This window comes from Gastrolobium bilobum, unplaced genomic scaffold (genome assembly GCF_033153095.1).
Source record: "Gastrolobium bilobum isolate Gb01-03AN ecotype WA unplaced genomic scaffold, APGP_CSIRO_Gbil_v1 utg2951, whole genome shotgun sequence".
Lineage (NCBI taxonomy): Eukaryota > Viridiplantae > Streptophyta > Magnoliopsida > Fabales > Fabaceae > Gastrolobium > Gastrolobium bilobum.
The window spans coordinates 124,128-196,216 of NW_026897587.1; the positions used below are offsets into that span (position 1 = coordinate 124,128).

Here is a 72,089-nt window from a genome sequence, read left to right on the forward strand (position 1 = left end):
ACGGCGTCCAGCATAGCCTGGTTTTCCATTCTTATGGCCTCCCGGTCGGCAAGTCGGGCCGCCTGCATCTCAGCCAATGCAGCCACGACAGGATCAGGTTGATCCTCACTAGTGTCTCGGTTCCTCCGAGGTAGTACCATGACTCTGCACAAGTTACACAAAGAATGAGTTGATCAGGCCCACGCAATGTGGTCACACATGCATTATCATAGCAAAACCCAATAGAGAGAACACACAGACACGACTCACAACAAAACATCCTATGTTATTGCAATACATACAGGCTTTTTCCTAGAAAGTGCTATGATACCATAAAATGTTGATCATTAGCCAAGTGGAATTACTTAATTCATCTCATAAAAACATTGCCTGTATGTAAATTGCAAATAGACAGCTAACTGAAATACCTCAATATATAAATAACTGTGAGTATCTAAAATCACGAAACTACAACACGTAGCCCGGACATAATCCTGATACATTATTACAACTCGAATCTAAACTAGACATAGTCAATCAACGTGGCATAGACAATCACCATGCTCACCAAATAAGGCATCAAAGCCAAACATAGTCTCAACAACAGCAACATAATAATAACAAGTTAAAACCATATCATCAACAGATATAATCCAGCATCCAAACATATCATCAAATAAACAGCAACATCAGCTAAGCTTCGGCCTCCTACCGCTAGAGGTCTCAACCCCTGGGTTACCTGAACCTGAAATAAGCGCCCTAAACGTAGGGTGAGATCTCTAAACAGAAATCTCAGTAGGACAAGGGGTCCTCAAGGATCTTCCACCCCAAGCTCACTTATATGTGCAATATAAGTTCAAAAGCAAGTTAACAATATAAGTTCCAAAACAGTGCAATGCAGCAGATAATCATGTCATGTGTGTTATAACTATTCTACTGATTAGAGAAGTGCATGAATACGTTTATTACCCACACAGTACACGCCCATGCTGTACCCATCCACAGGACCACCACATGGCTTCCTGTCTAGGTGAAACACCATATACATATCATAAAGCAATTGCACATAACAACTCAATAGCATTTCAATAAAACAGTACATGAAAACACATCATGAATATAACCATCCCCCCATGGGACATGGTGGAACAAACAATGGCTAAACCGAGGACACGAAAGCTTACCTTGCAAGCTAGCTATCCAAGCCAAGAGTCCACATAAGCTCAAGGTCCACACACAGCACAATCACAACCTGTTTTGGACCAGCAACCATATCAACAACCATAGTCCATAAGCATAAAACATAAAGGAAACCCTTCTCTTTTACGTTTCATATCTTAAGGCTTCTTACAAAGCCACAAGCCCTTAATCGCTTGATTCTGACTTAGATAAGTTATTACAGAAGTACACATAAGCCAATTATGGGTCCTCAAACCCAAAATGACAATCTGTATGAACAGTACCTTTACTGTTCCGAAATTTCCAGAATATCCGGATATATGTCGGGGACATATCCTGATATCCCATATCCGGATATCATATCCGAATATGCATATCCGGATATCATATCAGGATATCCCATATCCAGATATCCATATCCAGATATCCCATATCCGGATATCCATATTAGGATATCTCAAAGCCCATATCCGGATATCAATATCCGGATATCCATATTCGGATATTTCGCGACAGAATGCAGTTTCTGCATTTCGCGATATATGACTTCCAAGGTTGGATTTTTAACCCATTCCAACATCCAAGCTTGCATTTTTATAGACTTTCAGATTCATGTTCAGGTTGGTTACTTCATTTTAACGTATTACATGCCAAGACTCAAGATTTAACCATAAAACTCAAGATAAAAGGTTGGTAACACTTACCCAAGGTTCAAACAGAGCAACAATGGCTCTTGGAGCTCACCATACTGCCTCTACAGTTCTGACTTGAAGGCAAACAAAAATGGCACACCAAGGTTGGTTCTTTCTCATCAAAGATCACTCCTTGGACTTCAAAATGCCAAGACAATGGCTTCACCCTCACAACTCAGAAAATACAGCACCTTAAACTCCTAAACATAGACCCAAGGTTCAGAAACAAGACCTCTAAACCACCCCCAAGGCTTTATCTCACACACACAAGGAGGTTTGATGAAGGAACCAAGAAAAAAGATGGTCTCTTGGCTCTCAAGTGCAGGGAGGAAGATGGTGGCTGATGGAGAACACAAGCTTCAGCAATGAGGCATGTAGAAGGCTGAAATATGGCCTAAGTTTTAGTCCAAGTTTGTATTTATAGCCGGTTTAAATTTAATCGCACTGTATTAGCGCTAATTGCTACGCTTAGCAATTTAATCCCAAACTTTGGAATCTAAACCTACTCATTTTTTTAAGATTTTCCATATTTTTATTTTATTTTTTGCAGCACCTTTTCGGTACGCGCTTTTCCATAGCCAGTATCAGTTCTGGCACTAGTTCTCATTATTTTAACCTGAAACTCGTTTTACTAGTCCTATATATTATTCTAGGAATATTACCACACTTATTATAATTTTCCGGGATACTTCATCGGTACACATTTATATCGAGTAGCAGAATTGGTATCTGCATTTTTCGTCAGAAAAGTGACTTTCAGCAATATTAATTACTTACCATTATTATTTAAGCCTTCTCATAATTATTAGGGTAAATTATGGAATTATTTCTTAATTTCACATAATTAATTAATTAACTTCCTTAATTAACGGTGCTGGTTCTTACAGAAGCAAAAAGTAAAGTGATAAAAAAAATTATACCAAATGTTATGAAAACTTAGAACACTTAATAAAAGACTAAAAGAGAAATAAAAAAAAATCAAATGTGTCTAAATAAAAAAAGAAAATAGAATAAGGACAAAAAATAGAAGAAAAAATAAGACCAAATATGTTAAAAATCACAACAGTGTCAAAAAAGATTAAAATTTTAAAAAAATATGAAAATAGTTCAAATGAAAAAAAAAATATACTGAAGACAAAAAATAGAAGAAAAAATTAAGATAAAAAAATAGAATAAAAAAAATCATAATTATAAGTTTCCAATATATTTGGTTTAATTGTTTTTTTTTGTACTTGGTCTATTTTATTCTTTTTTATTTAGATATGTTTGATTCTTTTTCTATTTTTATTTTTTTTCACTTTTTGTATATATTATTCTGATTTTATTCTTGATTTTTTTGTTAGCCTTGTGCCACCCCGTCTACTAAATATTTTCGTTAAAAAATTTAGAGAGAGAGAGAGAGAAATAGACTAACAGAGATATAAAAAAGACCAAACATATAAAAATAATAATAAACTATACCAAGGAAAAATAAAAATAAAAAATAAAACCAAATATATTCAAAATTCATAACCATAATTTCTTTTTGTTCTATTACTTTTTCTTTTATTTTTAATCTTAAAATTTTCTTCTATTTTTTGTCTTTAATATATATATATATATATATATATATATATATATATATATATATATAGATAGAGGTAGGATCCTTTGACACCTGTGTCAAATTTGAAGTTTGACACCTCATCTGAGAGCCATTAGATCAAAAAAGATCAATGGTGTCACATGCTTACAAATCAGAGTCGTTGATCTTTTTGATCTAATGGCTCTCAGATGAGGTGTCAAACTTTAGATTTTACACTGGTGTCAACTGTCAATTAATTCTACCTCATATATATATATATATATATATATATATATATATATATATATATATATATATATTTCATTTAGACTATTTTTTCTAAAATTTTAATCTTTTATGTCACTGTAGTGATTTTTAACATATTTGTTCTATTTTTTCTTTTATTTTTTCCATATTCTATTTTTTTATTTAGACACATTTGATCTTTTTTCTTTTAGTCTTTTATTAAGTGTTCTAAGATTACATATCATTTCGTTTTTTTTATCATTTTATTTTCTTCTTCTAAGAAGGGCAAAGAAAGTGTATTTAGTCAAATTTTTTTTTTTTTTTTTGGAAATATATTTAGTCAAATTTCTAATAGTGTTAAGGATGAGTATCGATAAAAAAAATCCAAGGAGTTAAGTGGTTAAAAAAAGTATAGGGATATAAGTAATTTAAAGTAATACCATAAGATTTTTTTATTTTTTATTTTTTTTGAACTTTTCCCTTTATCATATACCCATAACCAATCTTTTCAAGAAACAACACGTATATATTTGAAACTCTGATCTTTTCATATCATTTTGATGAAAATTACGTTACATTAATGAACCTTGTGAAACCACGAAGGGCTCAAATAATTTATGATTAGTAATTGATAATGATGACAAGGAATTGCGTGTTAATGTGGTACTGCTGCATAATAACAAGTTATTCTTCAATCAATGCAATAGTGTGATTATTGTTCGAGATAACACGTACAATTGTGGGATACTAGGTTGCAAATGAAAGCTAATGAACACCCTTATTCTCGTTGTTTTGCTAACATAAATCTAAGCTTCCTTCTTCTTCTTTTTTGGTGTGGGGGGGGGGGGGGGGGGGGGGGGGGGGGGGGGGGGGGGGGTGCTTAGGGTGAGGTGAAGGACAACTCTTCTTATTTCAAAACCAAGGCAAACAAGTAATATTAGCAAAGATTTATTGTAGAATTACAAATTGTCTACCATCCATTTGGATTTTGTGAAAGAGTAACTAAGAAGACACCCACAATTATTGAATGTTTGAAAGAGAAATCAACCAAGATATCAATTATTAACTTAACAATCACGGATGAAAAATATTTATGAATATCAAATTCCATTACATTTGTTCCATTTTCTTAATTTCTATCAGACACTGGACATTTGTTGAAAAGGAAATTGAACTTTGTCAACTTAATTTTTGTGTCCAATTATATTTCATCTTTTATCTATAAAAAATGAGTCATTTTATCTTTGTCTATCACATTGTGGAAATCTTAACCCCAAAAAATAAAAAATGAAATAAAAATTAATCATGAACTTTAGATTAAAAAAATAATATAAATAAACTACCAAAGGTTGGGTACAGTGGTATATGAGTCCCACTTCCAGGATCTCGCTGGAGGAGTCACTTTCGCAGCAATAGATATAGGAATTAATATCCTAGCTAAAGACAAAAAAAAAAAAAAGGATGTTGTAATAGTGGATGACAGGTTAGGGAGAAATTACAATTAAAACAAAATCATGATATATATGGTAAAATGTAATTTTCTATTTTGTTAATTTTTACCTAGCTGGAACCTTCCAAAAAGAAATCATAGCTAAAAGCGCTATAGAGAATTCATGCAATAATTTTATTAGTGTTAGTAATGCTATTCAAATTCAAACAAAAGTAAGAATTGCATTAATGTTTTTCTAGAGATGATTTTATCTCTTATACATATATCAAAGTGTGTGGGGTCCATGCGAGCCAATGTGAGAAGAAGAGAGATAATGAGAAAATATGAGTCCATGCGTGTGTAGTAAATAAAATTTATCTACTAAAATATGAGAAATATTAAACTCATATATATATATATATATATATATATATATATATATATATATATTGTTTCAATGATGCTAACATTATAGAATAATAATTGTTTTCTTGATGTTCTAGTCAAAATTATATTAGTTTGTGTCAATTAATCTGTTTAAACTAATTAGCCACAATTTTTTTCGATATATTTTACATTTCATGAAATCTTTATATATCTGTTATTTAATGTGTGTTGTTTTTATAATTCATATGTGTCATCTAATTGGTTTAATTGACAGAATAAAAAAAAAAACTCTTCAACATTTTTTTAACCTTTTTTTCTCAAATAAAATAAATGAAAAAATGGTGTAACCTTTTTATGTGTAATTTTTTTTGAATAAAAATAACAGTTTCATTTTACACAAATATTAAAAAAATTGATATCTACCCAGCAGAATTTGCACATTTTTTTATACTAATTCTTTAGTAATAGTGGATTATTAGCCCATTATCAAAACAATATTCACAAACTAAAAAACTTTGCATTTAAGTTGAAGTTGGAAATGAAAAAAATGATGTTAAGAAAGCTGCTTTTAATATGAATCCAATAATAAAATAATTATACATCCGAGCGGTGCCTTGATCTGACACCGCTCGAATCGAATTAGTCGAGTTTTTGGTAAATTGATGAAAAAAATAAAATTATTCATCCTTAATGAGTATAAAGCTGCAGGCATTAGCAAATTGATCTGTAACAAACATTTTCATATAAAACAACAGTACCTAGTTTCATTCTTTTGTCACTTGTCGAGATAGATACCAATGAAAAACACTTGTAGGACAATGCACGTGTAAATAAGAGAGAGAAAGAGTGTGTGTACAAGGCTTGACTAGACTGCCTTAAGAAGAGGGGAAGGAATTAATAATTCACAAGAAACATTCCCTTCAGAATTTAATTGGCAAGCATTCAGCTAATAGTTGACCAAACTACACACTTTTGAATCACCCTCTTTTTTGTATTCTCTAAAGTTACATATGGCGTAGAATTTGTGTTCAAATCCAATTTCGAATTATCAAAAGAAAGGGGTATGGAAGGTGAGAGAGGTGTTCCCAATTATGAGCTTCAAGTTTCATTCACAAGCACCCCTCAAGCCATTCATGAAATGGGTTTTGTTCAATTTGAAGAAAACCAGGTTTTTAGTTTCTTGGCAACCTCTTCACAATCCCAATCTTCTCAGCTCTCTCAATCTCTAAACGCTGGTAGCGGCAGCGGCAGTACCGTCGCTACAGCCGCCGCCGCCCCAACTACCGCAACCATAGGTTTCAGCCGTAATGACCTTGTTAGCAGAACTTCTTGGAATAACGAACAGGTTGTTTAATTACTTTGATATAGTAATATCTATTGCAAATCATTGATTAAAGTTATAACAATAACCTGCAACCTTATAAATTTATTTCTTTTGGTGTATTTATTTAATTTATTTGTTGTTACTATGTCCCTTTCAATTTTAGGGTATTTTTTCATCTATAGCTAGTCATTAAAACGATTTGCTTATTATATGGATGGTATCATGAACCTTCAGGTGCGAACTCTGGATCCCAATAAGGCTATTAATGATGAAAATTGCACTGGAAATACTAGTGATGGCAACAACACATGGTATATTCTTCTTTCAACTTCAGTTTTTCAATTTCAATCTCTCTCTCTCTCTCTCTCACAGTGCATGCACGTAAGTATTTGTTTTGATACCCTAAATTAAAAGATATTGTCTAGGCTTCTGTGAAGAATATGAAGATCTCTAGCCATATATTGAAGGGACTGCTTCTTTTATCTTATTATAACCCCTATTTCTCTCTTGGGTTATGAGGAGCAAGAGCTATAGGGACTCAAAAGTCTTGATACTCATTGATACTCGAATCCAGTAGTACATCACTCACTTCACATATTCTCTCCCATAGATTATCACTTTTCTATTTTTTTATTTATTTTTGTTTTCATATTCATTTTATTTTTATTTTTATTTTTAAGGAACATTAATAAACTCAGAAAGCTGTTTAATCGAAAAAGAGTACTCTGAGGAGTAAGAACTTGAAATTATTAAAAAAAAATAAAATTCATGACTTAATCTCTGTGTAATATGTTAGGTGGAGGAGTGCAAGCTCAGAGAAGAGCAAAGTGAAAATGAGGAGGAAGCTTAGAGAGCCAAGGTTTTGTTTCCAAACAAGAAGTGATGTGGATGTGCTTGATGATGGTTACAAATGGAGGAAGTATGGTCAGAAGGTTGTCAAGAATAGCCTTCATCCAAGGTAATCCTTCAACCTTATGTAACCTTTACTTTCTTGATTATATTTTCTCAATTTTGCAAGCTCTTTGATATGTTAATGAGAAAACTAAAGGGATTAATTGTGATTATAAATTTGTAGATATAAGCTTTTTCTTCGTATTTTTAACATTTAAATGTCAAATGCTAATGTTAAATCTATAATTGAGTGCACTGGCTACATCATTGGCATTATATCCGGAGAAATGAAGGTGAAATGTCTTTTTTGGTGAAAAAAAATTAAAAAAAACAAAATGGGTGTCGGTGATCCAGGTGTATTTTATCTTAGGTTTTGTTTGAAACAATGTAGATTGAAAAAAACTCAGGCAAAGAGTGAGAGAGAGAAAGAATTTTCAGCAAAAACTGAAGGAATCATTCAAGGTGTTTATTTTCAATGGACTTCTGAGTAGAGAAGATTGATGGTACAGACTGAGTCTTAGGCTTATCATTATATAAAATATCGATTGGAAAAAAAGAAAAAAGAAAAAGAGATATTGGTGAGAATATTTAGTGGATTATTATTAGAGTTTTGACAATAGAGCACACTATAGGGCCCCACTTTCGTCCTCTGTTCCCAAACCATCCCATTCACAAGGTATTTGTCTTACGAACTTCTTCCACGCATTCATCCATCACTGAAAAGGCTTCACTTGCACCTAAAGTTTTTTCATAGCAACTCAATAACATTTACATAAGTTTTTTTAATCCAATTTGTTGTGGCTAAAATGTGAAAAAATGTCTAAGTTCTGGGGCCTTTTTTTTTTTTTTTTTCATCAAATAGATATACTAATCTGGTTTTAATGTTTGATTTCCTATTCTTTCTTTTTCTTGTTTGGCCTTATTATATTCTCTTACAACCAGATTTACTTAAGGGAACTTGTGGGCTCCACCACTTGAAAAAAAAAAAAAATGTGACACAGCTATCGAAAGTTGTATAGGAGAAAAAATTTATCTCATACAACATGAGAATAGTTTTTCCCGGAATTTAATCTATATATAGCTTCCATTGTGTAACATTCACACAACTTCCTTACACATCATATGAGAATATTTCATTTATTACTCAATGTTGTCCATCATGACTATTTAATTAGGATGTAATTAACACAATCAAATGTTATGAATATCAATCCATTTAGCATCGGCCGATAACTGACATAGTGATTTGTGACACCACATTGGTCTTTCGAAGTTTTTAGTCACAAAATTAGTTTTTAAAAGACTAGGTATCACAACATTACAACATTAATCCTCCAAAGTTTTTTGTCAACAAATTAATCCCTTAAATATACAGAATATTTACTAACTTTGTCTTTTTTAATCATAAGCTTCTATAAGAATGAATATGGTGAAATTCTAGATTTTTCAAGGGAGTAGTGTCGTAACAAATTTTTTAAAAGGACTCATACTGTAGTGACATGTTAATCTTTGAGAGACTAAGTTTGTTACAAAAATCTTTAAAAGATTAATATAGTGACACATTAATTTTTAATGGATTAACTCTTAAAAAACAAAACAGTAGTATACCTTTTATCCTACTTTAAATTTTTTTAAAAGGTTAATATAATAACATGTTAATTTTTTATGAATAACAAAATTGGAGAGATGATTTAGACGTTAATAGAATTGTGCATGCATTTTATGCATCTATTTGCAAGATGTGCATCATTAATCAACGTAAATTCACAAGAAAATTAAAAGATATTCTAGTTAAATGCCCTCATTGTTAATTAGATAATGATCATTAATTTCAACTCTTTCACCTCAATTCCCTCCTTGTGAGGGTCTAAAGAGTTCAACCAGCAATCCTCCTTGTCTGCATGCATAAATGAATAGATTGGCTTTTACACCTTTTAAAACTATCAAATCTAAACCAAAATCTGAGGGTATCATGAAACATATTTTGCAGCAAAATCTCTAGTTAGGGTTCAACGAGTAGGCTGCCATTTTGTAAAGCTTTTTAGACTGACCTATCCATAAATATCATTTTCATTACATTTCTAACCTCTGCTATATGACTACCATAGGTTAAGAGAAAATGACATTAATACATATCCTATGCTTCTAGTTATCCGAAATTCATAATTATAAATGATTTTGAAATTTCTTTAATTCCTTAAATTTTTTAACGTGATGTGTGTGGATCTTAAATAATAGAACAAGGGTATACACACGTGTTATTAATTGTTCTGGATAATGATAATTCTGTTTGAATGAAAGAGGCATGTGAAGAATTTTCCTACGCAATACATAGGGTTAAACTATCTATCTACCTGGATGTGCTTGTTTTATCATTTTCTACAGTAACAGATAACTCAAATTGAACTACATACATGCAAGTATCTTTCACATTGTATAGATGTAGTTGTACGGGGTTGTAAAACAATTTAATTATATTAGTTTCTTAAATAAATGTTGCATGTAATCATTTAGTTAAGAAAACCACGAGTGAAAACAATTACTCCTTTTTATTTTTCATTTTTTTTTTGGAAAAGAAGGTTCTCATGTTTATACCTAATAAAAGGGTAAATTTTGAAAGAATTTGGTTATTGATATAGTATTAGAGGCTTAGAGCTACTTCAAGTCTTCAACCAATCAAAAATTCAAGATTTCAATAACTTGTCATGCTCATTTATCATGATCAATTTACGCTTAAACATATGACTAATTTGGTCTCTTACTTACAAATATTAGTTCAGTTTGTTTTCTAGATTTATGTGATTCACTAATTTGTTCTGCAACAATTTATTATTAAAAGTCTAACTTACTGGTCTCTCTCTTCATATAAGTTGCTCACTGAATTATATATGTTAAAAGCTAACAAGTTGGGCTTCCAAACTTTTGAAAGAATAAACTTAATAAATCTTTAATATACGTGATATGTTCAGGAACTAAATCCATTCAAGACGTATAATTTAAGAACCAATTTCATGTTTAATAATATATCATAACCAGAAATCAGTAAACACCTAAGTTTATATAAACATAGGGCATAAAAATTTGATAACTATCTATCACTTAATAGCACCCTTATATAATTTTTAATTGGTTCCTTGGAGAGCGTAAACCACACTGTTTATGGAGGATTTAGGATAGGAAACATGCTAAATTATACAAATACAGTAGTATGATGAAAACCAAAGTTACTTAGACTGAAGGAAAATAATAATTTAGAGAAAGAAAAACATGTTGATAACCGACAGACCATTACACCCAAAACACATATGTCATGTGTATGTTAATGTTGCGTGCATGGCAAGAAAGTTTTGAGGTACTTAATGAACCAATGCAAGGTCGTTAAAGTGGTATATCCATTGTCATTAACCTAAGAAAGTGCTGGTCAATTTGCTTCAGTTGTAGACCATCACTACAAGATTGTTCTTAAAGCTATGTACATGGAAGTGGAATTAGGAAGATGAAAAAGTTATTGGAATGATCACTTATGGTACATAGGGAACAATGGAACATTAACTGGCCAGTGCTTGAAAGTGTAAACAATAACGATGGGACTCGTCTGAGACTGAAAGGTATTGTTTAACAACCGATAACTTTTATTATGAAGAGATGCAGCACCAAACTTGATAAATATTTAATTTAGATTAATAAGGAAAGGGAACTAAAGTGAGATACGATAGTTTCTGGTAAAAAGATCTTTTTGACTCACTTTGTCCATAACTATAATAAAAGCATATTTGCATTTTGTTTTTGTTTCATGTCAATTTATTTAGATAGCATTGTGCCAAGTGAATACAGATTAAGTAATTGATACGTGTATAAATATTAGGAATTTGCTAACAGGGTGTGTTTAGAATATTGGTTATAATATATAAATAAGATATAGTTAAATAAAAAGTGAAATATTTAATACATTAAAAGCTTAAAAATTATTTACTACTTGTTTAAGACAAACTATGTGGGTAAAATGTTCTCATTTATTGTGTGGCTTGAACAGAATTGCTCCTTTTGGAGGATACATGTGATTTATCCAAAAACAAATTCACATTTATTTACATTATGTTAATTCACTCGTATGTTAAAGTATGTGTATTGTATTTTTCATGTTAATGTTTTGAAGGTGCATATATATAGAATAAACTAGAAAATATGTTTTCTTTGAGGTAAAGGGGTAACTTCAAATAACTTTTTAAAATGAAAAAGATAAAGAGAGTTCGAATTTTTAAGAGGTCAATTGTCTTATGTATTAAATCACCTTACAGATTCGTGTATTTAGTATATTGGATTATACAATTCTAAACTAATATAAAGGACAAGAAATAAAGTAAACAAAAATTTAGAATTCTTTATACATTCACATTTTATTGGCTATTATTTTTAGGACTAAATATAGGCAAAGCAAGAGGAGAAAAAGAAGAAGGAATATTTAATGATGATTTTATTCTAAGATATAAAATATGAAAGGATTACATACATAGAAAAGGTCACGGCACAATGTATGTGTGGTGGGGGGAGGGAGAGAGGGGGTATCTGGTATTTTTTTATTTTCTCCCTTGTGGCATAACTCAATGAAATTACAGTTTTTTAGAAAACAAAATGCAGTATAATTAAATTTGTTGATGTGAGCTTTTCACATATTTTTAATTATTTTTTAAAATTATTATTATTGCATGTGTTTAGGTATTAGTCATATCTCTATTATTATCTATATTTATATGTTATTCTCATCCAAGACATCTCAATTTTCGAATATGGCAGAAGTTATTATCGTTGCACCCATAACAACTGTAGGGTGAAGAAAAGAGTTGAACGACTCTCAGAAGATTGTCGTATGGTGATAACTACCTACGAAGGCAGACACAATCACTCTCCTTGTGACGACTCAAATTCATCTGAACATGAATGTTTTACCTCTTTTTGAACAATGTCGTTTCAATAATTAATATGTATTAATAATTAGTTGTCATAATTTTTCATCAGGGATACTGCCATACTTATATGGTTATTGAGTTCAGTGTCTTCTTCAAGGATGAACTCAATTGTATGTTGTTTCTTATATATAAAAAAACCTTTTATGTATATATTTATTTTTATTAATATAACATATTTATCTAAATCATTGGCCTTAATATATGCCTTAAATTTAAAGATGAATTATTTTGTTAATCCTATACATGTGGCTTCGATATTCCATACACCTATCATGAGTATTTTTATTCTATTTTAACACAATTTATATTAAATTTGTAGATCAAGCACGTATAAATATTAGAATAATGTACAACATATAGTTGTATTTTGAATGCTTGAATTTGAATATCGATTCGAGATGATGCAAATACAAACTACTTAAATAAAGTATTTTGTTATGTAATACTGTTCTGTCTATGGAACGGAGATGTCCAGCCCAATAGGCTGGAATGTTTATTTTGGATCTAGTGCCCTCTCCAAAGTATCTATGAATAAGATACACTTGAGTCAAGCAGATCACTGTGCACAGAATACTATAACAGAGTTAGCCAATTGAGGTGTGTGTGTGCACACAGTGACATCATAACAGTAAGAGAGATAGCGTAACGTATCTTTAGGGTTTACCTTGTATTTATAGAGGTTACCTGTGGGTAGCGTGGATGGGCCATTAGTGCCTCTGGTAAGGGCCCAGGCCTGTTTGCTATGTTGTCGTATTAGGATTAGTATCCTTGATGGATATCTATCCATGATTATTACTGATTGAAATTTTGGATTTCCCCTTGTTGGGCCTATCACTTAATGGGCCCTTTATATGGGTCCATAACAGTTTCCCCTCAGCCAGGCTACCTGGATATCTGGGTTGCCGGGGTGAACTTATGTGTGTGTTCCTTCAGGCTTTGCGTTCCTGAACGTGTTTGCGTTCTTGCCAACTTTCAAACCTTTGCAATGTTTCTCGTTTTTTCGAGTTTTTTCTATGTGAGGTATCTCTTTCCCCTTATCTTGACGGGCTGAGCATCAACCCGGCGAGATATTTCTCTTATCCCTTTTTACTGGATTGGGGGTAGTCTCGAGCAGTTGGGACCCAACTGTCGAGTTGTCCCTCAATGTCAGCGTTTAGGCTTATTCCGAGTTCGTGGCTTATGCCAAGGACGATTTTTCCTTGTTCCTTATATCGGCAGGTTGAGCATCAACCGTGTTCCTACTCTGGGTTAGGGATGTGCTTAAGTTGTTGGAATCCAACTGGCGGGTTGCCCTCAAGCATCATACCTTAACTGGAGTATGACTTTATGCCTTTGGTTACTTGGTCGACGGGTTTTACATGAACCCGACGAGGTAGTTTACGTAGTAACCGGGTAACAGATGCGCTTTAGTAGTCGTGGTTCAACTGGCGAGTTTCCCCCAAGCGTCAGGTGTCTAACCCGGTTAATGGTTGCATATGTATATATCCTGTCTTATCTGTTGGTTTATGATTTGTACTCATTTCGTTCTGCCACGTGCTGCCGCCCACGTGCTTTAGCGTGCCGCAGCCGTTCTATGCCATTTTCGCATTTCGTGCGCATTTATTGCAGCATCGTTTCAGTTGTCTAATCATTGCTTTTGAACTGAATTGGCAGTAATGACCCTGCCCCTTGGCTTTCTGCGTGCTGTGGTTTTCACCCATGATGATTGCGGTTACCTCCCACGATTGTTGCAGTTATTACTTACTCGTGCAAAGACCTTAGTGACCCTGACCTTTGCCATTCGCAAACCTCAAGATCACTAGCCATGCCTATATAATTCTTCATCTCACATTACGTGCTTTTGTTTTCCTTCTGAGCATTGTGCCTGTGCATTTCTTAGAGAGTCAGCGTTAAACGCATTTCTCCATCTCCTGCCATTTCACCTCTTTCGTCAGGTATTTCGCTTATCTTCTACCTTTTATTGTCTCTGTTTTGAGGTGCCTGCATTTGGCATTTGTTCGGTAGCATGCTTTTTCAATTTTGAGTTGTTTACCCTGCATATGTTGATTTTCTTTTAGTTTCTCCATAGTTTGCACTTTCCAGAGCTTGGGCATTACTTCTTGTCCTTCTGGTGTTTATCACCTTGTCTTTCTTGTCCCCCCCGTGCTATCTTAGCATTTTTTAGTTTTTTAACCAAATGAGGGGGGGAAACCCTCTTTCTTCAGCTTTGTGTAGTAAGGGGGAGAAGGAGGAGGATTCTGATTTTTTCAAAAAGATACCTCCTGGTGCCCGTTTCTGGCTCTAGGGGATCCCAAGGACTGAGAAAGAGGAACGAAAAGCCATGTTTTGTGGTTGCCGTGGTGGTAGATCTCGGAGAAAGGCCGGGATGTCCAATAGGGAGTTAGGGCACCCCCGAGGTAGAGGATCATCTAACCGGACTAGGGTCATCTTACCAGAAACAGACGTGCGTTGCTTCGGTTTCCCCAACCCGGGGCTGAGCTTTCTTGCCAGCCCATGATTCCTCTGGGGTCGCGTTCCAACATCCGAGCTTTCCCGCATTCTTCCCCTATCCCAAGGAGTGTCCCCTGTTATTCTTGTGTCTACCTGAGTTCTAAGCTTGTCGAGCAAGGATGCGACTCGTTGGCCGAGTCCACATTGGCTAGTTGCTGACATTGAGATATTATGGAATCTACTTCGGCATCTGGTGAAGCAAATGATCCCATTATGATCTCTGACTTGCCGACTTCGTCATCTTCTAGTGATTCATCTTATAGCATTTTTAATTCAGGTATTCCCATTCTCATCTGATTCAGCTTTTTCCTTGTTTTAGGTATTTATGGCATCTTCCCCTCAAGAAGCTGTAGATGAGTCGGGTTCGGCTAAGTCCTGTTTTGAGTCTCCTTCTGCCTCTCTAGTATCCCGGTTTCCCTGGGTAACCTACGAGGTTTTGAACACCACATCCGAGATGAGCTCGGATGATGTTGCCGGCCTTCCCGTTGGGCAATTGACTAATTACGATATAGGCCCTCCCCAAGAAGATGAGTCGGTTTGCTCTGGGGGAGCAGAAGAAAATCCTTGTTTCTTTTTCTTTTATCGTGATGTTGTGACTCAACTTGGAATTCGGTTTTCTTTGACCGAGTTTCAAATGGAAATTCTCAACCATCTCCATATATCACTGACACGAGCTGTCGAACTCGCGCAAATTAAAAATTATTTTTTAATCAGGGTTCAGAAAATTTGCAGTAAAGTGGAAACCCTGAGTCGTCTCTCAAGGAAATTGTTTTGGTTAAAATCGCTTATGAGAACAGAAAATTAAAAGGGGGGTTTTGGATTTTGATTCAATAATTAAAAAGGCAGAATATAAATTTGGAATCAAAATTCGTAATTAAAAATAACCAACCTAAGGTTTGGGTTCCATGGACATCTTTCCTCGGATAAGAAGATATCAGAATCGTGATTGATTTGTCAATCGGATCAGAATCCTTATTTCCAATTGACAACCCTCTCTAAGCGATCGCTTAGCATTTGATCAAAGACGATGTTTCTACTCATACAATCGCAGAGTATCAGCCCGCTTGATTTAAGGTCATAGGGTCAATCAACCTAATCATCAAATCTGATGATTAATCCCTTTCCATAATCGCAATCGCGAACCTCAGATTGAATATCCACGATCGCACGATATCAATCTGAGTTGGGAAGGGAAACAAAACTGATTTGAAATAAACGCAGATCCTCAAGACTAATCCATGGAATCCATTACCCTTAGGTTGATTAAAAGGTTCTTAGCCTCGCATGGCTAAGGTAAACATGTTTGAAATAAAAAAAAGAAGAAGAAGAAAAAGATGAAGAACGCTTCAGAGAAAATACTTTGATCCTCAATTTTGAAAATTACAGAATGACTACAATGTTTCCTACTCTGCCGTCATATACCCCTACCCAAAGCGGGTTAGGGTTCAGTTTTGACCGGCCCATATGTCTAAAATACGAAATAAAATAAAACTTCAGCAAAACGTGTCCGACTTGGCGCACGAAATCGACTAGCTTCCAATCCGAATTGGGCTTCGAGCTATTCATAAGAATTGTAGCCCTTTGTGTTATCTGAAAAACCCAACAAGAACGGAGTCAATCCGACAACTGTGGACCAAGATATGGCCAAAATACAGAAGTAACGTAAAGCTGAAAAATTCTGACGAAAATAAATTAAACCCAATCAAAAACTAAAAATGTAAAATAACTCAAAACATCATTATTTTATTCAAATAAATCCTAAAAATACTAATCAAGAGTAACAAATAAGTGTAATAAAATATGAGTTATCAATCACCCACCCAACTTCATCCCAATGGCTGGGGTTTTGTTAAGGCATTTGAGCATTTTTGTGCATACCTTGCTCTTCAGCCTTTTGTTCGTGTCTTTTTTTACTTCTTCCAAGTTGTTTCGTGTCGAACCGGTCGTGAACCGCCGGAAAGAAAGGGTTGGGTTACCATCTGAGGTGTGCCGGGTCGTAGACTTTTTTGTGTTTATACTGAGTCTTTTAAAAACTTTAAAGACCAGTTCTTTAAAGTGTCTGCCCATCCCGGTAAAGAGGTATAGTTTCTCCATAACCGTGGTACCGAAGACGTGGAAGGAAAGTTTCCCTTTGTTGGTCATCTGACCATTTTCAATTTCCTCCTTCGAGCTACCGTTTCAACGAGACGGAGTTAAGCCCTGCCAACATCAATAGTGCCATTACCATTGGTACATATTTGCAGTTACACAAACATGCCAGTGTTGCATCCCTCATTTATAAGTCTCAAGAGGAGCTGGATGCCGAATTAAGTATGTTTATTTCTACATTTATAGTGCTTGTATATTGCATTTTATGACCCGATTGTCGCTTTGTTTTGTAGTTCCTGATATGGCAGATCGACAACCAGGCGAGCAGCAAGGTGAAAAGGATGACCAGCCTAGCTGGCTCTCAATTTTAAACCGGGGTGCCAAGGGCGCTGCTATAGACCCGACAGGACAGAAAAGAAAGGCCCCCGATGAAAGATCCAAGAAACCTCCTTCCCTTACTGACGAGAAGAACAAAGGAGTCCCTGGTGACAAGTCCAAGGGGAATCCTGAGAATCGTGCTCCTATTTCTTCCCAGGGCGTGTTGAAGTCAGCTATACCCCCACCGTCCTCCGGGATTTCCAAGCATGCATTATGGAAATCCGGAATAACTGGTACTCTTCGGGATGCCGTTTGCCCCCCCTGAGATTTTCTTTAACTCTTCCCCTTTCACCTCAACGCAAGTGAGGGAATTGGAGGATATGGAGTTGGGTTGTATGAAAATTTCCACCATGGTTAAGCCACTCCTGTCTTTGAAGGAGAATTATCTTCGTGCCCTTAATGACCTGAGTACATGCCAGGGTAAAAAAGCCAAGGCCATTGCTGACTTATCGCAGGTGAAGGAAGAAAAAGACCAAGTTGTTTTGACATTGGTGGAGACTAAAAATAGTTTCACCAACCTGCAAAGAGAGCATAACGAACTTCAATCCTTACATACCTTTAATCACAAGTCGCTGACTGATTTCAAGATTATGTTCGAAAAGGTTGAGGCGGAGTTGAAGGAAGCTAAGTCCACCGCCGAGAACTATCGAGTTGAACTCGAGAAATCAGTGGTGGGTTCTTTCAACAATGCTCTTAATCAACTGAAGGTTGTTAACCCGGATTTAGCATTTAATACAACCGGAATTCATCCCAAGGCATATGTCAGCAAGGGCTTAATTGTAGGTCCCCCTCCATAATCTCCACCTTGTGATTCTGTTACTCAGACAGAAGGCGGGGAAGAGACCATGGTAGAGGGAGGTGAAGAAGTTAGAACTCTGCCTACTCCTCCTGCTGCATGAAGGGCCGGGATGCCGGTTTTATTTTGTAATTTCTATTTGGGGCCTTCGAGCCCCTCGTCGACTCATTTTGAATATTGCCAGTTTTACTCCGGTTTTTAATTTGCCCTTTGAGCCTTTTATCATCTTCGTATATTCTGCTCTACGATGTGACGTCTTGCATTTCTTACTGCCCGAATTCACCATAGATGCATTTATCTAGGTATTTGGATTTTCATAATCCGGCATGTTTTCCTGGAGCCGTATTCGCTTTTGCTAAAAGTTTGGCTTCGTCTTTGCCTTTCTTACAAGTGGGCTTCTGCCTTTAGTACCTAAGTTTATAACTTAGTCAAATTTCTCATACTTCAAACCTTATCCGAGTTGCCCCTCCACATTGTATTCGAGTTGCAACTCGGGTTGATTTTACTTTTTTAACCCGGTCTTTTCCGAGTTGTGTGTTTTTCCGAGCTTTACCCCATATTCGATGGTGGTTTGTACAACTCAGACAATTTTACTAAACCCGTGCATCTTACGAGTTCTATATTATTGACCTGGCCGAGGTCAAAGCATTTATACGGATTTTGCTTTATGTCACTTTCCATGACGCATGTTTATTTTGACTTTACCATTTTGGTAAGCCTGTATTAAAAATGGATCTCATCTTTATTGACTTAACCATTTGCTATAATTTGAATTTGGTAATTCAACTTTATCTAAGATAAAGACAACACTGTCACCTGTCCTCTTTGGTTCTTAGACCGAAATAAGGAGCATTTTGACTTGATTAGAGTCACTATGACAAATTGTACTTGTATCTCAGATTTCATATTGATGCATCGAAAATAGACAAGAACAAATCTTTGAAAAAGAAAAAATTCCTCAATTATTGATATCAAATCTAGGATATAGGCGCCTTTTCCGAGCTTTTCTCTAACTCGATATGGTCTTTCCCAGTTTGCAGCTAACTTTCCATCTTTGGCATTTTTATTTCCAATATCCTCTCTCCTGAGTACCAAATCATTTTTCTCGAAAATGCTTGGCCTCACTTTCTTGTTGTATCTGACTGTCATCCGTCGATTGGCCATCATATCCCGGCAGTGAGCTGCAACCCGAGCTTCGTCAGCAAGGTATAACTCGATAGTGAGTAGCTTACAATTCTACTACTCGCATTACTCGCTACTTTTCATCTGCCTCCAAGAAGGTTCTTCGATTTCCTCAAGAATCATGGCCTCGTAACCATAAGTTAGTCGGAAAGGAGTTTCCCCTGTTGTAGTTTGGGTAATCGTTCTGTATCCCCAAAGGAAAAAGTAGAGCTGATGAACCCAGCTTTCTTCAGCATCGAACATTCGCTTTTTAAGACCATTCACGATTACCTTATTTACTGCTTCAGCTTGTCCATTTGCCTGTGGGTGTTCCACATATACAAAACGATGTTTGATGTAAGAACTCGCACCGTTAATTAAGGAAGTTAATTAATTAATTATGTGAAATTAGGAAATAATTCCATAATTGACCCTAATAATTATTATGAGGCTTACATAATTATAAAAAGTGGTTAATAATGCTGCAAGTCGCTTTTCGGACGAAAAGCGCAGATACTGGTTCTGCTAGTCGGTATAAATGTGTATCGAAAAAGTATCCCGGAAAATTATAATAAGTGCATGATAATTTCTAGAATAATATATAGGACTTGTAAAACAAGTTTCAAGTTAAAACATTGAGAACTAGTGCCAGAAACTGATACTGGCTATGAAAAACGCCTACCGAAAAGGTGCTCCGAAAAATATAAGAAAAATATGTTAATTCTTGTAAAATTGAGTAGGTTAAGAATCCTGAGTTTGGGATTAAAATGCTAAGCGTAGCAATTAAGGTTAATACAGTGCGATTAAGTTTAAACCGGCTATAAATACAACTTTGGCGCATGATCCTAGGTTATTTTGTGCCTCCTACGTGAGTGGCTGAAGGGTCAGCTGCTGCCTTCTTCAACCTTGGTCTCCTTGCTTGAAAACTGTAACACCCCGTGTATACTCGAAATATTAACATTACATCGTATTAAGCGGTGCTTAATTAAAAATGCGAAATATTCTTTTTCTTTTCAATTATGACGTCATTATCAATTACCAACTTGATTACTTAATCAATTTCATAAAATATCGCCTGTATGTAAATTGCAATAAGACATCTACTGAAATACCTCAATATATAAATAAAGTGAGTATCTAAATCACAGCATTACATCACGTAATCCGGACAATATCCTGATACATTATTACAACTCCAAAAGACTCAAGACATAATCAAGACATAACAATACTATGTGTCATGAACAATCCCCATGCTCACCAAATAAACATAGTAAACAACAAGTCTCAACATAAAACTCCATAAACATAAACCGAAGCTATAAGCATAAGCAGCATGCATATCTAGCATCCAACATGTCAGCATAAATAACAGCAAATCTAACTCAGCTCCGGCCTCCTGCCGCCTGAGGTCTCAACATTACCTGACCCTGAAATAAGCATTTCCCAAACGTGGGGTGAGATCTCTAAACTAGAAATCTCAGTAAGACAAGGGGTCCTCAAGGATCTTCCACCCCAAGCTCACTTATATGTGCAATATAAGTTCAAAAGCATTTATATCATTATCAGTTCCAAAACTATGTAGTGCAACAGATATCTATGGCATGTGTGCAATCACTATCTACTGGCCAGAGAAATGTAGGAATACGTCTATTCCCTACATGTAGTACAAGGAACACCGCTTGCACCTCACCCACAGCCTCACCCTCTTATATGTTCTACATACTCAGGCTTACCGTATAGGTGGAACACCTCCATGCATATCAACAAGGCACTAACATATAAAATAGCTCAACAACATTTCCAAAACATCAAAAGCATGTAACACAGCATGCATATACCATATCCCCATGGGACATGGTGGAACCACAACATGGCTAAACCGAGGACACGAAAGCTTACCTCTAAGCTAGCTATCCAATGCCACAAGCTCAAAGTCCAATCACAGCAGATCACAATCTGATATGGACCAAATATAAATCAATAAACATGTACCACATGCATACAAATTAAAGACAACGTCTTTTCATTACGTTTTCAAGTCTTAAAGCTTCTAACAAAGTCACAAGCCCTTAATCCCGTGATTCTGGCTTAGTCCATAAAATACAGAAGTTCAACTTCATCAAACTATGGTCCACAAACCCCCAATAGCCTACTGTACACACAGCACAGCTACTGTTCTGCGAAATCCCAGAATATCCGGATATCTCACTGTCTATATCCGGATATGCAATATCCGGATATGCAATATCCGGATATACAGATTCACATATCTGGATATCCAATATCCGGATATCCCAAAACCACATATCCGGATATCCAATATCCGGATATCTGTTCGACAAATATCCGGATATTTCACGACAGAATGCGGTTTCTGCATTTTCGTGAAGATATCCCTTAAATGTTCCCTTTTTACCGATTTTAAACACCTAATCATGCATTTCTAGGCGTGTTCAACATTACCCAACAACAAGTTATCATCTTTTAGTCATTAGATACATCAAGGTACCGTTTTTAAGCCTTAAAACTCAAGTTAAAGGTTGGTACAACATACAAAGGCTCAAAACTCAGAATGGAGATGCTCTTGGAGCTCAACATAGCCCCTCAAGTCTGACTAAAGGAAGATGCACGAAAATGGCTTCACAAACGTTGGTTCTTTCTCCCCAAAGATGACACCTTGAAGCTCAAAGTACCAACTCCAAGCTCTCACAAACAAACTAACCAAAGTCAGCCTCAAAACCTCACACTCAGCAGCTGGAGTACCACTGAAGAACACCCTCACTCACCCACAATGATGCCTCTCACTCACACCAAGTGTTTAGGATGATGAAACAACCAAGAAAATGGGTTCAAGGTTGAGTTTTGGTCAAGAACAAGAGAAGAAAGCAATGGAACAATGCTCCCTCACAAATTGATCAGCTCACTCACGAAGGAAAGAAAGGGGTCTAGGATTTTGTGCCCATAATAAGAGTATATATAGGCCACACAAGCATTAACTCACAGTATTAATTTTAATTGCTACGCTTAGCATTTTAATCCCAAACTTTGGATTATGAAACTACATAATTTTCTAAGATTTATCATATTTTTCTTATATTTTTCTGAGCACCTTTCCGGTACGCGCTTTTCAAAGCCAATACCGGTTTCTAGCACCAGTTCTCATTATTTGGACTTGAAACTCGTTTTACAAGTCCTACATATTATTCTAGTAATTATCATGCACTTACTTTAATTTTCCGGGATACTTTTTCAGCACGCATTTATAGCGACTAGCAGAACCAGTATCTGCACTTTTCTTCCGAAAAGCGACTTTCAGCATTCTTAATCACTTATTATGATTATTAAGCCTCATAAATAATTATTAGGGTCAATTATGGACTCATTTCCTATTTTTGCATAATTAATTAATTAAATATCTTAATTAACGGTGCGAGTTCTTACATTCACCCCACCTTTTTAGGATTTTGACCTCAAAATCAGAAACATACCTGGTCGAAACTTGGGGTACTGCCGGAGAAGCTCGTCCTCACGCTCCCAAGTACACTCCTCAGGAATTCTTCCGGTCCACTGCACCTTGACCATCAGAATGATCTTGCTCCTCAGCTGCTTCTCGCCACGATCGTGAATTATGAGTGGTCCGACGGGAGTCTTCAGGTTCTCCCGAACCTCCACATCATCCGGTTGCACCACGTGCGAAGGATCTGCTATGTACTTCTGAAGCTGAGACATGTGAAACACGTCGTGGATGTTAGCCAGGTTCGGAGGCAAGGCAAGCCGGTAGGCAACAGGTCTTACTCTACCAAGGATCTGGTATAGCCCAATATATCGCGGGCTCAGCTTCCTCACTCCGAGTGCCCGACCTACACCGGTGACAGGTGAAAGTCTCACAAACACGTGCTCACCCTCACTGAACTCCAGCGGACGATGCTTGATATCATAAAAGCTCTTCTGGCGATTCTGCGCCTGCTTCAACTTTTCACGGATCATCTGGATCTGCAAGGTGGTATCTTGGACAAAATCCAAGCCAAAAAGCTCCTTGTCCCCAACCTCAGACCAACAAGTAGGAGTTCGACACCTCCTACCATACAGTGCTTCGTATGGCGCCATGCCCAGGCTAGCATGAAAGCTGTTGTTGTAAGAAAACTCAACCAACGGAAGGTACCTATCCCACGCCGAGCCCTGCTCCAACGTGCAAGCTCGCAACATGTCCTCCAAGGTCTGGATGGTCCTCTCAGAGTGTCCATCAGTCTGAGGGTGATAGGCGATACTCAATCTCAACTGCGTACCAAAAGCCTCCTGCAGCGCCTTCCAGAACCGAGATGTGAACTTCGGGTCCCTATCACTAATGATACTCTCGGGCGCCCCGTGAAGCCTCACAATCTCGCGGACATAAAGCTTGGCCAACTGCTCTGTAGTGAAGCTCACCTTCACTGTCCACAACGACCCAAATAGAGTCACAACCCGCCTGAGTCTTCGGCAATCCCACCACGAAGTCCATGGAAATACCTTCCCACTTCCACTGTGGTACTTCAAGAGGTTGAAGTTCACCAGACGGTCTCTGATGCTCAATCTTCACATTCTGGCAAACCAAACACTTGGACACAAAGATAGCAACATCTTTCTTCATGCCCGGCCACCAGAAGTTCTTCTTCAAGTCTTGATACATCTTAGTAGCACCAGGGTGGATAGAAAACTGACCCTTATGGCCTTCTTCCATAACCTCCTCTGTCAATGGGCCTCGAGGAACCACAATCCTCTGCTGAAACAAAAGCAATCCATCATCATTCCAAGACACACCATCTTGGTTCTTCACATAATCCAGACACTCTCTCTGAACTTGTGCCTCTTTAATCTTTTCTAGCAGCTCGTTTACAACATCTGATGCTTCCAACTCGAGAAGTACACTCTCACACGGAGCGGTCAGTGCCAAGTTGCAGAACTTCTCAACCACGTCGAAGTTACCAAGTAACAAACTGGATGAACTACTGGATTTCCGACTCAAAGCATCAGCTACCACATTGGCCTTGCCAGGATGATACCTTAGCTCGAAGTCGTAGTCCTTTATGAACTCCATCCATCTCTTCTGCCTCATGTTCAACTCCTTCTGGTCGAACATGTACTTCAAACTCTTGTGGTCACTGAACACCACAAACCTCAAACCAAAAAGATAATTCCTCCAAATCTTGAAAGCAAACACAATTGCAGCCAACTCCAAGTCATGAGTAGGGTAGTTCTCCTCATGAGGTTTCAACTGCCTCGAAGCATAGGCGATCACTTTGCCCAATTGCATCAACACACAACCTAGCCCCTTCCCGGAGGCGTCGGTGTAAAGCTCAATCTCAAGCGCAGGATCAGGAAGGACCAACACAAGAGCAGTAGTCAGTCTCTCCTTCAACTCCTGAAAACAGACCTCACACTCGTGAGTCCACACAAATGGAGTCTCCTTCTGAGTAAGGCGAGTCGATGGCAAAACCATGGTGGAGAATCCCTTGATGAACCTCCGATAGTAACCTGCCAAACCCAGAAAGCTCCTCACTTCCGTAACTGTCTTGGGTCTCTCCCAATCCAGCACAGCCTCAATCTTGTTCGGATCCACTGCAACTCCATCAGCAGAAATAACATGCCCAAGGAACTTCACAGACTTGAGCCAGAACTCACATTTGGAAGGCTTCGCATACAGCTTCTTCTCCTTTAGCACTTGCAGAACAGTTCTCAAATGCCCCACATGCTCCTCCTCCGTCTTGGAGTAAATCAAAATATCGTCAATGAAGACGATCACAAACTGATCCAGGTACGGTTGGAAAATCTTGTTCATGTAATCCATGAACACAGCGGGTGCATTGGTGAGACCGAACGAAATCACCAAGTACTCGAAATGACCATATCTCGAGTGAAATGCGGTCTTCGGGACATCCTTCGGCTTCACCCGAATCTGATGGTATCCGGACCGGAGATAAATCTTGGAATACACACAAGCACCCCTGAGCTGATCCAACAAATCATCAATCCGAGGAAGGGGATACTTGTTCTTGATTGTCACCTTGTTCAGCTTCCTGTAGTCGGTGCACAATCACATTGTCTCGTCCTTCTTCTTCACAAAGATAATCGGTGCTCCCCAAGGAGACACACTCGGTCTAATGAAATCTTTCGCTAAAAGATCCTCAATATGTTTCTTCAGCTCTGCCAACTCCTGTGGCGACATCCGGTATGGAGCTAAAGAAATCGGCCCCACACCAGGCAACAAATCTATGCAGAACTCTATCTCCCTCTGTGGCGGAAACTCAGGAATCTCCTCAGGAAACACCTCGAGGAATTCCCTCACCACAGGAATGCCGGTGATATCCTCCTGTGTACCACTCACCAAACCTCCCAACATGACATAACCAAATGCCCATGCTCTCAAGGCTCTCCTAGCCTGCAACAACGAAATGTACGGCGAGGAATTGGCTGTGGAATCACACGGATACAACACTACACGCTTGGCACAACAGTCAATCATAACACAATTTCTGGACAGCCAATCCATGCCCAGAATAACCTCCAAGTTGGCCATCGACAACCCTATCAGATCTACCGAGAACTTACGGCCATCCCACTGAAACGCCACATCGCGATGAACAGTGGTAGCGTCACATCTTTCTCCGGTGGCGGTAGTACCCACATCGGTGGAGAAAGCACATCACTGGGCAACTCAAGCCCCACAGCAATCGGGGTAGCAACAAAAGAATGCATAGCCCCAGAGTCAAACAACACATCAACAGCTGATGAACCAATCGTAACAGTACCTCTGACAAGGTTCGGAGCTCGATCCGACTGCTGACGATCCAGAGTACAAACTCTCCCAGAAGATGGTGGCACTACCGGTGCCGAAGTAGGTGGAAGGGGAACCATTTGAAATGGCACTACCTGCACTGCAGTAGCCCTCGCCGTCGCTGACGAACAGTCTCTGGAGAAGTGACCCTCCTTGCCACACTGAAAACAAATCAACTGGCCGGTAGAGCACGACCCAAAATGAGTCTTCCCGCATCCCGAACACCTTAGAGCAGGAGGTCTCGCTGCACTCCCCTGAACAGAAGTCCTCTTGAACTGACTCGGCGCCTGCTGAGCTGCCAACTGTTCACCCTTGCCCTTGTTCCCAAACTTCCTGTCTCGCCAAGAAGTGGAACTACCAGTTGCAACCTTCGTCGCCTCAGCAACCTTGGCCTTCTTGACCTTGCTCGAGCTGTAGTAATCTTCAATATCACGACACTGCTGAACCAGTGTCCCAAAATCTCTAGAAGTCGAACCAGCTAGGTAACCAGCAATATCCTCACTAAGTCCCCTGCGGAACTTAGCAGCCAGAAATGTAGGAGTAGGCCTCGCCATCCTGAAGTGTGCAAACTTCACCAACTGGTTGAACTTGGCCAGGTACTCGTCCACAGACAACGAGCTTTGAACCACTCTGTCAAACTCTCCCTGCTGCCTCTCCTGAGCGTCATATGGAAAGTACTGACCCAAGAAGAAGTCCTCAAACATAGGCCAAGTCATCACAAGACCCTGCATCTCGTAGACATGAGAAAGGTTTGTCTACCACTCATGGGCATCGCCCTCCAGCATGTAAGTAGTGAACATCAACTTCTGCGGATCTGTGCACTGCATGACCCGAAAAATCTTGTCCAACGCCTGAAGCCAACGTGCCGCAGCAACAGGATCAAAGGATCCATCAAAGGCAGGTGGCTTATTCTTACGGAAAGCATTCAGCCGGCGATCGATCTCATCACGATCCTCAACAAAAACAGGGACGGTCTACATGGCCCCCGTAAGATGACTGCCATCTCCCATCTGACTCTGAGAGTCATCCTGCAGACTGGGTGGAGGTGGTGGTGGTGGCGGCGGTGGAGGGGGTGGAGGCCACAACATTACCAACATCAGGGCCATTCTTCATCTTCTCCAACATGACTCTAAACATCGTCATGTTCGCCAGACGGTTGGCCTCCAACACGTCCTCAGTGGCCTTCCTGTTCGCCTCTCTGACGGCGTCCAGCATGGCCTGCCATTCTCATGGCCTCCTGGTCGGCTAGTCGGGTCGCCTGCATCTCAGCCAATGCAGCCAGGACAGGATCGGGTCGATCCTCCGAAGTCTCGCGGTTTCTCCCGGGTCTTACCATGATTCTGCACAAGTTACACAAATTATGAGTTGATCAGGCCCACGCAATGTGGTCACATATGCATTATCATAATAACACTCGACGGAGCAAACATACAAAACAGACACAACCAAACATCCTAATCATTGTAATACATACAGGCTTTTCCCTTGAACCGTTGCTCTGATACCATAAAATGAAACACCCCGTGTATACTCAGAATATTAACATTACATCGTATTAAGCGGTGCTTAATTAAATATGCGGAATATTCTTTTTCTTTTCAATTATGACGTCATTATCAATTACCAACTTGACTACTTAATCAATTTCATAAAATATCTCCTGTATGTAAATTGCAATAAGACATCTATTGAAATACCTCAATATATAAATAAAGTGAGTATCTAAATCACGGCATTACATCACGTAATCCGGACAATATCCTGATACATTATTACAACTCCAAAAGACTCAAGACATAATCAAGACATAACAATACTATGTGTCATGGACAATCCCCATGCTCACCAAATAAACATAGTAAACAACAAGTCTCAACATAAAACTCCATAAACATAAACCGAAGCTATAAGCATAAGCAACATGCATATCCAACATCCAACATGTCAGCATAAATAACAGCAAATCTAACTCAGCTCCGGCCTCCTGCCGCTTGAGGTCTCAACATTACCTGACCCTGAAATAAGCATTCCCCAAACGTGGGGTGGGATCTCTAAACTAGAAATCTCAATAAGACAAGGGGTCCTCAAGGATCTTCCACCCCAAGCTCACTTACATGTGCAATATAAGTTCAAAAGCATTTATATCATTATCAGTTCCAAAACTATGTAGTGCAACAGATATCTATGGCATGTGTGCAATCACTATCTACTGGCCAGAGAAATGTAGGAACACAGCCCCTCAAGTCTGACTCAAGAAAGATGCACGAAAATGGCTTCACAAAGGTTGGTTCTTTCTCCCCAAAGATGACACCTTGAAGATCAAAGTACCAACTCCAAGATCTCACAAACAAACTAACCAAAGTCAGCCTCAAAACCTCATACACAGCAGCTGGAGTACCACTGAAGAACACCCTCACTCACCCACAATGATGCCTCTCACTCACACCAAGTGTTTAGGATGATGAAACAACCAAGAAAATGGGTTCAAGGTTGAGTTTTGGTCAAGAACAAGAGAAGAAAGCAATGGAACAGTGCTCCCTCACAAACTGATCAGCTCATTCACGAAGGAAAGAAAGGAGTCTAGGGTTTTGTGCCCATAATAAGAGTATATATAGGCCACACAAGCATTAACTCACAATATTAACTTTAATTGTTACGCTTAGCATTTTAATCCCAAACTTTGGATTATGAAACTACATAATTTTCTAAGATTTATCATATTTTTCTTATATTTTTCTGAGCACCTTTCCGGTACGCGCTTTTCAAAGCCAGTATCGGTTTCTAGCACCAGTTCTCATTATTTGGACTTGAAACTCGTTTTACAAGTCCTACATATTATTCTAGTAATTATCATGCACTTACTTTAATTTTCCGGGATACTTTTTCGGCACGCATTTATAGCGACTAGCAGAACCGGTATCTGCACTTTTCTTCCGAAAAATGACTTTCAGCATTCTTAATCACTTATTATGATTATTAAGCCTCATAAATAATTATTAGGGTCAATTATGGACTCATTTCCTAGTTTGTATAATTAATTAATTAAATACCTTAATTAACGGTGCGGGTTCTTACAAAAACCTTCCAAGTCTTCACCTTTTCTTCTTGAAACCTTCACTTAAACACCATTGTTTGAGTGGGAGTTTGTCTTGTAAGGTTTTTGGGTGCTCCATTGTTGAGTTTGAGCTTTTGAGTCTGAGAAGAGTGGGCTGACCTTGTGAGTTTGGGTTGTGGGAACCTTGAAGTTGGCTTTTTGAGCTTCAATGTGTGAACTTTGTGGAGAAAGAATCAACCTTGGTGTGTCATTTTCGTTTTGGGACCAAGTCAGAACTGTGGAGTCAGTTTAGTGAGCTCCAAGAGCATTCTTCCCATAGTTTTGAGTTGTTGGTATGCTTCACCACTCTTGTGCTTGAGTTTAATGCTTAAAAATGGAACCTTGATGCATGTAATGAGCTAAGTTGACAACATAAGGGTGGTTAAGGTTAAACACACCTAGAAATGCATGTTTAGGTTTCTGTAATCGGTAAAAGTTGGACCTTTGGTTTGGATTATCGCAAAATGCAAAATCTGGGTTCTGTCGCGAAATATCCAGATATTTTGTTGTGAATATCCGGATATAGGTATCCGGATATTGATATCCGGATATGGGGATCTGAATATCCGCATATTGGAAGAGAGATATCCGGATATTGATATCTGGATATGCCCCCGACGAATATCCGGATATTCTGGGATTTCGAAAAATAGTAGCTGCACTGTTCATACAGTAAGCTATTGGGGGTTTGTGGGCCCTAGATTGATGAAGTTGAACTTCTGTTTTAATTGAACTAAGTCAAAATCAAGTGATTAAGGGCTTGTGGCTTTGTGTGAGCCTTAAGACGTAAAACGTAAAAGGAAAGGCGTTGTCTTTTGTTGAATGCTTGTAGAGTATGATTTTGATATATTATTGGTCCATAACAGATTGTGATACTGCTGTTTGGACTTTGAGATTATGTGGACTCTTGGCTGGGATAGCTAGCTTGCAAGGTAAGCTTTCGTGTCCTCGGTTTAGCCATTGTGTAGTTCCACTGTGCCCCATGAGGGAATGGTTACATGCATGTTGTGTTACATGCTTTGATATATTTGGAATACTGTTGAGCTTTATGTGTAATGGCTTTTAATATACATGTGTTGTTCCATCTTGACGGTAAGCCTGAGTATGTGGCGTCATACAAAACGATGATCCGGGGTGGATGCAAGTGGCGTCTTGCACTATGTGTGGGTATTTGGCGTATATAAATCCTGCATATCTCTGGCCAGTAGAATAGTATTGACACACATGACATGATTATCTGCTGCATTGCACTATTTTAGAACTGATGATGATAAACTGCTTTTGAACTTATATTGCACATGTAAGTGAGCTTGGGGTGGATGATCCTTGAGGACCCCTTGCCTTACTGAGATTTCTTGTTTAGAGATCTCACCCCACGTTTGGGGAATGCTTATTTCAGGTTCAGGTAGTATGGGGACTGATGCCTCTGGCGGCAGGAGGCCAGAGCTTAGTTGATGATTATTGCTGTTATATGTTATATGCTGGCATGGCTGTATTGGATGCTGTTTATATTTTTCGACTTTATCATTATGTTGCTGTTGAGTTGAGACTTATGTGGGCTTTGTTGCCTTATTTGGGGTGAGCATGGGAGTTGTCCATGCCACCATGTTGTTAGTATTTTTGAGTTGAGTTGTTTAAACTGTTAGTTTGTCCGGTCTACGTGTGTAGTTCCGTGACTAGAGACATATTTACGCTGTTTAATTAATGAGGTATTTCAGTTAGCTGTCTTTTGCAATTTACATACAGGCAATGTTTTATTAATTGGTTAATAAGAAAGTTGGTAATGATTAATGACATCATAATTGAAAAGAAAAAGATATTCCGCAATTTTAATTAAGCGCAGCTTAATACGATGATATGATAACATGCCAGATATATACGGGGTGTTACATTTTATGGTATCAGAGCAATGGTTCGAGCGAAAAACCTGTATGTATTGCAATAGCTAGGAAGTTTGGTTGCGTCTGTATTGTGTATTTACTCCGTCGAATTTTATTATGATAATGCATATGTGATCACATTGCGTGGGCCTGATCAACTCATAATTTGTGTAACTTGTGCAGAGTCATGGTAAGGTCCGGGAGAACACGAGAGACTTCTGAGGGTCAACCCGATCCTATCCTGACTGCATTGGCTGAGATGCAGGGGCTAGGTTAGTCAATCAGGAGGCCACTAGATTGGCCAATGCGGCAATGATGGACGCTGTTCGCGAGGCGAACCGGATAGCCACAGAAGAGGTTCGTGAAGCGAACCGGAGGACCACTGAGCATGTCCTCGAGGCGAACAGGATGGCGAACATGACGATGATGAGAGTCATGTGGGAGGAGATGAGGGCTGGTCCTGCTGTAGGTCTGTTTCCACCGCCACCGCCTCCACCTATTGTTTAGGATGAGAGCCTGAGTCTCATTGGCAGTGCTACTCATGTCACCGAGACGAAGGAGACCCTTGTGGGGCCTGCTGAAGATCGTGATGTGATTGATCGTCGGCTGAATGCTTTCAGGAAGCATAAGCCACCTGTGTTTGATGAGTCTTTGGATCCTATTGCTGCAGCGAGATGGCTACAGGCGCTGGACAAGATATTCCGGGTCATGCAGTGTACAGACTCGCAGAAGCTGATGTTCTCGACTTACATGCTGGAGGGCGATGCCCACGAGTGGTGGACGAACACCTCTCGTGCTTATGAGATGCAGGGTCATGTCATGACGTGGCCATTCTTCGAGGAATGCTTTTTGGGAAAGTACTTTCCCTACGATGCGCAGGAGAGGAAGCAGGGGGAATTTGGTAGATTGGTTCAGGGCTCGATGTCTGTTGACGAGTACCTGGCCAAGTTTAATGAGCTTGTGAAGTTTGCGCACTTCCGGATGGTTCCTCCTACTCCGATGTTTCTGGCTGCTAAGTTCCGCAGAGGACTTAGTGAGGTGATTGTTGAGCATATTGCTGGAGCTGCTTCGAGGGATTTTGGTACACTGGTTCAGCAGTGTAAGGACATTGAGGATGTCTGCATTGCGAGCAAGGCCAAGAGGGCCAAGGTCGACGAGACCAAGGGGACTGTTAGTTCCACTCCTGCTCCTACGTCCTGGAAGGACAAGAAGTTTGCTGGGAAGGGCAAAGGTAAACAGTTGGCGACTAGGCAGGCGCCTGGTCAGTTCAAGAGGACTACTTCACAACAGGGGAGCTTTGCTAGGCCTCCTTTCACTCCGAGATGTGCGGGGTGTGAAAAGGAGCATGCTGGTCGTTGTGCTTCGGGTCAGTTGATCTGTTTTCAGTGTGGCAAGGAGGGCCACTTCTCTAGAGACTGTCTGTCGTCGACAGCGAGGGCTGCTGCAATTCAGGCAGTTCCACTTCAGCGGTGCCACCTTCTATTGGGCGTGTGTACACCTTGGATAGGCAGCAGTCGATCCGCGCTCCAAACCTTGTTAGAGGTACTGTGTCTATTGGTGGTATTGCTGTTGATGCATTGTTTGATTCCGGGGCTACGCATTCGTTTGTTGCTACCCCGATTGCTTTGGGGCTTGAGTTGCCCATGTCTGTGCTTTCTCCACCGTTGCGGGTGACTACCGCCACCGGAGAAATATGTGATTCTACCACTGTACATCGCGATGTAGCTTTTCAGTGGAACGGTCGTGAGTTCTCGATGGATCTGATAGTATTGCCGATGGCCAACTTGGAGATTATTCTGGGCATGAATTGGTTGTCTAGAAACTGTGCACTGATTGATTGTTGTGCAAAGCGCATGGTGATGTCTCCGTGTGATTCCACAGCTAGTTCCTCGCCATATATTTCATTGCTGCAGGCTAGGAAGGCCTTGAGAGCAGGGGCATTCGGGTATGTCATGTTGGGAGGTTTGGTGAGTGGGACACAGGAGGATATCACTGGCATTCCTGTGGTGGGGGAGTTCCTCGAGGTGTTTTTTGAGGAGATTCCTGAGTTTCCGCCACAGCGAAAGATAGAGTTCTCCATTGATTTGTTGCCTAGTGTGGGGCCTATTTCTTTAGCTCCATATCGAATATCGCCACCGGAGTTGGTTGAGCTGAAGAAGCATATTGAGGATCTTTCAGCGAAAGATTTCATTCGACCGAGTGTGTCTCCTTGGGGAGCACTGGTCATCTTTGTGAAGAAGAAGGACGGGACAATGCGATTGTGCACCGTCTACAGATAGTTGAACAAGGTGACGATCAAGAACAAGTATCCCCTTCCTCGGATTGATGATATGTTGGATCAGCTCAGGGGTGCTTGCGTGTATTCAAAGATTGATCTCTGGTCTGGATACCATCAGATTCGGGTGAAGCCGGAGGATGTCCCTAAGACCGCGTTTTGTTCGAGATACAATCACTTTGAGTATTTGGTGATCCCGTTTGGACTCACCAATGCGCCGGCAGTGTTCATGGATTACATGAACAGGATTTTCCAGCCGTATCTGGATCAGTTTGTGATCGTCTTTATTGATGACATTCTGATTTATTCCAAGACTAAGGAGGAGCATGCGGAGCATCTGAGGATTGTTCTGCAAGTGCTGAAGAAGAAAAAGCTTTATGCTAAGCCTTCTAAGTGTGAGTTTTGGCTCAAATCAGTCAAGTTTCTGGGGCATGTGATTTCAGCGGATGGAGTTGCAGTGGATCCCAACAAGATTGAGGCCGTGCTGGATTGGGAGAGGCCCAAGACAGTTACGGAGGTGAGGAGCTTCTTAGGTTTGGCAGGTTATTATCGGAGGTTCATCAAGGGTTTCTCCATGATGGTTCTCCCTTTGACTCGCCTTACCCGAAAAGAGACTCCACTTGTGTGGACTCACGAGTGTGAGGCGTGCTTTCAAGAGTCGAATGAGAGATTGACTACTTCACCTGTGTTGGTCTTTCCTGATCCTGAGGAGCAGTTTGAGCTTTACTGTGATGCTTCTGAAAATGGGCTGGGTTGTGTGTTGATGCAGTCTGGTAGAGCTGTTGCTTTTGCTTCGAGGCAGTTGAAGCCTCATGAGGAGAACTACCCGACTCATGCTTTGGAGTTGGCTGCGATTATGTTTGCTTTCAAGATTTGGAGGCATTATCTGTTCGGTATGCAGTTTGCGGTGTTCAGTGACCACAAGAGCTTGAAGTATCTGTTTGATAAGAAGGAGCTGAACATGAGGCATAGGAGGTGGATGGAGTTTATGAAGGACTACGACTTTGAGTTGAAGTACCGTCCTGGCAAGGCCAATGTGGTAGCTGATGCTTTGAGTCGGAAATCCGTGAGTCTATCCAGTTTGACGATGGGTGACTTCTACCTCATAGAGAAGTGTCGAGATCTGAAGGTGATGACCTTGTTTGGGGGTGCACTTCTTGAGATGGAGACTGCGAGAGTCAGGAATGAGCTTATGGAGGAGATCCACAAGGCGCAAGTGCAGAGAGAGTGTCTCGACTATGTGAAGAACTAAGACAGTGTGTCTTGGAATGAGGATGGACTTCTGTTATTTCATAAGCGTGTTGTGATTCCTCGAGGTCCTTTGACCGAAGAGGTTATGGCGGAGGCCCATAAGGGACAGTTTACTGTTCACCCTGGTGCTACAAAGATGTACCAAGACCTGAAGAGGAATTTCTGGTGGCCAGGAATGAAGAAGGACATAGCTGTGTATGTGTCCAAGTGTTTGATCTGCTAGAAGGTGAAGATTGAACATCAGAAGCCGTCTGGTAAACTTAAACCTCTTGAGATTCCGGAATGGAAATGGGAGAGCATTTCCATGGACTTCGTTTTGGGTTTGCCGAAGACTCAGGTTGGCTGTGACTCGATACAGGTCATTGTGGACAGACTGACGAAGTCTGCCCATTTTCTTCCAGTGAACGTGAGCTTCACTACTAAGCAGTTGGCCAAATTGTATGTTCGCGAGATTGTGAGGCTTCACGGGGTGCCCGAGAGTATCATCAGTGATAGGGACCCGAAGTTCACATCTCGGTTCTGGGAGGCGCTGCATGGAGCTTTTGGTACTCAGTTGAGATTGAGTACAACCTATCACCCTCAGACTGATAGACAGATTGAGCGAACTGTAACACCCCGTGTATACCCGGTTTGTTAACATATCATCGTATTAAGTTGCGCTTAATTAAAAATGCAGAATATCTTTTTTATTTTCAATTATGACGTTATTATACTTAGCCAAGTTGATTACTTAATCAATTTCATAAAATATCGCCTGTATGTAAATTGCAAAAAGACATCTAACTGGAATACCTCAATATATAGATAAAGTGAGTATCTAAGTCACGGTATTACAACACGTAATCCGGACAATATCCTGATACATTATTACAACTCCAAATAAAACAAGACATAATCAAGTCTAAGTGGCATGGACAATCCCCATGCTCACCAAATCAACAGCATAACCAACAAAGTCTCAACATATAAATCCAAAAACTGAAGCTAAGAGCATAAGACAGTAAATAGGATCCAACATCCAATTATAACAGCATATCAGCATAAGCAGCATAAACATGCAACATCTATCAGCTAAGCTCTGGCCTCCTGCCACTAGAGATCTCAACCCCCGCATTACCTGAACCTGAAATAAGCATTCCCCAAACGTGGAGTGAGATCTCTAAACCAGAAATCTCAGTAAGACAAGGGGTCCTCAAGGGTCTTCCAACTCAAGCTCACTTACATGTGCAATATAAGTTCCAAAAGCAGTAATTCAACATAAGTTCCAAAACTCAATGCAGTGCAACAGATATTCATGCCATGCGTGTCAATACTATTCTGCTGGCTAGAGAAATGTAGGAATACGTCTATTACTCACACGTGGTACAAGGAACACCGCTTGCACCTCACCCACAGCCTCACCATCTTGTATGTACCACATACTCAGGCTTACCGTATAGGTGGAACACCACATGCATATCATAAAGGCACTAGCATATAACAGCTCAATAGCATTTCCAAAACATCAAAAGCATGTAACACAGCGTGCATATAACCATACCCCCATGGGACATGGTGGAACCACAACATGGCTAAACCGAGGACACGAAAGCTTACCTCTTAAGCTAACTATCCAATCCAAGAGTCCACGCTAGCTCAAGGTCACCAAATAGCACAATCACAGTCTGTTTATACCAGAATTATCATCAATACTCATGCTCTATAATTTCATGGCAAAAGGAATACGTTTTCTTTCTCATTTTCGCTTACTGCAGGCTTTTCTCAAAGCCTTAAGCATTAAACTACGTTTACTCTTTTTAAAACTTTAATTTCATCTCTTTACCAAAAAATCTAAGATTTTAATATGTTAAACTAGACATCTCCAGCTTTACAACGACATATTATACGCCTCAATCGGAGTTGTATAACTCCGATTATGATTTACGCGAGGTGACTGCTACAAACGGAATTTCCAGCAACCAAAACGCGACTTAAAATTGACACTGCGATCAAACCACTGATCCAATGGCTACGAAATTTTACAGAATTGTATCCCTATGTGTTAGCTTCACATAGGTCCAAACGACACTCAATTTGGAGCTTTGTAGCTCAAGATATCGAATTTTTACTAAAATAGGTTCGTTGCTGTCCCGACCAAAATATCCGGATATTTCCAACTGAATATCCCGGATATTTCCAACCAAATATCCGGATATTTCGCGTCAGAATGCAGATTTTGCATTTTCGCGAGATATCTTTTAAAGGGATCCATTTTTACCAATTACAGAAGCTTAAGCATGCAATTCTAGGTGTGTTTAAGCTTACCCACCCTTAGGTTATTAGCTTTAGCTTGTTAGATGCATCAAGGATTGATTTTTAAGCATAAAAACTCAAGTTCAAGGGTGGTGATTGTAAGAACCTGCACCGTTAAATAAGGTATTTAATTAATTAATTATGAGAAAATAGGAAACGATTCCATAATTGATCCTAATAATTATTATGAGACTCTAATAATTACGGTAAGTGATTAAGAATGCTGAAAGTCACTTTTCGGAAGAAAAGTGCAGATACCGGTTCTGCTAGTCGGTATAAATACGTACCGAAAAAGTATCCCAGAAAATTATTATAAGTGCATGATAATTACTAGAATAATATATAGGACTTGTAAAACGAGTTTCAAGTCCAAATAGTGAGAACTGGTGCCAGAAACTGATACTGGCTATGAAAAGCGCGTACCGGAAAAGTGCTCCGAAAAATATAATAAAAATATGAAAATTCTTGTAAAATTGAGTAGGTTAAGAATCCAAAGTTTGGGATTAAAATGCTAAGCGTAGCTAATTAAGTTAATACTTTGTGTTTAATGCTTAAGTGGCCTATAAATACACTGTTGAAGGGCACAAAACCCTAGAAAACAAAATTCTATGTGTGGATACCTTGGAGGCTAATCAGTTTGCACTGTTTTGGTGCTCTCTTCCCTCTTGTATGAGCCTTGTGACCTTCTACCTTCTTGATACCTCTTCCTAAACACTTGGTCTTGAGGGTGTGAGCCTTGTAAGCAGAAAAGAGTCACCTTTCTGAGTTAGAGAACCTGTGTAAAGGGGGTTTGAGCTTCTGACTTTGGTTAGTTTGTTGGTGGGAGCTTGGAGTTGGTATTTTTGAGCTTCAAAGTGTCACCTTTGGGAAGAAAGAACCCATCTTGTTGGTCCATTTTCGTGTCCTTGAGTGTGCTGGGCTGTGAGAGCTTCAAGTGAGCTCCAAGAGCATCTCTCTTTGCTGTTTTGAGCTTGTGGTATGATCATCACACTTTAACTTGAGTTTTATGCTTAAAATGGAACCTTGATGCATCTAAAGGCTAAAAGATGATAACTTAACGTTGGGTAATGTCAAACACACGTAGAAATACATGTTTAAGTGTTTATAATCGGTAAAAACCTAACCTTGGAAGGATATCTTCATGAAATGCAGAAACTGCATTCTGTCGTGAAATATCTGGATATCTGCCCGTGAAATATCCGGATATTGGATATCCGAATATGGGGATTTGGATATCCGGATATGGGAATCTGTATATCCGGATATTGTATATCCGGATATGGACAGTGAGATATCCGGATATTGCATATCCGGATATGTCCCGAGGAATATCCGGATATTCTGGGATTTCGAAGAACAGTAGTTGTGTTGTGTGTACAGTAGGCTATTGGGGGTTTATGGACCCTAGATTGATGAAGTTGAACTTCTGTAATTAATGAACTAAGTCAGAATCTTGTGATTAAGGGCTTGTGGCTTTGTTGGAAGCCTTAAGACATAAATTGTAAAAGGAGAACGTAGTCTTTATGTTAATGCTTTTGAGCTATGTATGTTGATACACTTGCTGGTCCTAAATCAAATTGTGATCTGCTGTGTGTTGGACTTGAGCTGTGAGGACTCTTGGCATTGGATAGTGAGCTTGCAAGGTAAGCTTTCGTGTCGTCGGTTTAGCCATGTTGTGGTTCCACCATGTCCCATGGGGGTATGGTTATATGCATGCTGTGTTACATGCTTTTGATGTTTTGGAAATGCTGTTGAGTTGTTATATGCTAGTGCCTTTATGATATGCATGTGGTGTTCCACCTATACGGTAAGCCTGAGTATGTGGTACATACAATATGGTGAGGCTGTGAGTGAGGTGCAAGCGGTGTTCCTTGTACTACATGTAGGTATAGACGTATTCCTGCATTTCTCTGGCCAGTAGAATAGTGATAAACACACATGGCATGAATATTTGTTGCACTGCATAGTTTTGGAACTGATATTGAATAATTGCTTTTAGAACTTATATTGCACATGTAAGTGAGCTTGGGGTGGAAGATCCTTGAGGACCCCTTGTCTTACTAAGATTTCTTGTTTAGAGATCTCACCCCACGTTTGGGGAATGCTTATTTCAGGGTCAGGTAATGTTGAGAACTCAGGCGGCAGGAGGCCGGAGCTGAGTTAGACATTGATGATATTATATGCTGACTTGTTGGATGCTGGATATGCATGTTGCTTTTATGATCTGAGCTTCATTTTATGTTTATGATTGTCTTGTTGAGACGCTGTTGATTTGGTGAGCATGGGGATTGTCCATGCCACACAGACTTGGTTATGTCTTGTTTATTTGGAGTTGTAATAATGTATCAGGATATTGTCCGGACTACGTGATGTAGATCTGTGATTTAGATACTCACTTTATTTATATATTGAGGTATTTCAATAGATGTCTTATTGCAATTTACATTCAGGCGGTATTTTATGAAATTGATTAAGTAATCAAGTTGGTAATTGATAATGACGTTATAATTGAAAAGAAAAAGAATATTCCGCATTTTTAATTAAGCGTAGCTTAATATGATGTAATGATAACACTACCGGAGATATACGGGGTGTTACAGTGATCATACCACAAGCTCAAAACAAAGATGAAGGTGCTCTTGGAGCTTTCCCTTTAGCTCCAAAGGTGCAGACACCAAGTTGAACGAAAATGATGCTCAAGGTAGCTCTTTTACTCAACAAGAAAGCTCCTTGGAGCTTCAAAACACCAAATAAAAGGCCACACCCCACAAGAGCATAGAACACAGCCCGTAGACTCCTAACACAGCAGTCCCACACTCAGAAGATGGTTCCTTTTTCTCACCCATCACACACCCAAGTGTTTGCGAGGTTAAAGAGAAGGAAAATCAAGAGAAAATGGTGGTTTTGGTCACAAATGGTGAAGGAATGCAATAGAACAGTGATAACCACTCAGCCTCCAAGTGTTCCCACGAAGAAAACTGATATGCCTAGGGTTTTGAGCCAACACAAGAGTATATATAGTGGTTTAAGTCACAAACGCACAGTATTAACTTTAATTGCTACGCTTAGCATTTTAATCCCAATCTTTGGATTCTTAACCTACTCAATTTTTCAAGAATTAACATATTTTTATTTTATTTTTCGGAGCACTTTTCCGGTACGCGCTTTTCATAGCCAGTATCAGTTTCTGGCACCAGTTCTCATTATTTTAACTTGAAACTCATTTTACAAGTCCTATATAATATTCTAGGAATATTCATGCACTTATTATAATTTTCCGGGATACTTTTTCGGTACGCATTTATACCGACTAGCAGAACCGGTATCTGCGCTTTTCATCAGAAAAACGACTTTCAACATTATTACTCACTTACTATAATTATTAAAGCCTCATAATAATTATTAGGGTCAATTATGGAATTATCTCATAATTATCTAATTAATTTCCTTAATTAGCGGTGCAGGTTCTTACAGTGAAGGTGAGCTTCACTACTGAGCACTTGGCCAAATTGTATGTTCGCGAGATCGTGAGGCTTCACAGGGTGCCCGAGAGTATCATCAGTGATAGGGACCCGAAGTTCACATCTCGGTTCTGGGAGGCACTGCATGGAGCTTTTGGTACTCAGTTGAGATTGAGTACAGCCTATCACCCTCAGACTGATGGACAGACTGAGCGGACTATCCAGACCTTGGAGGACATGTTGCGGGCTTGCACGTTGGAGCAGGGCTCAACATGGGATAGGTACCTTCCGTTGGTTGAGTTTTTGTATAACAACAGTTTCCATGCTAGCCTGGGCATGGCACCCTACGAGGCGCTCTACGGTAGGAGGTGTCGTACACCTACCTGCTGGTCTGAGGTTGGGGATCGTGAGTTGTTTGGCTTGGACTCTGTCCAAGATACCACCCTGCAGATCCAAATGATCAGGGAAAAGCTGAAGCAGGCGCAGAATCGCCAGAAGAGTTACTATGATGTCAAGCATCGTCCACTGGAGTTCAGTGAGGGTGAGCACGTGTTTGTGAGACTTTCACCTGTCCCCTGTTGTATTTTGGGTACTCGTTCTGTATCCCCAAAGGACAAAGTAGAGATGTTGAACCCAGCTTTCTTCAGCATCGAACATTCACTTTTTAAGACCATTCACGATTACCTTATTTGCTGCTTCAGCTTGTCCATTTGACTGTGGGAGTTCCACATATGCAAAACGATGTTTGATGTAAGAACCCACACCGTTAATTAAGGAAGTTAATTAATTAATTATGTGAAATTAGGAAATAATTCCATAATTGACCCTAATAATTATTATGAGGCTTAAATAATTATAGAAAGTGGTTAATAATGCTGAAAGTCGTTTTTCAGACGAAAAGCGCAGATACCAGTTCTGCTAGTCGGTATAAATGCATACCAAAAAAGTATCCCAAAAAATTATAATAAGTGCATGATAATTCCTAGAATAATATATAGGACTTGTCAAACAAGTTTCAAGTTAAAACAATGAGAACTGGTGCCAGAAACTGATACTGGCATTGAAAAACCTGTACCGGAAAGGTGCTCCGAAAAATATAAGAAAAATATGTTAATTCTTGTAAAATTGAGTAGGTTAAGAATCCTGAGTTTGGGATTAAAATCCTAAGTGTAGCAATTAAGGTTAATACAATGCGATTAACTTTAAATCGGCTATAAATACAACTTTGGCACATGATCCTAGGTTATTTTATGCCTCCTACGTGAGTGGCTGAAGGGTCAGCTGCTACCTTATTCAACCTTGGTCTCCTTGCTTGAAAACATTCCAAGTCTTCACCTTTTCTTTTTGAAACCTTCACTTAAACACCATTGTAGAGTGGGAGTTGGTCTTGTAAGGTTGTTGGGTGCTCCATTGTTGAGTTTGAGCTTCTAAGTTTGAGAAGAGTGGGCTGACCTTATGAGTTTGGGTTGTGGGAACTTTTAAGTTGGCTTTTTGAGCTTCAAGGTGTGAACTTTGTGGAGAAAGTACCAACCTCGGTGTGTCATTTTCGTTTTGGGACCAGGTCAGAACTGTGGAGTCAGTTTAGTGAGCTCCAAGAGCATTCTTCCCACTATTTTGAGTTGTTGGTAAGCTTCACCACTCCTGTGCTTGAGTTTAATGCTTAAAAATGGAACCTTGATGCATGTAATGAGCTAAGTTGACAACTTAAGGGTGGTTAAGGTTAAACACACCTAGAAATGCATGTTTAGGCTTTTGTAATCGGTAAAAGTTGGACCTTTGGTTTGGATTTTCGCAAAATGCAAAATCTGGGTTCTGTCGTGAAATATCCAGATATTTTGTTGTGAATATCCGGATATTAATATCCGGATATAGTTATTCGGATATGGGGATCTGAATATCCGGATATGGATATCCGGATATTGGAAGAGAGATATCCGGATATTGATATCCGGATATGCCCCCGATGAATATCCGAATATTCTGGGATTTCGAACAACAGTAGCTGCACTGTTTATACAGTAGGCTATTGGGGGTTTGTGGACCCTAGATTGATGAAGTTGAACTTCTCTTCTAATTGAACTAAGTCAGAATCAAGTGATTAAGGGCTTGTGGCTTTGTGTGAGCCTTAAGACGTAAAACGTAAAAGGAAAGGCGTTGTCTTTTGTTGAATGCTTGTAGAGTATGATTTTGATATATTAATGGTCCATAATAGATTGTGATACTGCTGTGTTTGGACTTTGAGATTGTGTGGACTCTTGGCTGAGATAGCTAGCTTGCAAGATAAGCTTTCGTGTCCTCGGTTTAGCCATTGTGTAGTTCCACCGTGCCCCATGGGGAAGTGGTTATATGCATGTTGTGTTACATGCTTTGATAGATTTGGAATGCTGTTGAGCTTTATGTGTAATGGCTTTTAATATGCATGTGTTGTTCCATCTTGACGGTAAGTCTGAGTATGTGGCGTCATACAAAACGGTGATCCGGGGTGGATGAAAGTGGCGTCTTGCACTATGTTTAGGTATTTGGCATATATAAATCCTGCATTTCTCTGGCCAGTAGAATAGTATTGACACACATGACATGATTATCTGCTGCATTGCACTATTTTAGAACTGAAGATGATAAACTGCTTTTGAACTTATATTGCACATGTAAGTGAGCTTGGGGTGGAAGATCCTTGAGGACCCCTTGCCTTACTGAGATTTCTTGTTTAGAGATCTCACCCCACGTTTGGGGAATGCTTATTTCAGGTTCAGGTAGTATGGGGACTGATGTCTCTGGCGGTAGGAGGCCAGAGCTTAGTTGATGATTATTGCTGTTATATGTTATATGCTGGCATGGCTGGATTGAATGTTGTTTATGTTTTCTGCCTTTATCATTATGTTGTTGTTGAGTTGAGACTTATGTGCGCTTTATTGCCTTATTTGGGGTGAGCATGGGAGTTGTCCATGCCACCATGTTGTTAGTACTTTTGAGTTGAGTTGTATAAACTGTTAGTTTGTTCGGTCTACGTGAGTAGTTCCGTGACTAGAGACATATTTACGCTGTTTAATTAATGAGGTATTTCAGTTAGCTGTCTTTTGCAATTTACATACAGGCAATGTTTTATTAATTGGTTAATAAACAAGTCGGTAATGATTAATGACATCATAATCGAAAAGAAAAAGATATTCCGCAATTTTAATTAAGCGCATCTTAATACGATGATATGATAACATGCCGGATATATACGGGGTGTTACATTTGACTGGCAAGTCTTTCATCAGTTGTTGGAACCTTTTATCAGCAAATTGTGTTCCATTATCAATAACCACCTCGCCAGGTATCCCGAACCTGGAGACTATGTTCCGTTCAAAGAACCTTTGTACTCTAGCTGAGGTGATTGTGGTGACTGGTTCTGCTTCTATCCACTTAGTGAAATAATCTACAGCCACGATCAATCACTTTAATTGTCTTTCTGCAGCTTTGAATGGTCCCAGCAAGTCCATTCCCTATTTGAAAAAAGGTCATGGTGCCGAGATATACTTCAGTTCATCAGGTGGTGAAAGAATTAGCTTGGCATGCTTCTGGCAGCTATCACATTTCTTCACATGGTCTTTAGAGTATGCCTCCATGGTCGGCCAAAAATAACCAGCTCGGAGGGCCTTTCGAGGCAAATCCTTGCCTCCCATGTGATGGCCATTGATTCCTTCATGTATCTTGGCCAGAACATATTTGGCTTCATCCGAGTTTAAGCATTTCAGCATGGGTACGTGCAACCCCTTACCTGGATTCCAATCGATCTTCTGGCAATATTCCTTTCTCAAGGTATGCCATTATGGGTTGTCTCCAGTCATCTGTCGAGGTAATAACCATCACGCAACTCGGCGCTGTTATGCTTTGTTGTACCACAGTTCTGTGGTTGCCAGGGTTTTTGGTACTTGCCAATTTAGACAAGATATCAGCTCGGCAATTTTCCCCTCAAGGAATATGAGTAACCTGTACTTCATCGAAGCCGGCCATTATTTCTTGGACCTTACTCAAGTACTTCATCAGTAGAGGACCTTTGGTTTGGTACTTTCCCTCTATCTGCGAAGTTACCAACTGTGAGTCACTGAATATTTTCACCCTCTTAGCTGCGTGTTCTTTAGCCTGCATCAACCCGGCTATCAGAGCTTCGTATTCTGCTTGATTGTTCGAAGTCGGGAATCCCAAATTCAAGGAGTACTCTATTGTCACTCCTTCCGGGCTTTCAAGTATGATTCCTGCTCCACTTCCTTTATCATTAGAGGATCCATCTACGTAGACCTTCCATGCATCCCCATATTCATTATGCTCTGGTTCATTGGTGTTAGCTCCATTACGAAGTTGGCCAAAGCTTGTGACTTGATGGCCTTGCGACTTTCTTAAGTTATGTCGTACTCACTGAGCTCAATTGCCCAGTTAGTCATTCTTCCTGCCAGGTCCGGCTTATGCAACACCTGTCGTATAGGCTAATTGGTCATGACTATTATTTGATGTCCCTGAAAATATGGCCGCAATCTTCTAGCCGTGATCAGCAAGGCAAAAGCCACTTTTTCTATCTTCTGATATCTGACCTCCGCACCTTGCAAAGCTCTACTGATAAAGTAAACCGGCTCTTGGCCTTTGTCAATTTCCTTGATCAGTACTGCACTTACTGCCTCTTCCTCCACAGCCAGATACAAGATCAGAATGTCTCATGGTTCTGGCTTTGAGAGCACTGGTGGAGTTGCGAGACATCTTTTGACTTTTTTCGAACGCGGCTTGACACTCCGGGTTCCAGCCTCCTATTGCTTCCTTCTTTAATAGTTTAAACAATGGGAGGGCATTCTCAGCAGACTTTGGTAAGAATCGAGTTAACGCTGCTAGCCTACCCGTCAACTGCTGAACCTCCTTTTTATTCTGAGGTACCTTCATATCAAGCATGGCTTTACATTTGTCCGGATTTGCTTCAATCCCTCTATGGGTTAACATGAAACCCAAAAACTTTCCAGCCGGGACTCCGAAAACACACTTTACCGGGTTTAGACGGATTCAATATTTCTTGAGTTTTTGAAAAGTTTGTTCGAGATCCTGGACATGGTTTGTCATATCAAATGACTTGACGATCATATCGTCACTGTATACTTCCACATTTTTGCCCAGCTGATCCTCAAACACCCTATTCATCTTTGATAAGTTGCCCTTGAGTTTTTAAGCCCAAACGGCATCACATTGTAGCAGTAGTTGGCCTTTTCAGCAATAAAGGCGATTTTTTCTTGATCTCCTGGGTACATTAGAATCTGGTTGTAACCAGAATATGCATCCATGAAAGATAGCAATTGAAATCCAGCCGAGTTGTCTACCAGCTGGTCTATGTTGGGCATAGGGTAGGAGTCTTTTGGGAAGACCTTGTTCAAGTTCATATAATCAGTACAGACTCTCCACTTCCTGTTTGGTTTTTTCACCATCACCACGTTTGCCAACCATGTTGTATGTAAGGACCCACACCGTTAATTAAGGAAGTTAATTAATTAATTATTAGAAATAAGGAAATAATTTCATAATTGACCCTAATAATTAATATGAGGCTTAAATAATTATGTAAGTAAGTAATAATGCTGGAAGTCGCTTTTCTGACGAAAAGTGCAGATATCGGTTCTCCTACTCGGTATAAATGTGTACTGATGAAGTACCCCAGAAAATTATAATAAGCGCATGAATATTCCTAGAATAATATATAGGACTTGTAAAACGAATTTCAGGTCAAAATAATGAGAACTGGTGCCAGAACTGAAACTGGCTATGGAAAAGTGCGTACCGGAAAGGTGCTGCGAAAAATAAAATAAAAATATGACAAATCTTAGAAAAATGAGTAGGTTCAGATTTCAAAGTTTGGGATTAAATTGCTAAGCGTAGCAATTAGCGCTAATACAGTGCGATTAAGACTTAAGTGGCCTATAAATAGTAGGGGTGTTCGCGGTCTGGATTGGATCGGTTTTGGAAGCAAAAATCATCTGATCCAATCCCTTCGGTTTGATCATGTAATCATCCATTCGGTTTGGATTTTTTTTCAAATTCGATCCGATCCAATCCAATTTTTTCGGTTTGCATTGGATCGGTTTTCGGATTTTTTAATATCCTAAATTTGTTTCTTTTGTATATATTGACTTTGTAATTTTATTTTTTTTAAATACAAAAGCATCATTAAACGATAATATAGTTTTTCATTTTTGGGCAATGAGATATGAAGCTCTACATAGATTAAATTTTGTTAATGAGATATGACTAGGCTTTTTCTTGGATTTAGTTGATGGTTAATGGATCTTTGGTTTAGAAATTTTTGGGCAATGATTGGGGAAAAACCCAAGTAGATAGAGAGAAATTAATATATTGGAACGGTTTGGATTGGATCGATTTTCATTAATCAATCTGAAACCCGATCCAATCCAATTAAAATTTGCGATTTTTTTCTGTTTTCGACTTTTCGGTTTTCGGTTTATTCGGTTATCGGTTTTTCGATTCGGTTATTTCGGTTTGAATCGGTTTGGATTGGTTGATGAACACCCCTAATAAATAGCCTTGGCACATGATCCTAGGTCAGATTTTTGCACTCTATGTGAGTCATTTGCTGAAGCTCCTAACCAGCCACCCTTGCTGTAAGAACCCACACCGTTAATTAAGGAAAGTAATAAATTAATTATGTGAAATTAGGAAATAATTTCATAATTGACCTTAATAATTATAAGAAGGCTTAAATAATTATAGAAAGTAATTAAGAAGGCTGAAAGTCGCTTTTCTGACGAAAAGTGCAGATACCGGTTTTGCTACTCGGTATAAATACGTACCGATGAAGTATCCCGAAAAATTATAATAAGTGCATGAATATTCCTAGAATATTATATAGGACTTGTAAAACAAATTTTAGGTCAAAATAACGAGAACTGGTGCCAGAACTGGTACTGGCTATGGAAAAGTGCGTACTGGAAAGGTGCTGTGAAAAATAAAATAAAAATATGATAAATCTTAGAAAAATGAGTAGGTTCAGAATCCTAAATTTGGGATTAAGTTTCTAAGCGTAGCAATTAGCGCTAATACAGTGCGATTAAGTTTAAACCGGCTATAAATATGACTTTTGCACAAAACCCTAGGCATTTTACTATTGCTACGTGACCTTGGAGGCTGACCAGCCTTAGTGCACTATTCCATTGCCTTCCCTTCCCCATTTCTTGAGCCTTGAGACCATTTCCTTCATGAAATCTTCTCCAAAACACTTGGTGTGAGTGAGGATTACCATTGGGGGTGAGTGTTGGCCTTGTTTCTGAACCTTGGGTCTCTGTTTGGAGAGTTTAAGGGGTTGTTTCTGAGTTGTATCGTGTGGAAGTGTTTCCTTTGGTTGTGGGAGCTCCAAGAAGCTAACTTTGTGAAGAAAGGACCTTGCCTGTGTGGTATTTTCGTGTACTTTTGGAGTGAGCACGTTGGAGCTGACTTGTGAGCTCCAAGAGCACCTTTGGTTTGCTGTTTAGAACCTTCGGTAAGTGTCACCACCTTGATCATGAGTTTTAATGTTTAAAAGAGGAGTCTTGGCATGTTTAATGGGTTAGTTAAGTAACCAACCAATATATGAACCTAAATGGGCTTAAAGATGCATGCTTTAACGTGTACGAGTGTTAAAAATGGAACCTTGAGAGTGATATCTCGCGAAATGCAGAAACTGCATTCTGTCGCGAAATATCCAGATATGATATCTGGATATTGGTATCCGGATATGGGGTCTTGAGATATCTGAATATGGACATTCGGATATGATATCCGGATATGGCCCCAACTTATATCCGGATATTCTGGATTTCCGAGAACAGTAGCGGTACTGTTCATACAGAACTGAGTTATGGGTTTGTGGACCCAAGATTGATGAAGTCGAACTTCGGTAATGACTTGTTAAGTCAGAATCTTAGTGATGATGGGCTTGTGGCTTTGTGAGGGGCCTAAAAACATGAAATGCAAAGGAAAGTTCTTTATGTCATATGCTTGTAGAGTATGATTACTGATATGATTGTTGGTCTAAAACATATTGTGATCTTGCTGTTTGTGGACTTTGAGCCTTTGTGGACTCTTGTGTGGATAGTTAGCTTAAGAGGTAAGCTTTCGTATCCTCGGTTTAGCCATTGTTTGTTCTACCATGTCCCATGGGGGATGGTTTATATGCATGATGTGTTTTCATGTACTGTTTTATTGAAATGCTATGGAGCTGTTAAGTACAAAATGCTTATGATATGTATTTGGTGTTTCGCCTAGCTAGGAAGCCATGGGGTAGTCCTGGGGGCGGGTACAACATGGGCATGTACTGTGTGGGTAATAGACGTATTCCTGTACTTCTCTGATCAATAGAATAGTTATAACACACATGACATGATTATATGCTGCATTGCACTGGTTTTGGAACTGATATTGAATTACTGCTTTTAGAACTTATATTGCACATGTAAGTGAGCTTGGGGTGGAAGATCTTTGAGGACCCCTTGTCTTACTGAGATTTCTGTTTAGAGATCTCACTCCACATTTGGGGCGCTTATTTCAGGTTCAGGTAATGCGGGGGTTGAGACCTCCAACGGCAGAAGGCCGAAGCTTAGCTGATTTATATGCTGTTATGCTGATTATGTTGGATGCTGGATTATGTCTGTTGCCATTTGCTGTTAACTTTATGATTTTATTGTTGTTGTTGTTGAGACCTTGTTTGGCTTTGTTGCCTTATTTGGTGAGCTTGGGGATTGTCCATGCCACACTGTTTGATTATGTCTTACTTTAGCTCTGAGTTGTAATAATGTATCAGGATTATGTCCGGACTACGTGTTGTAGTTTCGTGATTTTAGATACTCACAGTTATTTATTAATGAGGTATTTCAGTTAGCTGTCTGTTGCAACTTACATACAGGCGATGTTTTTATGGAATTGATTAAGTAGTCAACTTGGCTAAGTTTAATGACATCATAATTTAAAAGAAAAAGAATATTCCGTATTTTAAATTAAGTGTGGCTTAATACGATGACATGTTAACAAGCTGGGTATACACAAGGTGTTACACTTGCCACCTTCTCCTCTCTTCATTTGTGAGCCAAGGAGCCACCCTTTCTTCATGAAACCTTCACCCAAACACCATTATTGAGTGTGCTTTGGTCTTGTGAGTGAGTAAAATGTAACACCCCGTGTATACCCGGTAGTGTTATCATACTATCGTATTAAGCTGCGCTTAATTAAAAATGCGGAAAATCTTTTTCTTTTCAATTATGACGTCATTATACTTAGCCAAGTTGATTACTTAATCAATTTCATAAAATACCGCCTGTATGTAAATTGCAAATAAACATCTAACTGAAATACCTCATAACATAGATAAAGTGAGTATCTAAAATCACGGATCTACACACGTAGTCCGGACAATATTCTGATACATTAATACAATTCCAACTAAAACAAGGGATAAACGAGTCTACGTGGCATGGACAATCCCCATGCTCACCAATCAACGACATAAACAAGCAAGTCTCAACATAATAACCCAAATCCATAAAGAAGCTAAAAGCATAAAAGTAGCATGCATAACTAGCATCCAACAAGTCAGCATATAATAACAACAATATCTAACTCAGCTCCGGTCTCCTGGGGCCTCAACCCCAACAATACCTGATCCTGAAATAAGCATTCCCCAAACGTGGGGTGAGATCTCTAAACCAGAAATCTCAGTAAGACAAGGGGTCCTTAAGGATCTTCCACCCCAAGCTCACTTACATGTGCAATATAAGTTCGAAAAACATTTATATCAATATAAGTTCCAAAACTATGCAGTGCAACAGATATTCATGCCATGTGTGTTATAACTATTCTACTGCCCAGAGAAATGTAGGAATACGTCTATACCTACATGTAGTACAAGGAACACCGCTTGCACCTCACCCACAGCCTCACCATATTGTATGTACTACATACTCAGGCTTACCGTATAGGTTGAACACCACATGCATATCATAAAGGCACTAGCATATAACAGCTCAATAGCATTTTCAAAACATCAAAAGCATTTAACACAGCATGCATATAACCATACCCTCATGGGACATGGTGGAACCACAACATGGCTAAACCGACGACACGAAAGCTTACCTTGCAAGCTCACTATCCAATGCCAAGAGTCCACAATCTCAAGGTCCAAACACAGCAGTATCACAATCTGTTATGGACCAATAGTATATCATTAAGCATGCACCACAAGCATACAACTTAAAGACAACACCTTTCTGTTACGTTTTACGTCTTAAGGCTTCACACAAGCCATAAGCCCTTAATCACATGATTCTGACTTAATTCAATTAAAACAGAAGTTCAACTTCATCAATCTAGGGTCCACAAACCCCCAGTAGCCTACTGTACACACAGCACAGCTACTGTTCTACGAAATCCCAGAATATCCGAATATTCCTCGGGGACATATCCGGATATCCAATATCCGGATATTTCTCTGGCAATATCCGGATATCTATATCCGGATATCCAGATCCCCATATCAGGATATTAATATCCAGATATCCATATCGGGATATCAATATCCGGATATTTCACGGGCAAATATCCGGATATTTAGCGACAGAATGCAGTTTCTGCATTTCATGAAGATATCCTTCAAAGGTTCCATTTTTACCAATTACAGAAGCCTAAACATGCATTTCTAGGTGTGTTTGACATTACCGCAAGTCAGGTTATCATCTTTTAACCATTATATGCATCAAGGTTCCATTTTTAGGCATAAAAACTCAAGATCAAGTTGAGGTACATACTCAAGGCTTCAAAGCAGAAACAAGGGCTGCTCTTGGAGCTCACAACCAGCTCCAACAAACTGACTACACAAGACCAACGAAAATGCCACAAAGCTTGGCCCTTTCTTCACAAAGGAAGCTCCTTGAAGTTTCACAAACCAAGAAGATGACTCGACAACCCCCAACTCAACAAGACAGCACCTCGAACTCACTAAGACAACAACACAACTCAGAACATAAGCAACACACCTCAACCTCAAGCTCCCTTTTGGGCCTCTGCCATAACCTCATCGGTCAACGAACCTCGAGGAACCACGATCCTCTATTGAAACAAAAGAAGTCCATCATCATTCCAAGACACATCGTCTTGGTTCTTCACATAATCCATACACTCTCTCTGAACTTGTTCCTCTTTGATATTTTCTAACAGCTCATTCACGACGTCTGCTGCCTCCATCTCGAGAAGTGCACTCCCACACGGAGCGGTCACTGCCAGGTTTCGAAACTTCTCAACCACATCAAAGTTACCAAGTAACAAACTGGATGAGCTCCCGGGTTTCCGGCTCAAAGCATCAGCTACCACATTGGCCTTGCCAGGATGGTACATCAACTCAAAGTCGTAATCCTTTATGAACTCCATCCATCTCCTCTGCCTCATGTTCAGCTCTTTCTGGTCGAAAAGATACTTCAAACTCTTGTGGTCACTGAACACCACAAACTTCAAACCAAACCGATAATGCCTCCAAATCTTGAAAGCAAACACAATAGCAGCCAACTCCAAGTCATGAGTAGGGTAGTTCTCCTCTTGAGGCTTCAACTGCCTCGAAGCATAGGCAATCACTTTGTCCAATTGCATCAACACACAACCTAGCCCCTTTCCGGAGGCGTCAGTGTAAAGCTCAATCTCAAGCGCAGGATCAAGAAGGACCAACACAGGTGCAGTAGTCAGTCTCTCTTTCAACTCCTGAAAACAAACCTCACACTCGTGAGTCCACACAAACGGAGTCTCCTTCCGGGTAAGACGAGTCAAAGGGAGAACCATCGTGGAGAAACCCTTGATGAAAATCCGATAGTAACCTGCCAAACCCAGAAAGCTCCTCACTTCCGTAACTGTCTTGGGACTCTCCCAATCCAGTACGGCCTCGATCTTGTTCGAATACACTGCAACTCCTTCAGCAGAAATCACATGCCCAAGGAACTTCACAGACATGAGCCAAAACTCACATTTGGAAGGCTTCGCATACAACTTCTTCTCCTTCAGCACTTGCAGAATAGTTCTCAAATGCCCCACATGCTCCTCCTCTGTCTTGGAGTAAATCAAACTATCGTCAATGAAGACGATCACAAACTGATCCAGGTACGGCTGGAAAATCCTGTTCATGTAATCCATGAACACAGCAGGTGCATTGGTGAGTCCAAACGGAATCACCAAATACTCAAAATGACCGTATCTCGAACGAAATACGGTCTTAGGGACATCCTCTGGCTTTACCCGAATCTGATGGTATCCGAATCGGAGATCAATCTTGGAATAAACGCAAGCACCCCTGAGCTGATCCAACAGATCATCAATCTGAGGAAGGGGATACTTGTTCTTGATCGTCACCTTGTTCAGCTGCCTGTAGTCGGTGCACAATCGCATAGTCCTGTCCTTCTTCTTCACAAAGATGACCGGTGCTCCCCAAGGAGACACACTCGGTCTAATGAAATCCTTCGCTGAAAGATCCTCAATATGCTTCTTCAGCTCTGCCAGCTTCGGTGGCGACATCCGTATGGAGCTAAAGAAATAGGCCCCACACCAGGCAACAGATCAATGGAGAACTCCATCTCCCTCTGTGGCGGAAACTCAGGAATCTCCTCAGGAAACAGCTCAAGGAATTCCCTCACCACAGGAATGCCAGTGATATCCTCCTGTGTCCCACTCACCAGACCTCCCAACATGACATATCCAAATGCCCCAGCTCTCAAGGCTCTCCTAGCCTGCAGCAAAGAAATGTACGGTGAGGAACTAGCTGTGGAATCACACGGAGACATCATCACATGCTTGGCACAACAGTCAATCAATGCACATTTCCTGGACAACCAATCCATGCCCAGAATAACCTCCAAGTTGGCCATCAGCAATCCTATCAGATCTACCGAGAACTCACGACCCTCCCACTGAAACAAGACATCTCGATGTACAGTGGTAGAATCACACTTTTCTCCGGTGGCGGTGGTCACCCGCAACGGTGGAGAAAGCACAGACATGGACAACTCAAGCCCTACAGCAATCGGGGTTGCAACAAAAGAATGCGTAGTCCCAGAGTCAAATAAGACATCAACAGATGATGCACCAATAATAACAGTACCTCTGACAAGGTTCAGAGCTCGATTTGACTGCTGACGATCCAGGGTATAAACACGCCCAGTAGACGGTGGCACTGCCGGTGCCGAAGTAGGTGGAAGGGGCACTGCCTGCACTGCAGTAGCTCTCGCCGTCGACGACGGACAATCTCTGGAGAAGTGGCCTTCCTTGCCACACTGAAAGCAAACCAACTGGCCGGTAGAACACGGCCCAAAATGAGTCTTCCCGCATCCCGAACACATGGGAGCAGGAGGTCTCACTGCACTCCCTTGAGCAAAAGTCCTCTTAAACTGATTCGGCGCTTGCCGAGCTGCCAACTTCTTTCCCTTGCCCTTGTTCCCAAACTTCCTGTCCCTCCAAGAAGTGGAACTACCAGCTACTACCTTCGTCGCCTCTGCAACCTTGGCCTTCTTGGCCTTACTCGAGTGGTAGAAGTCCTCGACATCACGAAACTGCTGAACCAGTGTCCCAAAGTCTCTCGAAGCAGAACCAGTAAGGTAATTAGCAATATCCTCACTAAGTCCTCTGCGGAACTTAGCAGCCAAGAATGTAGGATTAGGCCTCGCCATCCAGAAATGTGCAAACTTCACCAACTGGTTGAACTTGGCCAGGTACTCGTCAACAGACAACAAGTCCTGAACCAACCTGTCAAACTCTCCCTGCTTCCTCTCCTTAGCATCGTAAGGGAAATACTGACCCAGAAAGCAATCCTCGAAGAATGGCCACGTCATCACATGACCCTGCATCTCGTAGACATGAGAAATGTTTGTCCACCACTCATGGGCATCGCCCTCCAGCATGTAAGTAGCGAACATCAACTTCTACGAATCTGAACACAGCATGACCCGAAAGATCTTGTCCAACGCCTGTAGCCAACGCGCCGCAGCAATAGGATCAAAGGATCCATCAAAGGTAGGTGGCTTATGCTTACGAAAAGCATTCAGCCGGCGATCGATCTCATCTCGATCCTCAACAAAAACAGGGACGGTCTGCATGGCCCCCGTAAGATGACTGCCATCACCCATCTGACTCTGAGAGTCATCCTGCAGACTGGGTGGAGGTGGTGGTGGCGGTGGTGGAAGTGGTGACAGAGGAGCATGGCCAACAGCGGGACCAGTCCTCATCTCCTTCAACATGACTCTAAACATCGTCATGTTCGCCAGGCGGTTGGCCTCCAACACGTCCTCAGTGGCCTTCCTGTTCGCCTCTCTGAAGGCGTCCAGCATGGCCTGGTTTGCCATTCTCATGCCCTCCTGGTCGGCTTGTCGGGCCGCCTGCATATTAGCCAATGCAGCCAGGACCGGGTCGGGTTGACCCTCACCAGTCTCTCGTGTTCTCCTGGATCCTACCTTGACTCTGCACAAGTTACAGAAATTATGAGTTGATCAGGCCCACGCAATGTGATCACATATGCATCATCATAATAAAAACCAATGGAGCAAACACACGAGACAGACCAGCCAACATCCTAATCATTGGAATATATACAGGCTTTTCCCTTGAACCGTCGCTCTGATACCATAAAATGTAACACCACGTGTATACCCGGTAGTGTTATCATACTATCGTATTAAGCTGCGCTTAATTAAAAATGCGAAAAATCTTTTTCTTTTCAATTATGACGTCATTATACTTAGCCAAGTTGATTACTTAATCAATTTCATAAAAATACCACCTGTATGTAAATTGCAAATAAACATCTAACTGAAATACCTCATAACATAGATAAAGTGAGTATCTAAAATCACGGATCTACACACGTAGTCCGGACAATATCCTGATACATTAATACAATCCAACTAAAACAAGACATAAACGAGTCTATGTGGCATGGACAATCCCCATGCTCACCAATCAACGACATAAACAACCAAGTCTCAACATAATAACCCAAATCCATAAAGAAGCTAAAAGCATAAAAGCAGCATGCATAACCAGCATCCAACAAGTCAGCATATAATAACAGCAATATCTAACTCAGCTCCGGCCTCCTGCCGCCTGGGGCCTCAACCCCAACAATACCTGATCCTGAAATAAGCATTCCCCAAACGTGGGGTGAGATCTCTAAACCAGAAATCTCAGTAAGACAAGGGGTCCTCAAGGATCTTCCACCCCAAGCTCACTTACATGTGCAATATAAGTTCTAAAAGCATTTATATCAGTATAAGTTCCAAAACTATGCAGTGCAACAGATATTCATGCCATGTGTGTTATAACTATTCTACTGGCCAGAGAAATGCAGGAATACGTCTATACCTACATGTAGTACAAGGAACACCGCTTGCACCTCACCCACAGCCTCACCATATTGTATGTACTACATACTCTGGCTTACCGTATAGGTGGAACACCACATGCATATCATAAAGGCACTAGCATATAACAGCTCAATAGCATTTCCAAAACATCAAAAGCATTTAACACAGCATGCATATAACCATACCCCCATGGGACATGGTGGAACCATAACATGGCTAAACCGAGGACACGAAAGCTTACCTTGCAAGCTCACTATCCAATGCCAAGAGTCCACAATCTCAAGGTCCAAATACAGCAGTATCACAATATGTTATGGACCAATAGTATATCATTAAACATGCACCACAAGCATACAACTTAAAGCCAACGCCTTTCTGTTACGTTTTACGTCTTAAAGCTTCATACAAGCCATAAGCCCTTAATCACATGATTCTGACTTAATTCAATTAAAACAGAAGTTCAACTTCATCAATCTAGGGTCCACAAACCCCCAGTAGCCTACTGTACACACAGCACAGCTACTGTTCTACAAAATCCCAAAATATCCGGATATTCCTCGGGGACATATCCGGATATCCAATATCCAGATATCTCTCTGGCAATATCCGGATATCCAGATTCTCATATCCGGATATAAATATCCGGATATCCATATCCGCATATCAATATCTGGATATTTCACGGGCAAATATCCGGATATTTCGCGACAGAATGCAGTTTCTGCATTTCGCGAAGATATCCTTCAAAGGTTCCATTTTTACCGATTACAGAAGCCTAAACATGCATTTCTAGGTGTGTTTGACATTACCCCAAGTTAGGTTATCATCTTTTAACCATTATATGCATCAAGGTTCCATTTTTAGGCATAAAAACTCAAGATCAAGTTGAGGTACATACTCAAGGCTTCAAAGCAGAAACAAGGGCTGCTCTTGGAGCTCACAACCAGCTCCAACAAACTGACTACACAAAACCAACGAAAATGCCACAAAGTTTGGCCCTTTCTTCACAAAGGAAGCTCCTGGAAGCTTCACAAACCAAGAAGATGACTCCACAACCCCCAACTCCACAAGACAGCACCTCAAGCTCACTAAGACAGCAACACAACTCAGAACATAAGCTCTTCTCCCACTCACAAGTGACCATCACACCCAACCATAGTGCTAAGGATGAAGAAAAGAGAAGACTTAAAGCCAAAAGAGCCAACTTGCTCAAGAAATATAGAAGAAAACCCAAAGGAGCAGCCAAACTGATCAGCCTCTCAACAACTCACGCATAGAAGTCTGTTTTTTTACGGTTGTGTGCCTTTAATAAGAGTATTTATAGGCCACTTAAGCATTAAACACACAGTATTAACTTTAATTGCTACGCTTAGCATTTAATCTCAAACTCAGGATTCTTAATCTACTCATTTTTCTAAGATTTATCATATTTTTATTATATTTTTCGGAGCACCTTTCCGGTACGCGCTTTTCATAGCCAGTATCAGTTTCTGGCACCAGTTCTCATTATTTGGACTTGAAACTCGTTTTACAAGTCCTATATATTATTCTAGTAATTATCATGCACTTATTATAATTTTTCGAGATACTTTTTCTGTACGCATTTATACCGACAAGCAGAACCGGTATCTGCACTTTTCTTCTGAAAAGTGACTTTCAGCATTCTTAATCACTTATCATAATTATTAAAGCCACTTAATAATTATTAAGGTCAATTATGAAATCATTTTCTAATTTAACATAATTAATTAATTAACTTCCTTAATTAACGGTGCGGGTTCTTACATAAATTGTCTCCTTTCTGAGTTTAACTTCTGGTTTGTGAGGTCTTTGGGGGCGGACTACTTAGTGGGAGTCTTGGGAGCCTTTGTTTTGGCATTTTGAGCTTCAAGATGTGATCTTTGAAGAGAAAGAACCCATCTTTGTGTGCCATTTTCGTGCATCTTGTAGTCAGAATCTTTGGAGCTGGTTAGTGAGCTCTAAGAGCAACCTTTTTCTGAGTTTGAGCCTTGCGTAAGCCTTACCACCCTTGAAATTGAGTTTTCTTAGTTAAAAATGAAGCATTGATGCATGTAAAGGATTAAAGTTGATAACTTAAGGTTGGGTAAGGTTAAACACACCTAGAAGCTTCTGAAATCATGAAATGAACCACCTTTGGGAAGGATATCTCGCGAAATGCAGAACTACATTCTGTCGCGAAATATCTGGATATGGATATCCGGATATGATATCCAGATATGGGGTCTTGAGATATCCGAATATGGATATCCGGATATGAATATCTGGATATGTCCCCGACATATATCCGGATATTCTGGGTTTTCGAGAACAGTAACGGTACTGTTCATACAGAACTGAGTTATGGGTTTGTGGACCCTAGATTGTGGAAGTTGAACTTCTGTAATGATTAAGTTAAGTCAGAATCAAGGGATTAAGGGCTTGTGGCTTTGTTAGAAGCCTTAAGACTTGGAATGCAAATGAAAGGTGTTGTCTTTGTATCGTATGCTTGTAGAATATAAATATTGATGTTGTTATTGGTCCTAACAGATTGTGATTGTGCTGTGTGTGGACCTTGAGCTTGTATGGATTCTTGGCTTGGATAGTTAGCTTGCAAGGTAAGCTTTCGTGTCCTCGATTTAGCCATTGTTTGTTCCACCATGTCCCATAGGGGGATAGTTATATGCATGATGTGTTTTCATGTACTGTTTTACTGAAATGCTATTGAGCTGTTAAGTGCAAATGATATATGATATGTATGTGGTGTTCCACTTAGACAGGAAGCCATGGGGTGGTCCTGTGGGCGGGTACAGCATGGGCGTGTACTTATGTGGGTAATAGACGTATTCCTGCATTTCTCTGATCAGTAGAATAGTTATAACACACATGACATGATTATCTGTTGCATTGCACTGTTTTGGAACTTATACTGTTAAACTGCGTTTGAACTTATATTGCACATGTAAGTGAGCTTGGGGTGGAAGATCCTTGAGGACCCCTTGTCTTATTGAGATTTCTGTTAGAGATCTCACCCCACGTTTAGGGCACATATTTCAGGTTCAGGTAATGCGGGGGTTGAGACTTCTAGCGGCAGGAGGCCGGAGCGTAGCTGATTGCATGCTATTATGATGATTTTGTTGGATGCTGACATTGTTTTATCTTACTATCATGTTATTTGATTTGAGACTGATGTTGGGTGTTGTTGCCTTATTTGGTGAGCATGGGGATTGTCCATGCCACATTGACTTGATTTTACATTTTTAGTTGTTTCAAGTTGTATAATTGTATTAGGATTATGTCTGGACTACGTGTTGTAGATCTGTGACTTAGATACTCACTTATTTACTTATGAGGTATTTCAGTTAGTTGTCTATTTGTAATTTACATACAGGCAATGTTTTGAAAATGAATTAGGTAATTCAACTTGGTAAAGATAATGACGTCATAATTGAACAGAAAAAAGATATTCCGCAAATTTTGATTAGGCGTGGCTTAATACGATGACATGTTAACAAACCGGGTTAACATGGGGTGTTACATTTTATGGTATCAGAGCACTTTCTAGGGAAGAGCCTGTATGTATGCAATAACTTAGGATGTTTTGTTGCGAGTTTGTCTTATGTGTTTTCTCTTAGAGGGTTTTGATATGATAATGCATGTGTGACCACATTGTGTGGGCCTGATCAACTCATTCTTTGTGTAACTTATGCAGAGTCATGGTAAATCCTAGGAGAAACCGTGAGACCACTGAGGAACAGCAGGATCCTGTCCTGACTGCATTGGCTGAGATGCAGGCGGCTAGACTAACCGATCAGGAGGCCACTAGATTGGCACACCAGGCGATGATGGACGTTGTTCGAGAGGCGAACCGGAAGGCCACCGAAGATGTCCTTGAGGAAAACAGGCTGGCGAACATGACCATAATGAGGGTCATGTTGGAGGAGATGAGGGCTGGCCGCACTGAGGGTCAGTTTCCTCCACCACCAACTCCACCGCCACCACCACCACCGCCTCGACCTAGTTTTCAGGACGATAGCCAGAGCCATGTTGAGGGCACTGGTCAACTCACTGGGGTGATGGAGCCCTATATGGAGCCTGCTAAAGACCGTGATGTGATTGATCGCCGGCTTAAGGCTTTCTGCAAGCATAAGTCACCTTCCTTTGATGGGTCTTATGATCCAATTGCTGCGGCGAGATGGCTTCAGGTGCTGGATAAGATCTTCCGGGTCATGTAGTGTACTGATCCGCAGAAGCTGATGTTCGCCACGTATATGCTGGAGGGCGATGCCCATGAGTGGTGGATGAACACCTCTCAAGCTTTTGAGATTCAGGGTCATGTTATGACATGGCCATTCTTCGAGGATTGTTTTCTGGGTCGGTACTTCCCTTATGATGCGCAGGAGAGGAAGCAGGGAGAGTTCGACAGGTTGGTGCAGGGCTCGTTGTCTGTTGACGAGTACCTGGCAAAGTTTAATGAGCTGGTGAAATTTGCACACTTTCGAATGGTTGTGCCCACTCTGACCTTTTTGGCTACTAAGTTCCGCATGGGACTTAGTGAGGTGATTGCAGAGCATATTGCTGGAGCTGTATCTAGAGATTTTGGTACACTGGTACAGCAGTGTAAGGACATTGAGGATGTCTGCAATACGATTAAGGCCAAGAGGACCAAGATTGCTGAGACGAAGGGAACTGGTGGTTCCACTTCTTGGAGAGACAGGAAGTTTACCAGGAATGGCAAGGGAAAGCAGTCGGCGGCTAGGAAACCGCCAAATCAGTTTAAGAGGACGGAGACATCACCACACGCTTGGCACAACAATCAATCAATGCACAGTTCCTGGACAACCAATCCATGCCTAGAATAACCTCCAAGTTGGCCATCGGGAATCCTATCAGATCTACCAAGAACTCACGGCCATCCCACTGAAACACGACATCTCGATGTACAGTGGTAGAATCACACTTTTCTCCGGTGGCGGTAGTCACCCGCAACGGTGGAGAAAGCAAAGACATGGGCAACTCAAGCCCCACAGCAATCGGGGTTGCAACAAAAGAATGTGTAGCCCCAGAGTCAAACAAGACATCAACAGATGATGCACCAATAGTAACAGTACCTCTGACTAGGTTCGGAGCTCGATCCGACTACTAACGATCCAAGGTATAAACACGCCCAGAAGACGGTGGCACTGCCGGTGCCGAAGTAGGTGGAAGGGGAACCATCTGAAGTGGCACTGCCTGAACCGCAGTAGCTCTCGCCATCGACGACGGACAATCTCTAGAGAAGTGGCCCTCCTTGCCACACTAGAAACAAATCAATTGGCCGGTAGAACATGGCCAAAAATGAGTCTTCCCGCATCCCGAACACTTGGGAGAAGAAGGTCTCGCTACACTCTCCTGAGCAAAAGTCCTCTTAAACTGATTCGGCGCTTGCCGAGCCGCTATCTGCTTTCCTTTTCCCTTGTTCCTAAACTTCCCGTCTCTCCAAGAAGTGGAACTACCAGCTACCTTCGTCGCCTCAGCAACCTTGGCCCTCTTGGCCTTACTCGAGCTGTAGAAGTCCTCGATATCCCGACACCGCTGTACCAGTGTCCCAAAGTCTCTCGAATCAGAACCAGCAAGGTAACCAGCAATATCCTCACTAAGTCCCCTGCGGAACTTAGCAGCCAGGAATGTCGGAATAGGCCTCGCCATCCGGAAGTGTGCAAACTTCACCAGCTGATTAAACTGGGCCAGGTACTCGTCAACAGACAACGAGCCCTGAACCAACCTGTCAAACTCCCCCTGCTTCCTCTCCTGTGCATCATAAGGGAAGTAGTGACCCAGAAAACAATCCTCGAAGAATGGCCATGTCATCACATGGCCCTGCATCTCGTAAATATGAGAAGTGTTCGTCCACCACTCATGGGCATCGCTCTCCAGCATATAAGTAGCAAACATCAGCTTCTGCGGATCCATACACTGCATGACCCGAAATATCTTGTCCAACGCTTGTAGCCATCGCGCCGCAGCAATAGGGTCATAAGACCCATCAATGGTAGGTGGCTTATGCTTACGGAAAGCATTCAGCCGGCGATCAATCGCATCACGGTCCTCAACAGGCTCCACAAAGGGTTCCAACACCCCAGTGACATGAGTAGCACTACCAATGTGACTCAGGGTATCATCTTGAACACTAGGTGGAGGCAGCGGTGGTGGTGGCAGTGGAGGTGGTGGCGGTGGGAACTGACCAACAGCAGGACCAGCTCTCATCTCCTCCAACATGACCCTCATCATAGTCATGTTCGCCAGCCGGTTCGCCTCAAGAGCATCCTCTATGGCCTTCTGGTTCGCTTCTCTAACAGCGTCCATCATTGCCCCGTTGGCATCTCAGCCAATGCAGTCAGGATTTGGTCGGGTTGACCCTCAGCAGTCTCACTTGTTCTCCTGGATCATACCATGACTCTGCACAAGTTACACAACCAAGCATCCTAAACATTGCAATACATACAGGCTTTTCCCTAGAACCATTGCTCTGATACCATAAAATGTAACACCCCGTGTATACCCGGTTTGTTAACATATCATCGTATTAAGCTGCGCTTAATTAAAAATGTGGAATATCTTTTTCTTTTCAATTATGACGTCATTATACTTAGCCAAGTTGATTACTTAATCAATTTCATAAAATATCGCCTGTATGTAAATTGCAAAAAGACATCTAACTGAAATACCTCATAATATAGATAAAGTGAGTATCTATGTCACGGATCCACTACACGTAGTCCGGACAATAATCCTGATACATTAATACAACTCCAACATAAAACAAGACATAATCAAGTCTATGTGGCATGGACCTGCTCACCAAATCAACAGCATAACCAACAGAGTCTTAACAGAGAAATCCATAAACTGAAGCTAAAAGCATAAGGCAATAAATAGGATCCAACATCCAATCATAACAGCATAAATATGTAACATCTATCAGCTAAGCTCTGGCCTCCTGCCACTAGAGGTCTCAACCCCCGCATTACCTGAACATAAAATAAGCATTCCCCAAACGTGGGGTGAGATCTCTAAACCAGAAATCTCAGTAAGACAAGGGGTCCTCAAGGATCTTCCACCCCAAGCTCACTTACATGTACAATATAAGTTCTAAAAGCAGTAACTCAGTATAAGTTCCATAACTATGCAGTGCAGCAGATATTTATGACATGTGTGTCAATACTATTCTACTGGCCAAAGAAATGCAGGAATACGTCTATTACCTACAGATAGTACAAGGAACACCGCTTGCACCTCACCCACAGCCTCGCCATATTGTATGTGCTACATACTCAGGCTTACCGTATAGGTGGAACACCACATACATATCATAAAGGCACTAGCATATAACAACTTAACAACATTTTCAAAACATTAAAAGCATGTAACACAACATGCATATAACCATACTCCCATGGGACATGGTGAAACCACAACATGGCTAAACCGAGGACACGAAAGCTTACCTTGCAAGCTAGCTATCCCAGCCAAGAGTCCTCACAGCTCAACGTCCACAAACAGTACAATCACAATCTGTTTGGACCAATAATTATATCAATATACAACTCTACAAGCATACAATATAAAGACAACGTCTTTCCTTTTACGTTTTATGTCTTAAGGCTTCACACAAATCCACAAGCCCTTAAACACTTGATTCTGACTTAGTTCAATTAAAACAGAAGTTCAACTTCATCAATCTAGGGTCCACAAACCCCTAATAGCCTATTATATGAACAGTGCAGCTACTATTCTTCGAAATCTCATAATATCTGGATATTCGTCGGGGGCATATCCGGATATCAATATCCGGATATCTCTCTTCCGATATCTGGATATCCATATCCGGATATTCAGATCCCCATATCCGGATACCCATATCCGGATATCAATATCTGGATATTCACAACAAAATATCCGGATATTTCGCGACAGAACCCAAATTCTGCATTTCGCGAAAATCCAAACCAAAGGTCTAACTTTTACCGATTACAGAAGCTTAAACATGCATTTCTAAGTGTGTTAAGCATTACCCAACGTTAGGTTATCATCTTTAGCTCATTACATGCAAAGACACCACTTTTTACTCAACAAAAACCATGATGAAAGGTGGTAACACTTACCCAAGCTTCAAGGCAGCAACTATGGGTGCTCTTGGAGCTCACACTTCAGCTCCAAGGTTCTGACTTTGACAACCACGAAAATGACACTCCAAGATGGTGTCTTTCCCCACAAAGCTCACTCTTGGAGCTCACAATGGCAAGAACAAAGCTCTCACCACCTCAACTCAAGAGGACAGCACTCAAAGCCACCAAACAGAGGACACTACTTAGCCAAAGAGCAATCCACGCCCTCCCAAGACACACCCTCACAAGGCTCAAGTGTTTAGGATGAAGAATCCACCAAGAAAATGGTCTCTTGCTTGAGTTTTGGTCAAGAACAAGGGAATAGTGGCAATGGAACAGTGTATCAGCCTCCTATTCACGTAGCAACAGAAAGGATGCCTAGGGTTTTGGGCCAAAAGAGCCTATATATAGTGGTTTAAGTCTTAAACACACAATATTAACTTTAATTGCTACGCTTAGCATTTTAATCCCAAACTCAGGATTCTTAACCTACTCAATTTTACAAGAATTATCATATTTTTATTATATTTTTCGCAGCACCTTTTCGGTACGCGCTTTTCATAGCCATTATCAGTTTGTGGCACCAGTTCTCATTATTTTAACTTGAAACTCGTTTTACAAGTCCTACATATTATTCTAGGAATATTCATGCACTTATTTTAATTTTCCGGAATACTTTTTCGGTACGCATTTATACCGACTAGCAGAACCGGTATCTGCGCTTTTCGTCCGAAAAACGACTTTCAGCATTATTACTCACTTACTATAATTATTAGAGTCTCATAATAATTATTAGGATCAATTATGGAATTATTTCCTAATTCTCATATTTAATTAATTAATTTCCTTAATTAGCGGTGCGGGTTCTTACAGCTGCTATTGTGTTTGCTTTCAAGATTTGAAGGCATCATCTCTACGGCATGAAGTTTGCAGTGTTCAGTGATCATAAGAGTTTGAAGTACCTGTTCGATCAGAAGAAGCTGAACATGAGACAGAGGAGATGGATGGAGTATCTGAAGGACTACGACTTTGAGTTGAAGTACCATCCTGGCAAGGCCAATGTGGTAGCTGATGCTTTGAGTCAGAAATTCGTGAGTCTATCCAGTTTGACCATGGCTGACTATGATATCATCGAAAAGTTTCGAGATCTGACGGTGACCTCTTTGTTTGAAGGTGCACTTCTCGAAATGGAAACCATGCAAGTTGAGAACGAGCTCATGGAGAAGATCAAAGAGGCGCAAGTGCAGAGAGAGTGCCTAGATTATGTGAAGAACCAAGACGGTGTGTCTTTGAATGAGGATGGACTGTTGACCTTTCAGAAGAGGATTGTGGTTCCTCGAGGTCCGTTGACTGTTGAGGTGATGACAGAGGCTCATAAGGGCCGGTTTACTGTCCACTCTAGTGCTACAAAGATGTATTAGGACTTGAAAAGGAATTATTGGTGGTCGGGCATGAAGAAGGACATAGTTGTGTTTGTGTCCAAGTGCCTGATTTTCCAGAAGGTGAAGATAGAACACCAGAAGCCGTCTGGTAAGCTTCAACCTCTTGAGATTCCGGAATGGAAATGGGATAGCATTTTCATGGACTTCGTAGTGGGATTGCCGAAGACTCAGGCTGGTTTCGACTCTATCTGGGTCATTGTGGACAGATTGACGAAGTCTGCCCATTTTCTTCCAGTGAAGGTGAGCTTCACTACTGAGCAGTTGCCCAGACTTTATGTTCGCGAGATCGTGAGGCTTCATGGGGTGTTCGAGAATATCATCAGTGATAGGGACCCGAAGTTCACATCTCGGTTCTGGGAGGCGCTGTATGAAGCTTTTGGTACGCAGTTGAGATTGAGTACCGCCTATCACCCTCAGACTGAAGGACAGACTGAGCGGACCATCCAGACATTGGAGGACATGTTGAGGGCTTGCACCTTGGAGCAGGGTTTAGCATGGGATAGGTACCTTCCGTTGGTTGAATTTTCTTACACCAACAGTTTCCATGCTATCCTGGGCATGGCACCCTACGAGGCGTTGTATGGTAGCAGGTGTCGGACTCCTACCTGCTGGTCTGAGGTTGGAGACAAGGAGTTGTTTGGCTCTGACTTTGTCCAAGATACTACCCTACAGATCCAGTTGATCAGGGAAAAGCTGAAGCAGACACAGAATCGCCAGAAGAGTTACTTTGATGTGAGACATCGTCCACTAGAGTTCAGTGAGGGTGAGTACGTCTTTGTGAGACTTTCACCTGCCACCGGTGTTGGTCGGGAACTCGGAGTGAGGAAGCTGAGCCCGCGATTCATTGGGCCCTACCAGATACTTGGTAGAGTAGGACCTGTTGCCTACCGGCTTTCCTTGCCTCCGAACTTGGCCAATATCCACGACGTGATTAACGTGTCTCAGCTTGGCAAATATGTAGCAGATCCTTCGAACATGGTGCAACCGGATGATGTGGAGGTTCAGGAGAATCTAAAGACTCCCATCGGACCACTCAAGATTCTCGATCGTGGCGAGAAGCAACTGAGGAGCAAGACCATTCCGATGGTCAAAGTACAATGGATAGGAAGAACTCCTGAGGAGTGTACCTGGGAGGGAGAGGACGAGCTTCTCTGGCAGTATCCCGACTTCCGAGACAGGTATGTTTCTGATTTTGAGGACAAAATCCTTAAAAATGTGGGGTGAATGTAAGGACCCGCACCGTTAATTAAGGAAGTTAATTAATTAATTATGAGAAATTAGGAAATAATTCCATAATTGACCCTAATAATTAATATGAGGCTTAAATAATTATGGTAAGTGAGTGATAATGCTGGAAGTCGCTTTTCTGACGAAAAGTGCAGATACCGGTTCTGCTACTCGGTATAAATGCGTACCGATGAAGTACCCCGAAAAATTATAATAAGTGTATGAATATTCCTAGAATATTACATAAGACTTGTAAAACGAATTTCAGGTCAAAATAATGAGAACTGGTGCCAGAACTGATACTGGCTATGGAAAAGCGCATACCGAAAAGGTGTTGCGAAACATAAAATAAAAATATGACAAATCTTAGAAAAATAAGTAGGTTCAGATTCCAAAGTTTGGGATTAAATTGCTAAGCGTAGCAATTAGCGCTAATACAGTGTGCTAAGACTTTAGTGGCCTATAAATAGCCTTGGCATATGATCCTTGGTCAGATTTTTGCACTCTACGTGAGTCATTTGATGAAGCTCCTAACCAGCCACCCTTGCCACCTTCTCCTCTCTTCATTTGTGAGCCAAGGAGCCACCTTTCTTCATGAAACCTTCACCCAAACACCATTGTCGAGTGTGCTTTGGTCTTGTGAGTGTGTAAAGTGTCTCATTTCTGAGTTTAACTTCTGGTTTGTGAGGTCTTTGGGGGCTGAATTATTAGTGGGAGTCTTGGGAGCCTTTATTTTGGCATTTTGAGCTTTAAGGTGTGATCTTTGAAGAGAAAGAACCCATCTTTGTGTGCCATTTTCGTGCACCTTGTAGTCAGAATCTTTGGAGCTGGTTCGTGAGCTCCAAGAGCAACCTTTTTCTGAGTTTGAGCCTTGGGTAAGCCTTACCACCCTTGAACTTGAGTTTTCTTAGTTAAAAATGAAGCCTTGATGCATGTAAAGGATTAAATTTGATAACTTAAGGTTGGGTAAGGTTAAACACACCTAGAAATGCATGTTTAAGCTTCTGAAATCAAGAAATGAACCACCTTTGGGAAGGATATCTCGCGAAATGCCGAACTGCATTCTATCGCGAAATATCCGGATATAAATATCCGGATATGATATACGGATATGGGGTCTTGAGATATCCGAATATGGATATCCGGATATGATATTCGGATATGCATATTCGGATATAGGGTCTTGAGATATCCGAATATGGATATCCGGATATGATATTCGGATATGCATGTCCGGATATGATATCCGGATATATCCCCGACATATATCCGGATATTCTGGGTTTTTGAGAACAGTAATGGTACTGTTCATACATAACTGAGTTATGGGTTTGTGGACCCTAGATTGTGGAAGTTGAACTTCTGTAATGATTAAGTTAAGTCAGAATCAAGGGATTAAGGGCTTGTGGCTTTGTGAGAAGCCTTAAGACTTGGAACGCAAATGAAAGGCGTTGTCTTTGTATCGTATGCTTGTAGAGTACAAATATTGATGTTGTTATTGGTCCTAACAGATTGTGATTGTGCTGTGTGTGGACCTTGAGCTTGTTTGGACTCTTGGCTTGGATAGTTAGCTTGCAAGGTAAGATTTCGTGTCCTCGGTTTAGCCATTGTTTGTTCCACCATGTCCCATGGGGGATGGTTATATGCATGATGTGTTTTCATGTACTGTTTTACTGAAATGCTATTGAGCTGTTAAATTGCAAATGCTATATGATATTTATGTGGTGTTGCGCTAGACAGAAAGCCATGGGGTGGTCCTCTGGGAGGGTACAGCATGGGCGTGTACTTATGTGGGTAATAGATGTATTCCTACATTTCTCTGATCTGTAGAATAGTTATAACACACATGACATTATTATCTGTTCCATGGCACTGTTTTGGAACTTATACTGTTAAACTACGTTTGAACTTATATTGCACATGTAAGTGAGCTTGGGGTGGAAGATCCTTGAGGACCCCTTGTCTTACTGAGATTTCTGTTAGAGATCTCACCCCACGTTTGGGGCACATATTTTAGGTTCAGGTAATGCGAGGGTTGAGACCTCTAGCGGCAGGAGGCCGGAGCTTAGCTATTTTGCTGGATGCTGACATTGCTTTATCTTACTGTCATGTTATTTGATTTGGGACTACTGTTGGGCGTTGTTGCCTTATTTGGTGAGCATGGAGATTGTCCGTGCCACATTGACTTGATTTTACATTTTTAGTTTATTCAAGTTGTATACTTGTATCAGGATTATGTCTGGACTACGTGTTGTAGATCTGTGACTTAGATACTCACTTATTTACTTATGAGGTATTTAGCTGTCTATTTGCAATTTACATACAGGCAATGTTTTAAAAATGAATTAGGTAATTCAACTTGATAATGATAATGACGTCATAATTGAACAGAAAAAGATATTCCGCAAATTTTAATTAAGTGTGGCTTAATACGATGACATGTTAACAAACCGGGTTAACACGGAGTGTTACATTTTATACTGTATTTCCCGAATGAACCCCGCATCCAGCAATTCCTTCACATGTTCTTCCAGGACTTGTTTCCTTTCCGCTTCCAACTTCTTTTTCTTTTGAGAAACTGGTGTGGATCCGGGGTAAACTGCCAACTTGTGGCAGTAGAAGGCAGCATCTATCCCTGGGATCTCTGATGATCTCAAAGCAAATACATTTGTGTTCCTTTTGAGGAACCCGGCTAACTCTTGCTTGATCCGAGGATCTATAGTCTTACCAATTCGTGTAAATTGACCAGGTTCTTTTCTTAATGCAAGATCTTCTAATTCTCCATCGGGCTCAGGCCTCGGGATTACTTCTTCTCTCATGTCTAGTTCAACCACGTTGACCGGCTTTCTTGAGTGTTGAGGAATTGTGTTCTTGCCGAGTTTATCCCTTGGGTGAATCCGGGGTGGACTCGAATGTCCGCCTTCATTTTCTTTGACGATGTCAAAATAGCAGCCCCTGGACTCCTTTTGATCTCCACAAACAGTAATTATTTCATTCTTACTGCTCATCATTTTTATCTTCTGGTGCTTTGTAGAAACCAGCATGTCCCACTGATGTATGGTTGGTCTTCCCAGAATTATATTATATTCTGACGGGAAATCAACCACTATGAATCTACCTCGTTCTGATTTGAACGCTTCTTTTGTTCCCAAGGTCAACCTGAGGTCGATGTAGCCTTTAGGGGGTGTATGCTCTCCATTAAAAGCTATCAGTGTCATTTTGCAGGGTTTGAGATCCTCCTCATCCAGGTTCATTTTTTTGAAAGTATTCTAGAGTATGATGTCAGCGCTACTTCCTGCATCGATGAATATCTTCTTAACCCGGCAATTAACCAGGGTTCCAGCAATGACCAATCCGTCTACGTGCCCTGGCAACACACCATGCATGTCCTCTTTTGTGAAATACAAGAGAGGAGGTTCAGGTTTGTTGGGTTCTTCCTTGAATTTAGGACGATCTCAAATGGAAAAGACCTCTTTCAGATATTTTCTTCTAGCACTTACCGTGTCTCCTCCTCCTCCCAGGGCTCCACTAATTACATTGCAGTCAAATTCTGCTTCCGGGAACTCATCCTGGGTGGAATCATCTTTCTGATTTCTGTCATCCTTGTTCTTCTTTTTAGGAACCAGGCTTTTGCTTTTTTTTTCTGTTTCCCGACTTCCTTTTGTTATTTTTAGAGCCCTGGGTTTTGATCACGTACTGGCGTAACCTTCCATCTCTAACGAATTTCTCCACCGCATCCTGGAGATCCCAGCATTGATCAGTGGTATGACCCGGTCCGTCATGAAAAGCACAGTATTTGGACTTGTCCAAACCTCCTCTGTCGAATATGGGCCGAGGTCTTTCTACTTTCTTCATCTCCTTCATTTCCACTTCCCTCCAAATTTTAGAGTGTGGAGCATTTAATAGCGTGTACTTGTCATATCTTCCAACTCGATCTCGGCCATCCGGGATTCTGGCCCTAGACTCTTTTTTCTTATTGTCAACAAGTTCCTTTCCTTTCGGAGTCGGGCTTCTTCTTCTCGGGCTATTTATTTTGCCCTCTCCGGATTGCGCATTTGCAATCTCCATTTTCTCGAGTTCAAGATATTTCTTCGAACGGGTTCTGAATTCTTCCAATGTCTTCACTGGGTCCTTATAGACCGACTTGGCCAGCCTAGATGTGTAAGAACCTGCACTGTTAATTAAGGAAGTTAATTAATTAATTATGTGAAATTAGGAAATAATTCCATAATTGACCCTAATAATTATTATAAGGCTTTAATAATTATATTAAGTGATTAAGAATGTTGAAAGTCACTTTTCTGACGAAAAGTGCAGATACCGGTTCTGCTAATCGGTATAAATGTGTACCGACGAAGTATCCCGGAAATTTATAATAAGTGCATGAATATTCCTAGAATAACATATAGGAGTGTGATTTTAAGTTTCAAGTTAAAATAATGTGAACTGGTGCCAGAACTGATATTGGCTATGGAAAAGCGCGTACCAGAAAGGTGCTGCGAAAAATATAATAAAAATATGATAAATCTTATAAAATTGAGTAGGTTCAGAATCCTAAGTTTGGGATTAAAATGCTAAGCGTAACATTTAGCGCTAATACAGTGCGATTAAGACTTAAGTGGCTATATATAGCCTTGGCATATGATCTTAGGTTTATTTTTGAGCCTCCAGCGTTGGAATTTCTGAGTGTGTGAGACCAGCCGCCTTGCTACTCCTTTTCTTCTTCATTTTCTCACCAAAGACACCACCTTTGATCATGGTTTCTTCTCTAGACCAACATATCTTGGTGTGAGCTATCTTGAGTGAGTGAGAGGGCCTTGTTTCTGAGTTCTTGCTACTGCCTTGGTGGGTTCTAGTTGCTGTCTTGGTAGTGGTGTTGTGAGAGCCTTTGGTGATGACTCTTTGAGCTTCAAGGAGCCATCTTTGGGTGCTAAGACCCAACCTTGGGGTGCCATTTTCGTGTGCTTGGTGAAGTCTGACTTTGGGAGCTTTGAGTGAGCTCCAAGAGCAGCCTTTGTTTCTGTTTTGAAGCCTTGGGTATGTACCTCAACTTGATCATGAGTTTTAATGAGTAAAAGTGGAGTCTTGCTATGTTTTTTTGAGTTAAACAAGTATGTAATCTGTATATGAACTTAAAAAGGATAAAAATGCTTGCTTTACTGTTGGATTGGGTTAAAAACCCAACCTTTGGAGTGATATCTCGCGAAATGAAGAAACTGCATTCTGTCGCGAAATATCCGGATATG

General features: G+C 40.5%; 3 protein-coding genes across 3 annotated transcripts; 1 reads left to right on the top strand and 2 right to left on the bottom strand.

Annotated features, from left to right (window-relative positions):
- Positions 1-6,380: 6,380 nt before the first annotated feature.
- LOC133308379 (probable WRKY transcription factor 12) lies at positions 6,381-12,800 on the top strand. Its single transcript, XM_061508999.1, has 4 exons — positions 6,381-6,821; positions 7,035-7,111; positions 7,597-7,758; positions 12,486-12,800. Exons 1-4 carry the CDS (start codon positions 6,540-6,542, stop codon positions 12,646-12,648), a joined length of 684 nt encoding a protein of 227 aa, XP_061364983.1. The 5' UTR covers positions 6,381-6,539; the 3' UTR covers positions 12,649-12,800.
- A 6,858-nt stretch (positions 12,801-19,658) lies between these two features.
- LOC133308372 (uncharacterized) lies at positions 19,659-44,381 on the bottom strand. The gene is made up of 3 exons (XM_061508992.1): positions 44,161-44,381; positions 20,440-20,497; positions 19,659-19,892 (listed from the first exon to the last, which is right to left on the bottom strand). Exons 1-3 carry the CDS (start codon positions 44,379-44,381, stop codon positions 19,659-19,661), a joined length of 513 nt encoding a protein of 170 aa, XP_061364976.1.
- Positions 44,382-44,467: 86 nt separating this feature from the next.
- LOC133308373 (uncharacterized) lies at positions 44,468-45,561 on the bottom strand. The gene is made up of 3 exons (XM_061508993.1): positions 45,294-45,561; positions 44,614-44,951; positions 44,468-44,530 (listed from the first exon to the last, which is right to left on the bottom strand). Exons 1-3 carry the CDS (start codon positions 45,559-45,561, stop codon positions 44,468-44,470), a joined length of 669 nt encoding a protein of 222 aa, XP_061364977.1.
- Between the last annotated feature and the right edge of the window lie 26,528 nt (positions 45,562-72,089).

Coding starts and splice junctions, on each gene's coding strand:
- LOC133308379 (XM_061508999.1), top strand. CDS start 6,540: ATGGAAGGTGAGAGAGGTGTTCCCAATTATGAGCTTCAAGTTTCATTC. Junction 6,822..7,034: donor CTTCTTGGAATAACGAACAG/GTTGTTTAATTA, acceptor ATGAACCTTCAG/GTGCGAACTCTGGATCCCAA. Junction 7,112..7,596: donor AGTGATGGCAACAACACATG/GTATATTCTTCT, acceptor GTAATATGTTAG/GTGGAGGAGTGCAAGCTCAG.
- LOC133308373 (XM_061508993.1), bottom strand. CDS start 45,561: ATGCTTGATATGAAGGTACCTCAGAATAAAAAGGAGGTTCAGCAGTTG. Junction 44,952..45,293: donor TGGCTGTGGAGGAAGAGGCA/GTAAGTGCAGTA, acceptor CCAATGAACCAG/AGCATAATGAATATGGGGAT. Junction 44,531..44,613: donor CCGGCTTCGATGAAGTACAG/GTTACTCATATT, acceptor TGGCAACCACAG/AACTGTGGTACAACAAAGCA.
- LOC133308372 (XM_061508992.1), bottom strand. CDS start 44,381: ATGCTGAAATGCTTAAACTCGGATGAAGCCAAATATGTTCTGGCCAAG. Junction 20,498..44,160: donor TCACCACCTGATGAACTGAA/GTATATCTCGGC, acceptor GGGGTGTTACAG/TTTTCAAGCAAGGAGACCAA. Junction 19,893..20,439: donor CTGACCCTTCAGCCACTCAC/GTAGGAGGCACA, acceptor GAACACCCACAG/GCAAATGGACAAGCTGAAGC.